At 38.9% G+C, this 72,089-nt stretch overlaps 1 protein-coding gene across 2 annotated transcripts; it reads right to left on the bottom strand.

The window, feature by feature from the left end:
- Nucleotides 1–35,923: 35,923 nt before the first annotated feature.
- Nucleotides 35,924–64,438, bottom strand: LOC139729142 (stathmin-like). Of its 2 annotated transcripts, none has more exons than XM_071640074.1 (4): nt 64,164–64,438; nt 44,187–44,344; nt 39,825–40,016; nt 35,924–36,721 (listed from the first exon to the last, which is right to left on the bottom strand). In XM_071640074.1, exons 1-4 carry the CDS (start codon nt 64,171–64,173, stop codon nt 36,635–36,637), a joined length of 447 nt encoding a protein of 148 aa, XP_071496175.1. In that variant the 5' UTR covers nt 64,174–64,438; the 3' UTR covers nt 35,924–36,634. The 2 variants fall into 2 exon arrangements, with proteins under 2 accessions (XP_071496175.1, XP_071496183.1); XM_071640082.1 differs by having other exon boundaries at nt 44,187–44,341; nt 64,164–64,437.
- Nucleotides 64,439–72,089: the final 7,651 nt, after the last annotated feature.

Genomic DNA, 72,089 nt, shown 5'->3' with positions numbered 1-72,089 from the left:
AACCTTACAGAAACTTTTGCGAAGAGGCGACCGTGCGAGGTTTGCCTATTTTGGAGTTGTGTGATTTTAGCTACCTTTGGGTATTCAGGCCATCAGATTGATACGTGTTATTATAAGTCTGAATATACGTGCCTGGGTACAAGAAAGTAGCACTGCAAAAGGTCCGGTGTTAAATATGAAACACCGAGCTGGTGTTAAATTTTCGGTGCTCATTTGTGGTGTTAGATCAACACCTTAGGGTGTCACTTCAAAATATAATATTTTTAAATAGATTCTTAGTTATTAGGCCTATTTTTCTTGTTGATTTTGAACTTCAACAAGACGATCAAGAATTTTCCGATAAAATACATTATTTTTGAAAAAAAAGAAGGTGTGACACTTTTACACCACAGTAACACCAGTTGATGTGGTCTCCTATTGAAGCTGGGCGGGTGTTATCCATTGACATTAACACCAGCAATAGCAAATCAACACCATGCGGTGCCATTGTTACCAGCGCAGTGTCAAAAATATCACGAGCTGCAGTGTCAAATTAACACCATGAAGTGCAAGGTGAACATTTTTCAACACCATCACAACATACTTTCTACACCTGTGGGTGTGGTCCGCTATTGACACTTGATCGGTGTTAGATTTAATACCCGTGGTGTTAAATCCAACACCGATGTTTTTGCAGTGTAGTAACTGAATTGAGGGGAGACTGTGGATTCCTTCCTTCATTCGTCACTAAATCTCTCTATTTTTTTTATTTCTTCCTTTACATTAGTCAAGAGAGCTGCCTCATGATTGTTAATGTGCGTCTCTGCGTGTGTGTGGATGAGTGTGTGTGTGTGTGTGTGTGTGTGTGTGTGTGTGTGTGTGTGTGTGTATGTGTATGAGTTAGTCCTGTACTACTTTGTAATTCTCCAAGACAAATTGCCCATGCAGTCTCTTTTCAGTTTTGCACTTTGCAGGGGTTTTTTTCTATTCATGAGGGGACTGCATACTACAAGCTCTGCTTTTTAGCTGTCCCCTCCATTTCCAACAACTTTGTTTCGGAGCATAGCATTTATTTGAATCTCTGTTAATAATTACGTCTTTCTTTATGGCATGTTATTATGTTCATTACATTGTTGTACCAATTTCGTGACATTATTTGTATATCCAAACATACCATTGCATTTTCAATTTGTTGGAGATGAAATAAAACTACTTGAACTTGAACTTGATTTGGGGGATGGGGAGGAGTGTGAGCTGGCGGGTCTCATAATATTTTACCTCGGAGAAGTCCTCAGTTTCTCCCCGCTCGGTCAGGGAGCCGTTCGCTGAGAACCACGGGGTCCAGAACTGGTCCAGTGGGGACACTCCAGTGTCTATTTGAAAATCAAACAAAAATGATACAAAACAGTGAAATAAAATGGAAGATGAAACATGCAGCCAAAACGGAAGATTGGTTTGTCATTCTGCTTGTTCAATACACTTTTACAAGGGTATATGTTTTGTCTTTCTGTTATTCCCTGCTTTGTTGCCGTATAAGTTTTGATGAGTATCGAGAATCGATCAGTGTGGTGTGACCATTTTGTCTTTGATCGGATATGTTTCTTCTTTTAACGGCTAGGTATTCGAGACCATGTTTCATTCACTTCAATTTGATTTAATTCGTACTTTATTTCCATCGAACAAAAGGCTATGCGTAATAAAAACCATAATCAGTAAATAAGAAATTTAACTTTAAGAAGTATAAAAATGAAGAATTGGCATTGAGACGTGTTATGAGTACTATTATTTTTTTTATAGTTGATATCCATGAAGGGTATATACGAGAACATTTCAGAAGTCGAAGTTTGAATGGCCACAAATACCTCGGGCATGAGCTTAAAATTATAGGCGAGAGGAGCGAGAGTAAAACGTAAGTTAAGATAACAAGATTGGCATTGATTAAGAAAGCACTTAGTTGTCATGGAAGTAGCATGCTAAAGGCTGCAATTATTTTAATCTATAACTTACTCGGCATACTACTATCTTGATTGAAATTGGCTCAATACTATCAGCTTTGAACGGAAATGTCGATTTAAAAAAAAAAATCATAACGAAACAAAACACATTATTCGTTGGACGGTCTTTCTCGCATAGAATGCATGGACCTTGAATATGTGGCCAGGCAGTCTGCTTAAATATCAATATGTTGGTATAGATGATGACAATGATGACGATGATGACGATGATGATGTTGATGGTGAGGATGATGTTGATGAGGATGATGATGATGATGATGATGATGATGATGATGATAAATTGTCTTACAACTGATACAGGATTACCTAGGATATAATTATAGTAAATAGACTACTCGTTTCCATTCTATACTGTCTGGACTTCTTGGTATCGTAGTCATAGAAACACAGAGATTGATAACAGACACACCACACGTTGAGAAAGAGAGGGAGAGAGAGGGAGAGAGAACCTACCAAATAACTCGATACCACTTTCAATGGAAACCCAGTGCAGAGTACATCTCGCCAACACTACTCACTAAGAGCAAACATCCAACCATGAAGGTCTGTCGATAATACGGAATTGTTCATGTATAGATGAGAGTTGGGAGATGGTTTCGATTGGTATTTTAAAGGTGGAAGCAGCGTATTCTGGTGCATGCTATGCGGTCACACCCGTGCCCGCTGGTTTGGGTTTTCATGTGTGAGATTTTAACATTCTTGGCTTTCATCATTGTAGCACTACATTCATTTTTGCTTCTAATTATTGATATCTGTTTGGGGGCACTGCTGCATGGCGCATAAAACTCTTGAGTTTAAATCGGAGGTTCCGGGTTCGAATCTCATCCAGAGCCTAAGTCATTCATGTGTTTACTAGTACCCACCATGTCCCTCTTAACCAAGGGGTTCGTTTCATGAAGTCATCGCATAAAAGCCTTAAATCTCAGAATGTCCAAAGTCGCTCATGTGCAACTGTGAGAGATTTCATAGAGAATTAAGTGCAATCGATTTCATGAAGTCTCTCGCAAGACTTTCATGAAACGGACCCTAGGGGTATAAATGGGTGCCTGGCAACACAACAGATACTTCTTATAGAGCAGTGCCAACAATATAGAGGTTACATGGACAAAGCAGATCACACTATCATTATTTCTACACTGCAAAAAGTCCGGTGTTAAATAGTGAACACCGAGCTGGTGTTAAATTTTCGGTGCTCATTTATGGTGTTAAATTAACACCTCCGGGTGTCATTTCCAAATTTTAAACTGTTTTTTGAAGAGTTTCTTAGTAACTGCACTTCTTGTTGATTTTTAATTTAAACAAGACGATCAAGAATTTTACATTAAAATACTAGATTTTTGAAAAAATGTGAAAATAAATTTACACCAAAGTAACACCAGCTGGTGTGGTCCCTTATTGAAGCTGGACGGGTGTTAAACCATTGATATTAACACCAACAAATATCAAATCAACACCATGTGGTGTCATTTTTGAATTAACACCAGTACAGTGTCAAAATAACACCAGATACAGTGTGAAATTAACACCACGAAGTGTCAGGTGAACACTTTTCAACACCATCACAGTGCATTTTTAACACCTGTGGGTGTGGTTCTTTATTGAAGTTTGATCGGTGTTAGATTTAACACCCGTGGTGTTAAATCTAACACCCATGTTTTTACAGTGTATTGTCAATGTTGATATAATAAAATGTCACTAGCATTGCCCTTGTAAAATGATACTTCTCGTTCATTTCAAAATTGCTCTTCAAAACCCCACTTTTTCCTCCTTTACAATATTATTTTCTCACTCAGGCATGATGATATGCTTTCAACAAAACTTGTCTCTTTGTTATTGGTGTAGTCAAGTAATCAAAGAAGATTGTGGTTCTTCGTTCACTCGTTTTTGTGAGTACTGGGGTGGATTTTTCTCAACAAAGAAACATAACTTTTGCATGAAATGATATTGATATCCATGTTGGTTTGACCATAGACTTTCCTATCGTTTCTAATACAACTAAGTATGAAACATCCTTTCGCAGTTCGCAGATTACAGGTGAACGGAGGTGGCTCGTATTAAAAGAAAAATGAAAATCAGAATAAAAAAACACAACAAACCCGTAGCTTTCTGGGGTTCTTCCCCACTCATGCTAAGATTCTTCCTGTTGGAGGGGGGGGGGGGGGGGGGGGGTGACCATTGACCCAATCATGAGCCCTGTCCTTGCTCGGGAAGGGGGAGCGGGAGGTTAATGGTAGTCTAATATAGATAAAACATGTATCAACAAGAATTGATGACATGCAATGTCTCCTCCTGGGTTCCTATTCTAAGCCGTTGCAAGCCTGTAACGTCTTTCTACATTTTGTGTGGTATCTCTAGCTTTATTTCTGTTATATCTGCATTATTTTATCTTCTCTTGTTACAGTAATTCAGATATGAAGAATACAAGGAAAAATAAGAAAATAAAAGGTGATGAAGGCTAATCGATTCAAATGATATCAGCAACAACCGTCGGCTCAGATTCATAATAACATAGATCATGGAGAATTTGAAAGAAATAACGGATTGTTTCATCACTGGACAACAAAAAAAAACAAAGAAAGAAAGAAAGAAACACATAAGCTGTAGCCCGTCTGTATCATTCATTGTATAGCTGAGATGTTGAGCTGTACATTGCAAAGGCAGTGCATGAGGAAAAATATTTTGTTAACAACATATTATTATGTTTATGTATGTGTAGGCCTATGGCACCAACAATGTAGGTACATGTATACATGTATTATGTATGTGCGTGTACAATGAGAGTACACGAACTAATACAGTAAATCAAATCAAGTCAAATCAAAATTTTCACAATCAAGTGATAAGTATAGTATCCTTACCTTGAATACATTGTTGCGGTACAGCGTTGGCTTCAGTGCATATAAGCCATCCAAGAATGAGTTGTAACTGGAAATACAAAAAAAAAGGAATACAAATATTAAAATTGCATAGTTGCTGCACACTTATCATTCAATCTCATTCGAAATATACTGTTTCCATAAAACCACATGCATCGCGACTCGGTGGATGAAGTACCATAATAGTTCTTCACTTAACTTAGACGAAAGCGATTTGGGGGGATGCATCGAACTGGTAGGCAAAAAAAAAAATGAACTTATCTTTTTTATATAGAGTAATTGAAAAAGATATTTAACGCTTTACAATGATATTGTATTTATACGACAAAACCATATAAATATTATTGGTCTGCTATAGGTATCAGATTATTATTTCTTCGTCCAGCCGACTCTCACGTTTGACATTGTAACGATTGACTGCGCAATTAAACTCCATTCTCTCCCATCCATAATCCAGTGATTGATAACTGAGCTAATATTTCTTCAAACTTTATCAATGCTTGTCATATTCTAACGTCGCGCGCATGCTGCTTTGTGATTGAATACCTATCGTGAATGGTTCCGCGAGGGACTTGCCTAAGCATAACTTCATATTGTAGGAAATAACTCTATTATCTCTAAAGACACGTGTGTGTATATATATTAGGAAATGGCACCCATAAGCTCGTGACCGCTTACATTATAATAACATGGGCGAGCTATTTGGTAAAGTGGGTGTGTTTCGGGTGCAAAACCGTGCAGATGAGCTATGATTTTTTCTCGATACTTACATTTTTTGTGCTCTAAATTAGTCGTTGTTGCTATGGTTGTAGTTGTTGTTGTTATTACCTTTTTTTTTTTTTTTGAGGGGGAGGGGATACGAATGACCTCGTGTCTTTCATCAACCCGGCAGAAAAATTGGATATCTGGCACGGACAAGGTATATCAATGGTAATTGCACAGCAGGGCTTTCAAATAGGAACGATTATGTAACTAATCTATTAATAATCATACAGAGTATATAGAGAGTATATTGTGATACGAGCGTCTGCTCTCTCCTGTTTTTGTGGTAATGCTGACTAAAGTCGTGTTGATTGTCTATATGAAGAGCTTGCTTCCAAAAGGCGCTAAATCCATCATTTTTCATTGGATTGAGCGCCTTTTGGAAGCCAGCTCTTCGTATATACAGACGATATATTTTGAAGAAGCACGAAAGAAATAGAAAACAGAACTAAATCGACTCGACTAGGATTTCAGAATGTTATTGATGCACAGAAATTTAAAGAGAGCGTAGCATTTCAAATACAACAAGAAGACATGTAATGTGCGTATCAAAAAAAGTAATCCAACTTTGGATGGCTACCCCAACTGGAAAGAACATGTTTCCCACAGTGTGTCCACAGTGTATTCACAGTGTTCATATACTCAGTAGTCGACTATGTGAAAACGCTCGAATTATAAGTGTGGAGATGGGTTCACACTGTGGTGTGCTTTCCACAGAGTGTTCACATAGTAATGCTTTGTTTCACACTGTGAATTGATGACTTACGTTGTGTTCACACTGTTAAAACGCTTGAATTTAACAGTGTGAGGAGATTTCACACTGTGTTCACATGATTTCACACCGTATGCACACTGTGGGACACTGTGTTCTTTCCAGCAGGGTTAACTATTTCATAATTTTCCTAAATTTCAAGGGAGAGCGGAATGTTGGTTGTGAGGAAAGAAGAATTCTTCCTCTTTCTATTAATACCTAATCATGTTGATAAATGTCCTACATGACTGAGCAAATGAACTTTAAAGACAACAATGACAAATTGCATTTTTTTCCAAGTTTGAGTGTTATCGGCATGGAACAGTACCTAACCGAATGGGTGAAAGCGGTTAAATTATCAGGCCAGCCTGCACGCCTGCGGGGTTTGTGTATTTTCTAACCTTTTCTGGTCCATAGCCTTCAACATGGCCACATTTTTGATAACTTTGTTGCTCCCACAAAGACTAACCCATTGTCAATTTTTCTCTCTTCATATTCAAGACACGGTTTGTCGCTGGCTATGTGGTGAATATGATCAGAGAAAAACGGACTGTGTGTGTTGGTATTTGAGGAATTAACCAAGTTATCGGACAGGTGGCCATGTTCAGGGGCGGATCCAGGAATTCCGTAAAGAGGGGGCGCGTTTACAAAATTAAAGGGGGCGCACGCACCCCCTCCCCCCATTTTATTCTTTTTATTTCTTTTGTTTCAACAAAAAATAAGGGGGGGGGGGGCGTGCGCCGGTTGCGGTCCTCCCTGGATCCGCCCCTGATGTTAACGGCTGTGGTCCAAATGATGTTAGAAGAAACCCTTAATACAAACTCTGGACACAAACCTGTATTCGTAAAGCCGCTGGCCTATTTTTTTTTTACCACTTTCATTGACATTCTCATCCATTTAAGAGACGGTTTATTCATTTTTCCTTCATGATAACACTCAAACTAACAAAAAAAGTGCAGTTTGTCATTGTCTTTAAAGTTAATGTGCTCAGTGTCATAATGTGACCAGTTTCATTAGCAATACGATCATGCTCACATCTGAGTTTTATTCTGAATCTACTAGACTTCACCAGTCTGCTTAGCAAGTCAACAACACATATAGCCCAGGGTTTGGCATAATTCACGCAGATGTCTTTAATTGTGTAGGATGCAAAATCGTTTGTGTTTGTGTTTCTTTATGTTTATGTCTGCCACAACGTGAATAAGTAGGATAATATTTCTAGCAGTAACACTGTATACGTTACACATTGACTTGTTAACTTTTGTACCATTTGATTTTTATTGATTTTGACGAGCCGGAAAGCGCCGAGATATAATAAGATATATAAATATTGAATTTGAGATGGATGTACATACAATCCCCATGCTCTCAGTTCAATTAGTTAGCTGGTGCTTTATGAGCAATAAAAGGATATGATAACCCAGAAATAATACTGCTGATGATCATGCAGAGCACTAAATGAAGATAATCAACATAATTGCATGAGTTTAAACATCATCAGTCAATGGCGATGCGGTAGCTGCTTTTGACGATGCTCATCACATTAGGCGTGAGAGATGAACAGCATCACATTGTAGTGTGGTAATGAAAGTAGAAGGAAACTTCGTCGCTATAGCAACAAATATAACATTCCACGAAACTGCACGATATATACAGTAAGTTATTCAGCACTCTCTTTCTCTTCTCTCAGTTCCCTTGATACTGTACTGGGCTACTTGGCTCCATGAAAATACTGGGGGGGGGGGGTGCCTGGGAGGCCCCCCCCCCCCCCCCCCCCATTGATCTCGGAAACGCAATGTCCGATGAACTTGAAAATTGGCATGCTGATAGATCTTCGCGTGCTGAATCTGATGGTGTAATTGATTTTAATCAATTATGCAATTTTTTTGCATAATTAGCTAATTAATTATTCATAATGCATATTTTATGCGTTTGGGGGATATTTTCATAATTTCAGCCTAAACAAGTACAAAATTACATGAAAACTGTGTAATAATGAAGAATAATGTTTCCCAAATGTGAAATAAATCAGAGAGAGAAAAAAAACGAGAAAAAACAACTTTTTTGTTATGTTTTGTATTGTTTTTATTTCTTATGTTTTCTATCGTTTTACTCTCTAAAAAAATCGAGTGAAAATATTCACTCTTAAAGGAGTGAATACAAAAAAAAGAGTGGATTTAGAGTGAAATTGGAGTGAATTTTGAGTGAAAATGTTCATTTTCACTCATTTTTGAGTGACCTCGGGGATCACTCGAAAATTTTTGAGTGATCCCTGAGGTCACTCCAAAACGAGTGAAAATGAACATTTTCACTCAAAATTCACTCCAATTTCACTCTAAATTCATTCTTTTTTGTATTCACTCCATTAAGAGTGAATATTTTCACTCGTTTTTTTTTAGAGAGTATATTCCTTATGTATATCATTGTTTCTAACCTTTGCCCGATTTATTTCAGAACAATATAGAAGCATGAACCAAGTGGAAAACCAATTCCTGAGCAAAATTTATAAAGTAATGCAAGCCATGGTCTATTGACAGTTTGTAACTGTACACAAATATATGCAGCGATTAGCCGTTTTAATGACATGCGCATACTAATTGGCCCATAACATCCCCTAGGTAGATCCGATATGGACAAAATATGTGGTATCAAAATGTGTGCAAGACTTCAGGGGAAAAAGTCATGAAGCGAGAATCCGAAATTTCCAGCGGTCGCGATGCAATCGCCAAAAGTATGGAGGGGGCCTCCCAGGCCCCTCCCAGCCCCCCCCCCCCCCCCCCAGTGCAGTTAGGGTTAAAAGCCTCTCTCACTCATCTTCCTCTCCCTCCTCCTCCCTCCCTCCCACCTGCTACCGGGATCATCCCACGAGTTAGAAGCCCACGAGTCAAACGGTCTACGAGCTAGACCCCCACGAGTCACACTGCCCACGAGCTGGACCTGCTACCGGGGTCATCCCACGAGTTAGACACCCACGAGTCATATGGCCCACGAGCTTGAGATTGAAAAACAAAAAGCTCGCTGAGCCAAATAACCACGAGTCATATAGCCCATGAGTAATGCCCATGAGCTAGTCGAAAAGTAAAACAGGCCCAACAGCTCTAAATTCAAATCAAGCAGGCCCAGGAGCTAGACACTTGGCCAATAAGGCCCATGAGCTCTACACTACATAAATTACGCTCAGTGATTTATTGTCCTTTTTTTCTTTTTTGAACTAGTGTGGAGCTCGTAGGCTGTATCTATTTAGAGTCTAGCTCTTGGGCCTTATTTTCCTAGTGTCTGGTTCGTGAACCATTTGTTTGTTCACACTCGCGATCGTGCACTGTATGACTCGTTGGCTCTGTGACTTATGGGTCCCGATGTCGTCACGTGGACCCCTGCTACAGGCATTTCTGTTCTCCTTTTTTTTTCATTTATTGTTATTCATGCTGATCACCATGTAAATATTATGCACATTCTTTATCCACCATTGTATACGTAATGCAAGATTCATGCTTGCATATACAATTAATCTGCTTAAACATCTATGCATGTATCTATTCGATCCCAGCGTCCCAATCTACCAGTGGTGGGCTGCAATGTCTATTCTTGTATCCAACAATGTGTACAGATAAATATATAGAGATAGATGCATGCATACATACATGCATACATACATACATACATACATACTAGATAGATAGATAGATAGATAGATAGATATAGATAGATAGATAGATAGATAGATAGATAGATAGATAGATAGATAGATAGATAGATAGATAGATATAGATAGATAGATAGATAGATAGATAGATAGATAGATAGATAGATAGATAGATAGATAGATAGATATAGATAGATAGACAGATGGATAGATAGATAGATAGATAGATAGATAGATAGATAGATGGATAGATAGATAGATATCTTCTTCTTCTTCTTCTTCTTCTTTTTCTCTCTCTGTCCAGTCTTCCATTCCCCTACCCTTTCTATACATCCCATTCTTCCCTTCCATCTATCAATCCCTACCCCTCCACCCCCATCCTTCTCCCTAGCCTACCACTGGTCTTTCCTTCACCCTCTCCACCCCCCCCCCCCCTTTCTCTTCGACGAAACCACTCTTCTTCCATTCACTACGTATTCCATTCGTTCCCCTCTCTTCCGCCATCTCATACTCTCTCTGTCATATCTATTTGTTGTCTTCCTCGCCTCTTTCCCCTTCATTCCATAATACAACAGTGGTGGTTCCATCAGGGTTGAGGGGCGAACCGGGCGCCCCCTTACTTTGTTTTCTTTCTTTTTTATGAAAGAAAAGGGTGCACCAACCCGGAAGTGGCATGAGAAAACGGCCTGGCCAGCTGATGAAACTCAAAAACGTCGCTGCCCTGGATCTGTCCCTATATACGCTCCCTTGCTTTGCACCCCTCCCTTTTTTACGGAGTTCCTGGATCCGCCCCTGCTTACAAGGAGACTTGCATTGCACTTGCATCATCATGCATTCAACCATGATGAGACGGGAGGGACAAGGCAAACTGACTTCTGAACATCCACCCGAACCTTCCTCTCCAATCAGTCACGAAGATGAATTTGGTGGAAAAGCAATTAGTGACATTCTTTATGTGGTGATGAAAGCGTAGGAATAAATGAACTAACTGCTTACATTCATAGGACAACCCCCCCCCCCCCCCAAAAAAAAAAAAAAAAATAATAATAATAATTATGGCCATGCCGTTGACTGTGACGATGAAGCCAATCAGGATATTAATGATAACAGAAGCTAAAAGTGTTCATAATTCTTGTAAGTTTGATTACTTGCGATGAAACGTCTAAAGAAAACTATGTATGATACATTATCAGAGCAGCATCTACAGCACTCTGTCATTTTTCGTGATACTTGGATTCCGATGAAATTTAATGAGAGGCGCGGAATTAAACGTACTGTAATAAGGATGATAACGTAATGATATTAACGATATTCTATTTTCATCAAACTTATTCCGTGCAGTCTACTGCATTAAAGGACTGGCGACCAGCAAGCAGAAGTTTCTAACTCCATTTGTGTGTTGTTGTTTTTTTCGTATCATTTTATTCTAGAAGAAATAATTCCAACGAAATATAATTATTATACACGTCTAGAATGTCATTTTGAAACAAGAGATAATTCATTTCAATTCAATTCAATTCAGTTCAATTGAATTGAATTCAATTCAATTCAAGTGTCTTTGATTCCACATAAAGCAATACAAAGCAATATACATAACGCTTACATAAGTACACAATATTTCAAGGAACTTTGAATCACATAAGTTTTAACAAAACATGGATACAATTATAATAATATCAACTTTGGTTTTAGATAAATAAACAAGTAAGCCATACAATTCTATTTTTTTAATTCTATATGGAAAAGAGGAATTCACAAGAGAAGCGTAGCTTGTAAATTCTGTGAATTACTCTAAAAGATTAGGGCAACTCAAGATCCGTCAAATGTCTCAGATGTCAGATAAAGATTGCGGTGTTCCACGAGGCAGTTTGGCCCACTACTCTTTATAATTCATATTAATGATTTTCACAGATCTTCGAAATTATTATCGTTTATCCTGTTTTCTAACTTTTCTTTCACTCACCCTGATCCTGAACGTAACCTGAACTCAGATTTAATAGAAGTTTACATCTAGAATAGCATCTATAGTTACAAACAGCGTGTATAGATCTGGGGAAAATGAGATTATTAACAGTGATCCTGTGATCACAGCAAAAGTTCCGCCTTGTCTGGATTGTCATGATTGCAATTTTTAATTGAAGTCTCACGTTGTACCGTTGCTGTAAAAGACGTGACATTTCGTCACGTTCAGTCCCTTTTTTTTTTTTTTTTGGCTGTTGTCATCAGGCGACTCAAAGAACATGTCCACCTTCATGGACATGTGGGTTGCGTGAATGCAGCAATATTGGCAGAACACATCAGTGAGAGTTTGAGCTAAATCGGACAATTCAAAGGTTAAGAATCTTTGAAGTTTTTGTTCAGCCATTGCTGGATGAGAAGACTACTACAGCTTGTGATGTCACAGTCATGTGTACAACGATATAAAGAAAATATATAGAAAATTCAACATATTTTCACTATTCATGATGAAAGAACGATTGTCTTGCCTCTTTCAGAAGGTTATAGGAGAAATAATATTACCCTTAACATACGTCAGTGACAGGTCCAGGAGATGTGCACTTCCAAAAAAAAATGTGAAATTCTCTTTATATTTTCCTTCTATCGTTCTAAGTAATAATATGTCACACCTACACTGTAGTAGTCTTCTCATCCAACAGTGACTGCCGCGCAGATACTTTAAAAATTCCTAACTTTTGAACGGATTGCCTGATTTTCCCCAAACTTTCACCGATGTGTTCTACTAACATTGCTGCATTCAGTCATTTCACATGTATATGAAGGTGGACTGCCCTTACAGTAAAGGAATATGTCTCGTCAACTTCCTAAATACCAACTTTATCTCTTCATAGTTATAGTTCCCCCCCCCCCCCCTCCTCCTTCCCCATTCCCCTTTCCACCATATCTCCTTCATTGCAACGGGCAGATCAACTTCAAAATAACAATTTCTTAAGTCAGCTTTGGAGACAAGAATTATAAGCTATGATCCCAGTGGCGGATCGGGGGGGGGGGGGGCGCAACCGGCGCACGCCCCCTTTATTTTTCGTTAAAAACAAAAGAAATAAAAAGAAAAAATAATGAAATGAAACCCGGAAGTGGCACCAGAAATATTAGTCACGCCTCCCCCCCCCCCCTTTTTCAGAATTCCTGGATCCGCCCCTGATGAGGTTCTATGAGATTCTTTCTATCGCTGAACGGTCTTTCAATAGTGTTTTCCGTTCTTGTCGTATATGTTTGAAGAGTTTGTTCGCAAAAACCGATAAGTCTATTTTTGAAGATTTTGAAGTGCGGTCTCTGTCATAAAGTACAAAATAATACCTTTTAAATGATATATTGGTCACTTCATATTAAGGTACATCTTTTAAGTTATGGTCAAAAGAAGCATAGATTTTTTTTTTTTTATTCTCTATACATTTTACTTGTCCTTTAATCGCAAATGTCTCCATTTGGCAAATATGGACTTATCGGTTTTTGCGAACAAACTCTTCATTTCATTTATCGCTTATGCCCCAGTCATGCACAGATGCTCTAGAATCTACACGATGATCACGGGAGATCCGGAGAGAGCCGGGATAGTTACGACCTCGATGGAGTGTCAACGAGCGTTGGTATGACTGTACACACCGTATCAACACGGCAGCTACACGGATAAGGCTGGAAGAGCGCGGCGTCTACACGGACAAACACGGCATCTACACTGATCAACATGCAGCTGCATGGCAGCCACACGGACCATCCCGGATTGCTCTGCCAACACTGCAAACCCCGGATGACGCCGGATGCTTTTGACCTTCCAAATTTGCCGTGTTGGCCTCCCGGACGTCCTCGGATCTACACGGACATACACGGATGTCCAAGAACGTCCAAGGCGTCAACACGGATCTCTCCCCGGATCACCCCGGATCAGATCCGGGGTGGTCCGGGGTGATCCGGGATGTCTATGTGACTGGGGCATTAGTTTTTGACCGTGTGTTTGATTTGTTTGTTTGTTTGTTTTTTCATTGAGGGTGTTATAAGACAGTTCCAGCCTTCCTCCTCGAACAAGCCCACAGACCGTGAGAGTTTCAAAATCCCAAAGAACAAACCTGATGTACCTGTCTCTCTAACTCTATAGTATAGGTTTACAGTCGTATATAGACTGTCTAAATGAATATAATATTTTGTAGTTAAGTGTGCTGTTGAACCTGCAGTTCTTAACATGTATAGCACAACTTAACAGGAAATCAAAACATATCCCAGTTGCCTTTCATGAGGCCTATAGGTATCTTCTTATAATTGTTATTATTCTACGATGTAAATATGTGCTTCCGAAAAAGTCACAATTTATTATAGTTATTAGCGTGAGTATAGCGCTTTGATTGCTTTGTTGTCATTTGCTTCAAATAGTAAGAGGAAATTGCAGATATGAAACATTCTCGTAAAAATGCATGGTGTGTGATGGAATCTATCTGCAATACCAAAGCATAGCATTGTACGATATGATTTACCATAATTATGAAAGCATGTTATACAGTATATTTTTTTATTATAGGCATTCGCAAAGCGCGGACCTCGGTTGCTGGCTTTTAATTGTTTCTGCATTCCCTTGCCGGATTTATATAACGATAAATAGAGAAACAGACTTTAATCCCGGAGTAGCATAAAAACTTGATATGATAAACTCTTGATGGAATGGCAACTGCCATGGTAACGACAAGAATCTAACTTCCTGATTGGGTATTGCAATGGAAATTTGTCATTCCAGCGAAGTGCAGAGCTGCTGCTGATATGCTAGCATTTATTAAGAAATGCGGTCCACATGCAAGGTGCTGACGTGAGTGGTATTAAACGTAATTAAAAGGCGAGCAAAGAACTCCAGAAGAACCGGGGGGAAAAAATCCAAAAATCATATCTACGAAGTAATCAATGAATTATTGGCAGCAATAGATAATATTAAGAATGCAGGTGATATACAAAATAGTTGGTGTCATGAAAATGAGTGCATAGACGAACAAAGATTCGAAATACAATGAATTTGCAGAACCATTTCTTTTGTTAGAGTTAGAAGCTTTTCTCGTCATAGCCCATAATATCCATTGTATAAAAAACTGCAAAAACAAAATAGCTGCAACAATGCGAAAACGTTTACCGCTTACTTTTGTTTCCATATTTTTTAAACGAAATACGAAATTAATGTAAATAAAATAAAACAAAATAAAACAAAATGATAAAAACAAATTTCAGTTTAACAACGGAGCAGTCATAACATACAAATACAGATACAATGAATCAAACATAGTTATGAAGCAATAAAAGATCTTCAGTCAGTGTATTTACATATCGCTTGAATGCCTCCAATGACATGGACGGAGCTATCGATCTTTCAATCTTGTTCCACAGTCTTGGAGTTTTGTAGTGATTTTTACGCTCCCCCTTTTTTTTTCTTCTAAAGAACCAATATTGTGTGTGTGGAAGGGGAGGGGGCGGAGGAACGGGTAATTCGTACTGCACCTCTACCCATCCCCCTCCCCTCCCCCGTTCCGCGACTCCTTATACATATTACCTTAAATGAATCATTCTTTTCATTTCAATAAGTTTTGATTAAAGGTGAACATTCAACAGAATAAAAAGCATTGAGCATATTTGATAAATACGAGGAAACACAATGAATTTACTGACGTCAAAGATACAATGTGTATAATCAAGAGAAATCTCTACCTGTTAACAATAACCAATTATAAGTATATAATATACATTTGCAAAATTACAGAATATCCGTCTGTATCCGTCACGATTTCTAGATAGATTTGTGCTTCTCTCAGACGTGGAGATCGTGAATCATGACTTCAAACAGTCAAACGATTGCTCATCATGCAGTTTTATGATATGTATATACTTGCACAGAAGCAGAAATGTGTGTCTTCTGTTTCATATAATTATGAAGTATTTTTCATTGTTATACCTCTTTCAATACCCGCGGTGACTTTCCTTCACATTACTCGATCAACGTGTGCTCCTGTATAAAATAGAACTAAAACTAACTATCAATTTAACAAAAATCAGTTAATCATCCCTTCTAACTCTGGGTCCGTGACATAATAATGATCGGAAGAGCTGAACTTACCATCTTCATCTCCTTTATTCTTGTCGTCATCGATTCCAATTATTGTATATCTCTCCTCTTTGCGCTTTAAGAATGAAGACTCCTTTCTCTGTACTCTTTATTCGGAGAAATTGTCGCTTTCAGGAGACAATCGCTGTGGTATTCATCAGTGAGTCTGCTCCATGCGACTCAATTGAAAATGAAAATTTTTTATGGTAAAAGAGAGTTGATGATCCAGCAAGAACGAAAAGAAAATTTGCATATATCAACGAACTCTTTTTGAGAGGTAAAGAGCAGGCGACATCGGAGGAATTAAAACATTAATCGGTAAGTATTAACCTGGAAAACTGCCAGGCTCAAAATGCTCAGTGGTGGACGGAAGCTTGCTGAAGTCTGCTCTTATCCGCACACGATTAAACAATCTCGGCTTTGCAAGGATTCTGCCTCATGTGGGCGGCGAATGTATACACTAGTCTTTTTTTTTCGCCGCTCCTCAGGCACTTGTTACTTTTTCAGCATCGAAACATTGACAGTTGCGGCGATGCAGGAGAGGAGCAAAATACAGTTGCGTTCTTAGCAACCGACAAAAAAAAATCACGCTGAGCCTCGCAAAACAGTGAACGCACCGAGGCAGCAAAATTTAATACCAGCAATTGCCTTTGGATAGCATCGAATAAATGCAATCCTCTGACATTAATCATTTTTCCAACGCCTTCTCATTGTCGTTCGTTTTGGAAGAACGCCGACAAGTAGTGATGCTTCTGGCACGATACTTTGCCGAGCACGACGCTTTCAACGAAGGCAGAACATGCTCTGCATTCATTGTATCCTCTTCGCTAGATGTTGTTGTTTGGTTGTGGACGGCTCTGTTACCAGACGACGGAAGGTAGATATGGAAATGTACAAGGTCAATAATAATAGGCAACCGCCGTTACACAGCGAACGCTGAAACGCAATGTGAGGGTGACGCAATTAATCAGCTCGGGGATGTGTGGGGGGAGGATATTTTTACAACAGCTTTGTATGTAACCCTCTGATTCCTTAGCTGTATCTAATCATCGCTTCACAACATTCAGATAATAAATAGTCAAAATAGTGGCATGTCCTCGACATCCGGTCTTTACTGAGTTAACCCAGTGCCATATCTAAAAGATAAAATAATCATGACATAATTATTCTTCAGTAGAAGTCTACTCTTTCCCATGTTCTATTCTTTAATACCCTTTTTACAGCAGTTAAGTAATGGCGCGTTAAAAAAAAAAATGTATTGACAATTTATAAGATATTTCATCTATTACGAAGAATCATCTCGTCAACTTCTTTTAGCGTCGGGAGGACTTTTGATTCACTTGATAATATGTAGTCATACTATACTTACCGTTTATATCTTAGCTCTGTCTCATTCTGTTGCTAGTATTATAATCTCACCGGGTATATATATATATATATATATATATATATATATATATATATATATATATCAACCCTCATTCTCGCTTTTATTTCTTTCTCTGAAGAGCGTATTATCTGGAGAGCTTTTCTTCCAAGCATCACCTACTTACTATTTTAGCCTCCACCACAAAGTGTACCGGAAGCATTATGTTCTCGGGTCGTCCGTCCGTCCGTACGTAATCAATTTCATGGACAGCGTAACTTAAAAGAAAAAAACAAAACAAAACTTTGAGGTATCGTAATAAAACTTGCCATATATGAATGAGTGGACGAAGCTGTGCCTATCAACTTTTGGGTGCGCATGCTCAAAGGTCAAGATCAATTTCAAATACTCAAAATTTCTTTATTTCCCCCATATCCATGCAATGCCTGAAGGTTTGTTGTTGTTGTTTTTTCTTTAAACTTAGTTTATGCATGTATTAACCGATAAAGATTCTCTAGGGAAAGTTTACGGTCATGGGCTCAAAGGTCAAGTGAAAATGCTAGAATTTCACTTTTTTTTTCAATACATCAGAAATGGTTTAAAGTATTATCATGAGGCTTAGTCTATGCATGTACGGCCAGACAATGATTCTCTACGGATCTTTTTTTTTTTTTTTTTTGTCATGGAGTCAAAATGCCAAGGGTCAAAGGTCACATTAAAATGCTAAGATTCTACTATCCAATGCTAAAATCAAACTTTTTCCTCCACACCTTAGAGATTACTCAATGCATAACCTTAATAAAATGGTCAAAGGTCAAGTGAAGATCCTCAAATCCCCGAATACCTGCTCTCTTAAAAAACATAGACATTCTTCCATATTAAACACAGGTTCAAGGAAAGAAAACACTCGACACGTCTGTGACAAACACGCCATTTTATTCTTTGTCGATTTTGTGAAACTGTCGTCTCACATTGTCAAGACGTGCTATAGTTGGAGAGCCATGTATGATGGCGGTGGCATACCAGTCGCCATAGCGACATTAATTTTCTCATCATGATTAAAATATTATGTTTAAATCAAATTTTACAGTGTTAGTTGGGGGGGGGGGGAACCTGCCCGATCATACGAGTCAATAACGTGGGTTCTCTGAATGTTCGATTTTCTTGCATCCATTATGTTCTACCTTATAATAATCAGTGCGCCCCCTGTCGATATGAGGGTCACCTATTTTGTGTCATGTACAAATTCAAGGTTATAACGCATTACGCACCATTTGACATAGACAATGTCTTTCAATGTAGCAATTAGGGAGTATCAATACCGTTAAAATCTGTCTAAATACGTGTCCTTCAGCGGGTTTACTGACATATAAACTTGTAAGTACAAGGAATCAAACGGAGCAATGCAACAATGATGATAAATTTTGTTTGTACGTTGGTTGGTTTTATTTTTCCCCACACTCTTCCTTCAAACATGTCAGACTTCAACCATGTGCACTCTCCCCCCCCCCCTCCTCTCTCTCTCTCTCTCTCTTTCCGTACATTATATTATGCTTCTCTCTTTAAGCATGATGATATTTCTCTCACAGAAACCGAGTTCGTTCTTCTACATTTTGAATTAATTAAACTATTCTATTCTCATCTCGCCCCCAAGTGAAGGACTTTACTGACAAACCAGACACTGACCCCGCTCACATTTACACTGTAAAAAGCTATAGGACACTGTTGCGTGAGCATTTTGAATTAATGCGAAAAATCTACGTCCCTACTAATGTCATTCTTTCTACACACACACACACACATTTTTTATAGGCACAAAGACTATTAGGTTAATTGTATTTTCTTTCTTTCTTTCTTTCTTTCTTTCTTTCTTTCTTTCTTTCTTTCTTTCTTTCTTTCTTTTTATGCCCTATCAAAATTTCACACAATCTGGTAGAAGACGGATTTCAGAGCTTTCTAACAGTTACAAGCACTTGCCATTTATGGAACACTTAGAAACGTTTGCTTCATTTTAAAATCAGCTGAGAAGATGGCTGGATGACAGCCAATATGCAGGACCACTGACTTCACCTTGTTATACACACTGCTCTTTGCCATGAATAAATGAATGCAGCGGGATTTTTTACGGCGTGCATGAGTTGTGACTCTCTCACACGCGGGGCTCCATTTTTTATGTTCTATCTAAGGGACAGTGAGTTTTGCCTCGTACTATAAATAGGGACGGTGTGATTACACCCACCATTGCTCAGTTAGCAGGTTAGACTCGGGAATCGAACCCGGGTCCTTTGGATCTGGAGGTAGAAGAGCTACTGACTGAGCCAAATCCCCGTTTCAAATGTTGACATTCAGTGGTATGTTAGAGGACAAGGTTTTAGGCTTATGTTACCTTGGCTAAGGATTTGTTCTTGTGTTTAAACCACAGCATTCGGTGAAGCCGGCGCCATTGATTCCGATACCTGCGTTTGAAGAACCATTCAGTCGGGTTCTAGTTGACTGTGTTGGACCTTTGGCTAGGACTAGGTCGGGTCACAAGTACCTCTTGACAATCATGGATATGTCTACACGGTTTCCAGAGGCTATCCCATTGCGAAACATCACTGCTAAGACTGTGGTAGATGCTCTAGTGCAGTTTTTCACTAGGTATGGGTTGCCCAAGGAAGTGCAGTTTGACCAAGGGTCAAATTTCATGTCAGGCATATTTCAAGAGGTGATGTATCGTTTGGGTGTGAAGCAGCTGAAGTCGTCAGCTTATCATCCCCAGTCCCAAGGTGCGTTGGAGCGCTACCACCAGGCCCTAAAGACAATGATTAGGGCATTTTGTGAGGAGTATCCCGAGGATTGGGATAAGGGCATCCCTTTCCTGCTGTTTGCAACGAGAGATTCCCCAAATGAGTCGACGGGTTTTAGCCCATTTGAGTTGGTGTAAGGTCATGAAGTCAGGGGCCCACTGAAGCTCATCAAAGAGAAATTCATGACTGAGGATGATGAGGTCCACCTACTTGACTATGTGTCAAAGTTTCGTGAAAGGCTTTCAAAGGCTTGTGAGGTAGCTAGGGAACACTTGAAAGAAAGTGTCACAAGACCCTATGAAGAGAAAGGCAGACAAAAATGCCAAAGCCCGAACCTTCAAACCAGATGACAAAGTTCTTGTACTGCTGCCCATACAAGGTGAACCACTGAAAGCCAAGTTCAGTGGCCCATACTGTGTCAAAAAGAAACTCAATGATGTGAACTATGTGATCAGTACGCCAGACAGACGAAAAGATCAAAGGATGTGTCATGTCAACATGCTGAAAGAGTGCTATGACAGAAAGTCAGTTGGTGTGACATAGATAGTGGATAGCACAGTAGAATTTAAGGGTGAAAAGTTTTCACCGGCATATATCACTTATAGTGTATGCGTTTAGCATATCCATTAATGTATGCAAAACAGTTTGATATGATTGTATAAGCTCTGAGAATCCAAGCCATATCATTGTAATTGGTATCCATGAAAAGAGAACATGGAATTAATGCAGCTATCCAAAAGGCATGTGATAGTATGTGATTATTGTAGCTTGACTTGGATTTTACCTCACATTCATTGTATATAATAATGAGAAATTGTGAAGGTAAAAGAAACCCTTGCTACGGCAAGGCTTTCTTTTTCCCATGGGGGATGGTGTCACAAAGTACACACTAGTAGTTATGTACATGTATGATGTACTGTATGCATGATTGTTTTAATGTGTATGTACACAGGTTGACCAGATTAATGGAAAACATTCTATATGGATATAGTACATACAGGCTGACCAGATCAGTGGAAAATTTTCTAGGTGGTATACAATGTAGCTATACAGTACATGCATGTAACAGGAAATACATTATAGCTCATTCAATTTAGAATGATTTCACCCATTCCAGAATGTTGTGGGAAGTGCTTACATGTTTGGCTGAGGCACTGTCCCTGTAGCCCAATGTGATCGGTAGTTATTCTCGGCAATGATGTTTTGTACATAGATAGGCAGTGAATCATCCAGGATTCCTGGAACTTGGACTTGCTAGTAGGTTTGAGAGAGTTATAGAATGTGCTAGAAGGGGGTGAATGGATAGTATATAAGCCAGAGAAATTCTGCAGTAGGCAGAGTACCCAACACCTCTGCTCTGAGAGTTACGTCACTTCTGGCTCTGAAGCGACTTGTTATAGTCAGTCCTGTGTTACCTGCTGACCTGTTATGTTTGTGGAGATACTTGGCCTGGGAGACATTTTGCCTGCAGATAATTAATTTGCCTTCATTGGGGATAGACACCATTTTTGTGTCAATGGACATTACTACGGAAAAGCTGTGACGGGCTGGATTCCTAGCTGGACAATATTAAGTGAATCATAGTATATCATTCAACGCATCAACTGGACGTGGTCGTCACAACGTTTGGAATCTGCACGTTTCGCTGTGAACATTATACCCTGGATCTTTACCCCGGACTTATACCAAGGATTATCGCAACCTGCGTTTGGATTTACGTCGAAGGAATCATTCATCGGTGCATCGCGGATCATTCATTTGTGCATCGAACATCGTATTTGGACATTTCCAGGGATATTGCGTGTAATGCCTACGTAAGTAATTCCATTACTGACTTATATTTGTTTCTCGTGATCATTATTGTACTGATGTGACGCCGATTACCAGTCTGTACCCACAATATCACTGTTAATAAACCGCCTGAACATCAGTTGATTGTTTCTTTTGTGCGATCCTTCTCAGAGTGATTTTGGTCGTAACAACATGTATCGACATCAATAATCAAACATCAAGCTGTTGTTTATATCGATACAATATGTAAACTGTGAATGCAATTGATAACGCTGAACTGATACGAGTGATTTATTTCCATGCCTTGAGAGTACAATGAAATAATACATGTACATAAAATTCTACAAATAAATTTATAACCGGATAAGATAAAACAACAAAAAATCTAGATGACCGACTTTAGACTGCGTTGTATGTGGGTTCACTGAATGGGATGGCTTAGATGTTGTTATTACAAACGCTGGCTGATAGAGCAGTTTTGCTATTTTGTGAGTTTTCTATCATATATAGTGTTAATATTTAAAAGCGCAAGCTATGAATAGACAAAGGATATAGAGGAAAAAAGTCAAGATCATTACCAAATGTATGGAAAAATATGCTGACCTTTTCAACTAAAAATAAAAGGAATTTCATTTTTTACCGTCATGGATATAATTGTATTTGTATACCAATAGGGAACGAGAGAGAGAAAGTTATTTCTTTTTTATTTTGAAGATTTATTATAGTAATCTCCCTTAAAGATAATAAAACGTTTTGGTACCTCAAAAGTGTCCTTGAATTTCCTTGTCTTAGTTTGTGTTTCAGGTTAAAGTACCTTTCATATAACTAACACTGTGAGACTTACTCGCCCCAAAGTGCTCTCATGTCTTAGTAATCATGCAATTAACTGCGATCAGCAGCCCCATACGCATAGCGACCAGCAGTCCCATACGCATAGCGTAATCGGGCTTCGCATTGTAGCATTCAGGATCATGACAGATTTAGTATCGCAGGGTAAATGTCAACTTAAAATCCCATAAATTCTTCAATTTGAAGACTTACCAATTAACTTGAAGTATTGAAAACAGGCTTCGGGCAACGTTTGGTTCTGCCTATAGTCCCTTTCTGTTCGAATTGATGACTGAATGTGACTCGGTCGACAGGACCTTAGGAGAGCTACATACAGTACACTGAATACTACAGCCAGTGCATGCGAACACATCACATGCACACAAATTTCAAATCCATGAACGGATAAGATGTTTGTGTGCGCATGCGCTGGCCATGGTATCCAGTGTATGTAGCTCTCCCAAGGTCCTCTCGACCGAGTCACATTCAGTCATCAATTCGAACAGAAAGGGACTATTGGCAGAACCAAACGTTGTTCGAAGCCTGTTTTCAATACTTCAACTTAATTGGTAAGTCTTCAAATCGAAGAAATTTTTGGATTTTAAGTTGACATTTACCCGCGATTCTAATTCTGTCATGATCCTGAATGCTACAATGCGAAGCCCCATTACGCTATGCGTATGGGGCTGCTGGTCGCAGTTAGCTATGCGTACAATGGGCTGCACGCTGCTGGTCGCAGTCAGTGGTTTCGTACAATATTTATCGACGCTGGACAGCGTCGGCTCTGGTACGAAACCATTATTGCATGATTACTAAGACATGAGAGCACTTTGGGGCGAGTAATTCTCACAGACAACGTACTTTAACCTGAAACACAAACCAAGACAAGGAAATTCAGGGAAGCTTTTGAGGTACCAAAACTTTTTATTATCTTTAAGATGACTTTACTGAACAGTTAATAATGAACAGGCAGTGGGGAAAATGTCTTTGACCTTTGCCCTACATCCGCACCAATGTAAAATCTCTTTGGAATATGTACTACGGTAGTGTAGTAGGTCCCAACGTAATAAGATGGTGCATGTCGTGGAGATGTGTACACGCGTCATTAAATTTGCATTGCCTTGTGAAGCGCGTTACATTTCTTACTGTGACGTCATCACAAAATGCGCGCTCATGCGCCGCTCAAGCAGCAAGAGCAGCAGAGCAGCAGCAGCTGCGATGGTAATCTATTTATGACGTCATAAGAGCAAATGCGCTTTACCTAGTAACAGACCAAGAGCAATCGATCAAAACTACTAGGGAACATACCAAGAACTAGACCGAGATGGAAGCAGCGCTATATACGTTGAAAACATGCAGACAGTGAAACGTAACGGAAGGCAGGAACAAGTAATATGATGATCTTACGACGCCGTTTATTGCTCCCGGAACTATGTTCAGAGTTTTGCTAAATTCAGTCATCTGAACGCACCATGGATTCCACCTTGGCGTGTAACTCTAGATTACAGCGCCTGCTCTGGACTAATGATTATGTCGCACTCACAGAAGAAGTTGTGTTGCAGGAGAGCTCGTTCGTTCTCAACAAGCAAAACGGCACCCCCATCAGAATGGTCCACGTTGGTCTGACGTCAACGGCACTGCTTATAGCTGAGGACAAACTCTCCTCACTTTCGCCAGCAAATCGACTCCTGCATCGTCAGACCACCGACTGCAACTCGGATCTCGAGCTCTTCGAGCTCATCTACCTCTTTCCGCTCGTCAACATTCGGCTATCCGTTCGGACGCACTCGGAGGAGCTCGGTCTCCATGTGATCAGACTGCGGTTGTGCAACCGCCGAGTGTGGTATCTGGAGCTGTCAGACTCGGGCCATCGGGAGGACAAGTGGCACGAGTGGGTGTGGTGGATCAAGGAACTGGAGCAGAAACGGAGGAAGGAAAAGAAGATGCTGCGACGCCACCATCGGATGTTGGGTTCCAGGAATAGAACCTACGTGAGTAATCACACAATGAGCGTAGCTGGCAGTATGAATTCAGTGCTGAAACCATTCGATCATTCCCGTGTTGGGAAGAAGGATGACGCTCCTGCAGTGAGTCCTGACCGAGGGGCTACAGGTGAATGTCTGTCTATCGACGGAGAACGCCCACAAAGCGTCGTCCATGAAATAAAAGGAAAACGAGACGCACAGGTTAATCGCTGGGTTCACCATTTTGCTGAACACATTATTGACCATCACGATGAGACCCTGAACACTTGTGACAGTGATCACCATCTTCATGGAGTCGTGAAGGAGAAGAGAGGCTCGAAGAATAAAGTTCACCATTTAACCGACAGCAGAATCGTGAATCCTCTTCTTGAGTTTGATATCAATTCAAATTCCAAGCTGTCCAATCGTTCTTCAAACATCTGGAGCGAGGCCCATCTCACTGGAAGTCACACCCACAATCGCTCGAGCCACACCCACAATTGCTCTAGCCACACCTTCAGAGGCGTTCCCGGCCGACTTCCCAGCAATAGTCGCGCGAGGTCGCTCTTGCGCCAGGAGGACGTCAACTCTCTCTCAAGCCTCGAAGACATCGAGAGCGTAGCGAGTTTCGTGTCCAGCAACGCGGAGAGCTGGACGAATAGACACGCCAGAGATACTAGAAAAGGGCTCCTGCTTTCCGTCGACGATCTCTTTGCAAAGACAAATTTCGAAGAACACGCCCACGGTCACGTGGGCCACCTTCGTCCAATGGCGTCCATGACCAGACTCGAAGCTCTAACAGATGTTGACACTGATATCATTACCCATAATTCCTCGGAGTCTTATTGGCTGAACGCTGCTGACCTCGAGGTCATTCACCATTGCTCTTCTCTGCCAGATTTTCTCGAAGGAGAGGCAAGTTTCTTGGAAGATCTTCCAAACGCTGACGACGTTGGTCACAGGATCTCTCTCGTCTACCTCGACCTTGAAAACGACGACGAGAGTCGCACTCCGCACGTCATCAACGGTCATGTGATACTGCTTACAAAAGAACAAACTGACCTTCACAAACGAATCATGGAAGTGCGCGAGACAGGAACGAATCCTACGGTTCGACGCAAACTTCGTAAAAACAAACGTAGTTTACACAACCGCCCTATCAAATTCACGGATGCTAACTTTCAAAATGCTGTACACCAGTCATCGATGTCGTCATCGTCGCATCCTACTGAGGACGGGAAGACGGAATTTTCAAATGAAAGTAAATCTAAAAACGGGAGCAAAGGAATGGGTATGTTCTTTAAAAGTCATCTCAGCAGAAAGGACGATAAGAAATGTTCAGTTCGCATGAATAGTGTGCGTGACATGCGCCCACATGAATTAGCTAGTGAGTTGACGTCAATGGATGTGGCGTTCTTTTTGCGCATTCACGAGGCGGAGCTTGTCGACTGCATGTGGCGAAAGGAAGATCGCCATTACCGGGCGAAGAATGTTCTCGCTGCCATTGAGTCTTTCAAGAGGGTCGCGGGCTTGGTTGCCGACGAGGTTTTACGTCCGGTGACCTGTCAAGGGCGAGTTGACGCCATCATTTACTTTCTCGAGGTCGGAGAAGAGCTGAAATCACGGCAGAATTTCCACTCTCTGCGAGCCGTCCTGGCCGGCCTGCAGGCGCCCGCCGTCTACCGACTGTATGATACCTGGACGCTTTTCGAGCGTCATCATGAACAACACTACAGGTAACTATAACCAAAGCTAAAGGAAAACAGTGGCATCAATGATGATAATAACAATAATGATAATGAAAATTGTAGTATAGATTTTTCCGGCCAATTTCGCACTTTTGTCAGTCCATTTGATGGAGCGTTCATTAAATTTAGCAAAAACCCTCGTTATCGCACGGTTTGTCTTTCAAAATTGCAACTTGTGCGTTCAATTTAGCGTTTTGATCAATGAAATTTGCACATGTGGCTTTCGATTTCGTAAAAAGGTATTCAAATTAGCAGTTACTCTACGTTCATTCAAATTCGCCATCACTGGCGGAAAAGGGTATTTGAGTCATTCAATTTTGCAAATGGGCAGTCAAATTCCGAACATATTCATTCAAATTCACATCACGTTATATCTGTTTTGAAAAAATGAGAACACCTAAAAGTGTGTATTATTCAATGTGACTTTCTGTTTCATCCACACACTGATAAGCAGTAAAAGTATCATATTTTTGACTCTATATAACTCGAGATTGTTGTTCTGTAACGCCCCTTTTCTTTCATACATGTCATTCTAGGCCTACATGTACCAGTACTACAGATTATCTTCATCTTCTTACAGTCATGACAACATAAATTAGTTAGATACAGACGTATATCTAAAGAAGAGAGAGAAAGAATTATAGAAACATTCGAGGATCATAACCTTGACTACCTAGTTGTGGCCGACACACTCGGAATAAAGCGCTCAACGGCCAGATAACTTGTGGCCACATGCATGACATGCACTGTCTTCGGACTGGGAGACTCAATAAGCACACTGAAAAAAAAAACTGTTGCCAAAATCTCTAAAATGAATACGAAAATATGAATAAATGTTATGATGCTTACAACACAATAACTATGATGAAAGAAAATAAAGAAAGAACCAAAGCATAAACACAATCTTCTGCTAAATTGACTGCAAAACATGTTAAATTTGATGCCCAAAAATGAATTCGAATGAATGAGCGCAGCATATACGTGATCACGTGACTATTATCCTTCTAAATTGAATGAACGAATAGCAAAAACTGTGCTTGTATTTCGAATTTCAGTTGAAAAAGTGTTGATTAGAATGAGAAAGGTAATTCGAATGCTCCAAAATGTCCGAACATGTCATCTAGGCTAATTTTGCTTGATTGAATGCACAATAAGGAATTGGGTTGAAAGAAGCGCGATATTAGCTGGGAAAACCTGTGATACTAGTTTACTGCATTATTGTGGAGCTGTACACAGAATGCCAGCATAATGTCTATCATGGTTAAAGTAAACCTATTTAGATATTACATTAATATTAACCTCAATCAATCCTTTGCGATTGTATCATACTGTGGATTATTATCTGTTAAAATCACAAATGTCTAAAGCTATACTTTTATGCACACACACATGCACACACACACACACACAAATAGATATATGATATCAAAATTTGGATTTTTCCTTCCTCTCTTTATTTTTTGAATATTTAATTCGATTCTTTATGCGTCGTCAAGTGAAGACAAGTTCTGTGTTCAGGAGTAATATTTGAAGGTTAAAAATGTGACAATACATAAATATGTCTTCATAGATTTGTCTCTCTCAAGCATACAATGTTGCACGGATGAAAAACCTTTCTTGGCTTTTGAGTGGAACAGCATTGTGTCTATTAATCAACACCGTCCTTCGTATCGTTTGACATTGAATTTCCTGTCTTTATTTACAGCATAATGGAAAGGTTCCTTGACAACGTGAATGACGAAGGGCGTTCCATGCAGAATGATCCTGAACTTGACAGAGCGATGGGGGCGCCCCCTTGTCTACCATTTCTTGGCAGCATTTTGAACCGGATTATTGAGTTTTACTCTGATGTCGACATCAACGGGACGCGAGCTGCACACAAGATGTGCGACCGTCGCATCGAAAGCTCTTCGGAGAGTGTTGACTTTGAATCGGAAATAGATGTAACACAAGGTCATTCGCTGTCAAACCTGGACATCACTGACCACAACGCGTCTGAAAATTCCCCTAAGTCACCTGCTGAAAGTGGCAAAGGCACTCCCAAACTAGAAAACTTCATGACCAAACTTATGCACAAAGTGGTTGCTATGCGCTCACATCACACTTCAGGGAATACTTGTTCGGACGAAAAATCAACGCGCATGCCGGCCTCACGTAAGCAGCATATTCGAAAACTTATCATCGAATACGCGAAGCGCCTGGCGAGAGAAAATGGCATGGATTATTTTGGCAACAGCGAAGTACTCGATCACCCAGATACATCTCTGTGCATGAATCTTGTGGAAGAATTCATGCGCGGTGCGCGCAAATCCGAAATCAACACCAAGCACCGAATCTCGCACCACTTTTCCGACCTCCGACAGATGGCGCACGAGCATGACGACATGCCGTGGAAGCACGCTTGGACATCTGAATATCACGTGCACGAGACGCTGCTGGCGTTTCAGCTGGCGGCCGTACAGTATGATGTTGGAAACCGCAAACACTCGGTAATTGCCGGTCTACTACAGGACGCGCATCTTCAAACGGACGAAAAGCGATTCGCCTTGTCGCTAGAGAGAGAACCCCCATCCCAGCTGGATAAACCCATTGATGTGTCATCAGAGTTATTACCAAAAAATATGTGATGATAATTATTCAGGTCGAGCGAACTTATGTTTCAGTTGATTAACCAAAGGAACACGTTTGAAGTAGTTTTTGACTCGAAGTTTCCAGTGACAATAATGGAGTGATACAAACTGCCAACACTACTTATATGCAAAAATTATCTTATGACTGACTTCGGTCAGGGTCCTCCTCACAACAAAAGGGGAGATGAAGATAAATGACGGGGAAATTAAATAATGATAGATTGCAGCAGTATTCTTCACTAACCGACTAATGCGCGATTAGAAGAGAAATAAATCTTACGATGTTTGCAAAAATCTAATTTTGTTATGTCAGTTTTTTTTATTGAAAAAGTTGGCGACTTCAAATTATAGCCCTACTTTTGCGGTAAGGTTTTACAAAGATGTCTCATAACCTATAAGTTCGCAAAGCAATTCGAAATTAGTCTTCATAATGAGAGTTTAATCAGTACACTATGGTGTGTGTTCCTTCTAGCCTTAATGACTGCGTCTAGTGGTGTGTGTATTCGATCATTCTGTTTGTGCTTTTGATTTTTTGATTTTTTTTTTTGTTGTTGTTAAAGCTGCCGAACATCACTATGATTACATGCAGTTGAAATTGGTTGAGTTAGATTTGTAGAGTTTTATGGACACTTAATTAGTACGCACAATGTTGTCAACATCCTTGTCTGGGAGGAAGGATATACAGGGCCGGCGGAGCATTTCAAAAGTGGGGGGGGGGGGGCACTTCCGGGTTTCATGAGGTAACAAGCAAAAAAAAAAAAAAAAAAAAAAAAAGGTCCTCAGCTCATCTCTCTCCTTTCCCTTCCGCGTTCCGGATTCCATGTTTCTTCAGCTGACAAGCAATAAAGAAAAAAAAAAAAAGGGGGGGAGGGGTCTTCAGCGGAAAAACATAACCTTAGCGCGTTCACACTTCAAGATCTCTATCTATTTCTTTTTAATGCCACTTACATAGTACTTCCGGGTTTAAAAAAAAAAAAATGGGGGAGGGGGCCAAAATGATGACACCTCATGTATTCCTTTGTGTGGTGCACAAAAAATGGGGGGGCGAGCCCTCCTGCCCCCCCCCCCCCCCCAGGCTCCGCCGACCATGTATATTATGGAACAAAGAGAGAGAGAGAGAGAGAGAGGGAGAGAAAGAGAGAGGTAAGGAGGTTTCTGCACAGTTAGTACACGCCGTATTTATTCAATGGGAATATCTTTCATATCGGTCTGAAGAGGGCGACATTGCAGCATTACTCTAACGAACATGAAAGATAAAAAGTTAATGTTAACACTCTTTTTCTTGAGACGGTCTCGGGTGTACTCTCTTAAACTGCTACAAACTAGTGTACGATTCTGATAGATTATGATAACGTCGTTATAATCCAGAGGCCTTAAGCATTTTTCTTTGACATAGAACAATACAAGCATATTCTCTCCCATCAGTTGTTTTAAATTTTGTTTGTTTTTGTTCTGCAAATCCATTGATATACGGTGCGTAGAGCTTCACTGCGCACAAGATCACCGCAAACAAACATAAAAGGCATATTACTCTTTTTAGAATCCCCTTTGCCAGTTCCTTCTAACACACACACGAAAAAAACCCCAAACACACGCACAAGCACGCACGCACACACACGCACAAACGCGCACACTCAAAAAAATCAAACATTTCTTCACCAGAATCACTTTTCCGTCCGCCTACTTTGCATCCAGCTCGTTTTAACAATAATGATGATGATAATGATGATAATAATAATAATAATAATAATCATCATCATCATAATCATAATAATAATGATACTACTAATGTTAATAATAACAATTTATTATGATTATTATAATCATTCTTCTTATTATTATTATTAACTATAATTGTTTTTGATATTATAGTTATTATCATTATTATTTCAAACCTCTAGTAGCTCTCTGCATTCAATTACAGTTTCACTAATTGCAGCATCCCTCCTTCCCCTCCTTTCGCTCTCTCTCTCCTCCAGGACCTGTTCCATCATGATTGGTTATCATTAAGATTCTCATAGTTTAATATTTTCAAGAACTTCCCTTTCTTTTTCCAGGTCTCTTGCTATTGACCCACTCATAATCGATAATTTCATTTGTGTATCCATTCATCTATGTATCTATGGGTACAATTATCCAACCAACTCATCTGTCATTCCTAATTATCTAATTGTCTGAAATCAGTCACCACTGTAGGTCGTCTAGGAGTGTTGTTCTTTTATGCAAGACTACCACAGCATTGTAGTTCTTTGAATATCAGTTCATGGTCCATTCAAGGACACAGGAAGTTTACTCCATTTTGATGTTTTTATAATGTGTAATAGTGGCGGATCCAAAGGGGGGGGGGGGGGGGGGGGGGGCAGGCACACCGGGCACGCGCCCCTTGTTTATTTGTTAAAACGAAAGAAATAAAAAGAAAAAAATGAAATGAACCATGAAAGTGGCACCAGAATTTTTTCTTGTGCCCCCCCCCCCCCACCCCCACCTCTAAGGAATTCCTGGATCCATCCCTGTATGATGCTCATTGAACTCTGATATAATCATTTCAAGGAGCACACAAAAGCAACAAAATAAACCTGTATAACGTGTCCAAGTATGATACATAATCTTCTGGCAGAACAATACGATGTAATTTAATGAATAAATACAAAGAGAAGTATCTCTTATTTTTTTAATTCACACAAACTTTTTATTCAACATTCACAAGGCAAAATGCAGAATACGTGTTTGTAACATAACATACATGAAAACAGAAATCAAAGAATCAGAACAGTCCTAACTTTTTGAACACCATGCATTCATATTATTATGTATTACTCGTTATGCCACTGGGGTTGTATATTATTCAATTGCTATCAGCGTGTAAAGGGGATGGGGAGCGAGAAGCTTGCAGCAAGTTAATAGAGACACACAAAAAAGGCAACCCAGTGCAACGGAAACTTGATCCATCCACTGTTATGTTACTGGTTGAAAGACACTTTGGAAAATACTGCAAAAAGATGAACTTTTACGCTGGCAAAACTACCATACAGGGAACGTTCCACTGACTGACTAAGGTTTGGTTACTTGTTGCAAAGCATATTATGATATTGTAAGTCTGTGATATCAATAATTATACTCTTGGGAGCATGAAAGGGAAGAGACCCAAATGATTGGTTCCCATAGTGATGCTTGCTTTGAAACAGAATCTTTATCGGGGTGGGCTATACTGGGGTGCACCTGTGTTACTACATGTATACATAACTGATGTTGTAGGTCTGGTATGCACAAGATGGTTACGACTATTATGAGTTTTTATCTAGATGGACCTATACGTTGGCCCTGATGAGCAGTATAATGAGGATTAAAGAAACATCTTCCTGACTGCAGCAAATTAGGGAAGAGAAAATGTTTCACCACATGTATGTAGAGATAGAAAGAGTAACACCAGTAACAAGCATTTTGAATACCCTATTATTATTATCATTTATTTCTTTTTTTACTAGAGCCTTTTTAGGAACTTTTACCCTCATCCCACATCCCCACTCCTAACCATAACCCTATCCATTTGTGTCTTTTGTTTTTGTTTTGTTTTTTATTAACCAGCAAGTTGCCTTTCTCATCCCCAGACTTTATACCGATTCTTACAGCAGTAGCCCCCGCTTCCATTACATAGCAGTGACTCCCAAGAAAGAGAAATGGCCCGATAAAAAAATCCACATTTCTATGATTCATATATAACTTAGAGGTGAAACATCAATGCCATATTTTGAGATAGAGTGTACCAATGGAACATTCAGTGGAAAATGCATCTTCAGATATGTAAATGCCGACCAACTGCACTTGTAGGTTTAAACAGTTGACCCTACTAACCCTATACTATGTGCTAATGCCAGGTGGTACGTAATATGGAATGGGTCTAGCAAGACAAAGAACAAGAATAAGCTCAGAAAATTATCAAATCCACATGTCAAAACAACTTTGTATTATACTAGTAGAGGAATGTAGAATATTCAATCACAAGCTGGTAAAACGTCATTAAAGAAGGGGTTATTTGTCACATACATACATTGTGCATTAGTCAATAACATCTACAATGTAGCTATCTACGGCTAAATGTCCCAGATCAGAAAACATGTGACATCAAATAATTGGCACTTTCATGGAAAATGAAAAGAAAGAAGAATCAAAGTTCTTGACATAACAAAAAAAAAGGTGACACAAGTTCTTCATTTGCAAACAAAAGTATGTATACAGCACCATGAATTATAGACAAAACACACACAATAGTCATTCTCTTTTTAGCACATCAATCAGTTAAATGCTTATGTACAAGATATAGAGATATCCAATTCCGCTCCCCTTTACAAAGCTGTTCCAGACACGTTATGCAGTCATGCCCACTTCTTTCGCTTCATGCTCGATCGCAAGCGTTCTATTTTCCAATACAGTTCTATCTCGTCACTACTCAAACATTGCATCCCATTCAAATAGACAGATCAAAGTTAATGTTCTATCTGGTCTGCCTGAACCATATCTAAGCATTACATATCAGTTTCAAAAGTCCTTTGTACCATGGTTATTGTGTGCTTGATGGGAGGTCGGGGTGTTTTGTTTTGTTTTCTGCTTTGTCTGGTGGCATGGAGAATAATGAGGTTCTATGGGTTACACTATATATGATTGCTCCAATGCGTCGTGTACTTGCCTTCACAATGCGTGTACCTGTACTTGCATGCTCTGTTTTATTTGGAGTTTTATACCATCAGGGAATGATTGTTTATAAGTGGCTAAACATACTGGTTCAAAGTCAATATATTTGCTGCTATGTATATAGTGTCTGTATATCCTTACTGTAGATCTGGTTTATAGTAATAGTGCAATGCCCACGTACTACAGGTGGTAGTTTACAGGTTGGGTCACAGTGTATCACCATCTGTGTATCAATACACCTTGTCCGGAGGACGCACTTCGCATGATATCTTATCAACACCACAAGAAACACAATCGATAATCTAATAATTCTTTGAACTCGCAGATCCTTGTCTGATCAAACGGCAACAATTTGCTGGTTTCCTGACAATAACATCCAATTTTCGTCTCATCTTTGTGTGTCTTGTTTGTTACTCTTTGTTTTCAAAACCACACATATGGAACTCTGACTGCCAAATTTCCTTCTTCATGTGATTTCTCACACTTTTCTTCGTCCTTAAGCTCTTGGCATCTCATAATATCCATAGCCAAGGCCATCCATCCCTAGCAGCATCATAACCCTCTACTGGCCTTTCGTGCTTGTGACGATGTATTCTGCTAACATCAAAATGCATCTTACTGTGCATGACTACTAACAGCAGAACAACTTAGGATGCATAGCGTGACATTTTGAGTACATCTGCAAAAAGTTAAAAAGTTAATAAAGCATACTGAATTTATAGAAGTTTCATGGATGGTTTTGTCTGACTGTAATACCTATTCATTTTAGTGGTGCCGGTGAGTTTGATACAGATACAGCGATTGACTTCATGTTGCCTTGCCTTGATGAGCACATATCTTGCCTTGCCTTGATGAGCACATATCTTGCAGTGTCAGCTGTTTTGTTTCGATAAAAGTTTTCTAATCTTCCTCGCAGAAAAGATCCCACTTTACAATCATGCTCAAAGTCACCACAAGGAAATATCAACTAGTGCACTAGTTTAGCTCTTTGTTTTAGAATAATCCATTTGTTTTTTGTATACATGAATTTTCATAAGAGTTTGGTCTTAGGCATGAAACATTGATAAGTTGGTACATACCATACTCACCCAACTGTATCATTATGCAATACGCTGGGAGGAGCGGTGGGACACAAAAATATTTACCATCGATCACAGTTCAGGATCGCTGACAAGCACACAGAAAACAAAAATGGCATAACATGAAACAAAGATGCAATCAATTGCATCGTTAAGATAAAGCACTCCTGGAATGTAAATATCACAAAACCGAATTTCTCTTTAAACACATAAGTACTGTGTGAAAAAAACAAACAAAAACAATCAATTTACAAATCCCCTTGTTAACAATGAAATCAGGTAAGTGCCACTACTTTGTAACAATGTGTATATATACAATAATTATCTTCAACAACTTTCAATGAGACAAAAAAAGGAGGGTGTCACTGCAGCAATCATCTCAGTGGAAAAAAAAAAAACAAACAAATAAACGATGCCAATAATGAATACAAAATTTGGAAGCCAAAATGAACATATGCATAATGAATCACAAAACTGAAATATTTCCCTTACCTAATCAAAGGCAGCCAGTGTTTTTTTGATCAAAAGATAACACCAAAGTGCATTTAAACCAACATCATTCCAGTCTACGTATTACCACACACGGTCCAAGATTTTGTTTTCTACAGTTTAAGCTGAATACATATGCAACTTTCTCCTTAAATCCACTACATCTGCCATAATCTCAATAGAAATCTGACACTACTCACTACAGGAATCAACAAACGCTCTACTCTACAACTTGGATGAAGGACTGTACGTGCCTAACAAATTTTCTTCACCTTTTTTTTGTTTAATTCTACCATACATGCAATAACTGTCAAGCTTACTCAATACCTATAACTCACTACAATATCACAAAAGAAACACACAGCATACTTTTTGTTTGTATTGAATACAAGTAATATAACTGCTTTCTTTTTCATCTCAATCTTCTCCACATGTGTTCATTATTCATTTTATGAATAACTCTGCAGTATTTTTTGATAAGTTTTCTGCAATTTCTCTCTCTTATTTGCTCACCATGCAATGATTTACAGGGTGGGGATTTTATAGCATTCTTATCTTCTCTGTTTTCTGACCGGAGCAAACAAATCTCTTTTCACACAAAATTTTTCTCGGTGTATTGAGCATGTGCCAACAGTGAGATGGGTGTTGCCGTTCTTAAAAGGCTGGTAGCGTAGACTAAACATTGCAAAGTGCCAATTTTCGGGCCACTCTACAGATTCCATACGGAAATGTAATGTTGCCATCTTGCAAAAATGGTGCAAAATGGTGCACTAGCTGACCCCACGATGACTCTAAGAATTTACGTTCGAAGCACCGCCGCAAGATATGACCGTGTACAACAACACGTGCTCGCCATGAAAACAAGGAAAAAGAAAAGTTCTGAGATCACAGAACACTTCATCATCACAGTACAAAGGATGAACACAGACAAGGCAAGAAAAATAATCAAATATCTGACAGAAAAATGTCTTTTCACATCACTTTATAATCAGCATATACAGCAGATACATCTGTTAATCTTAATTTTTCCTCAACTTTTTGTGTGATTTTTTTTTTTTTTTTTTTTACTCTTCTCATCAAGTATTTCTTTAGAATGATTCTTCTGGCCATGTTGATTTATGGTACTTTGTTGGATGGCAGAATGATCTCATTGTTTCTCCTCTGTCGGACTCTGGGCGTCGCCGTTATCCCCCATCACCTTTTTACGCTCCTGGACCTGTTTGATGTGATTATTCTGAAAGGGAGAGAGAGAGAAAGATAGATAGAGAGAGAAAGAAAGAGAGAGATAGAGTTAAATGCCTGAATTCAAACACACTAGAATGAAGAGCGAGTATTAAAGGGACTGTACAGTACTGGTTGAGGTGAAGATTTGTGCTTTGAACATTTCTAAGTGAGATAATGAGAAACCTCTTATGAAATATGAAAGAGCATGTACTTTTAAGAACGATTCAACGTTTATTGATGAAAATTGGTTTTCAAATGGCTGAGATATCCCCCAAAAATGATAATAGTAAAAAGCGACAGGCCACACCTTTTATTAGGATCTCTTTGTTTCGCCTTGTTTTTGGATATCTCAGCCATTTTAAAACCGATTTTCATCAAATGTAACCCGCTACAACAAAAAGGTCCTAAAGTCGCGCACGGTCGAAGCCGTGAAAATCGAGTTTGAAGTCAGAGCATTAAAATTGGTCAAAACTTACAATTTTCTGATTTTGATATATTATTGGAGTCTAACATGTCTTCTATCATCTGTCGAAATTTTGAAGCAAAATGATCAAAGGAAAGACCAAAAAATAGCGTTTTTCTGAGCCATGTTTTTTGGCGTTTCAACGAAGCAGAAACTGGTTCGAAAATTTGGATTGAGCGCCACAGATAGGTTCCGCCCCTAACAACGACCAGAGTGATCTCATTGGTCAGTTTGCTGCTTGCTGCTAACCGAAGCGTGAAGCTCGCGCACTGCCCAGTCGACTGGTGCGTGTGGGTGGGGTGCGCTATGCTCAGCCGCTTCTCACATCCTGGTCACTGATTGGTTGGTGAGGAGACCGCCGACGCTGATGTGCTTGAATGAACTCTTCGGGGGTTACTAGGGCTTACCTTCTATTGTCCAGAGGTGAAAACTGACTTGCATGTCCGTTGATCGCGATTGCGTCGAAAGGAAGACTTTTAGGGCACTTTTTTCGAAACAGTGATTTTCCAGACGTCTCGACATGCTCTCTTTTAAACATCGATATCTCCGCAGCCGATTATTTTTATAAAATGTGTTATATATCAATCTAAAGCAGAAAGATTAGGGGATTATATCGTGCAATTTTCAAATAATCGACCTCGCCCGACTTTAGGATCATTTTGTTGTAGCGGGTCACAAATAAACTTTTGATACCCCTTCGAATTGCATTCTCCTTGATATCTCATGGAGTGAATTCTGAATATCTTGCAAAATGTTAACAGCTAAATCATCACCTCAACCAAAACTATACACACCCTTTAAAAGAGAATGGAGTGCAGGTAGATATGAACTACACAGTTGTATAGTTGAGTCAAATATTGCAAGGACTACAAATTTGATTAATTGGCGTGGTTTTTTTTTTCTGGTTATTTACCAAAGGTATGTAATTCAGACAATCTACAGATTCATGTACATGTCGCTCAAGTTATGACAAAGTCGTTGGGACTGGCAGATTTCTTTCATTATATTGAAATGTATTATAGCTGAACGACAAAGTATATAAAAATACGAAGACATTAATTTGTGGACCTGAAGTTTTTACTGACTTGTAACGAGAGGTTTGTCACACCATGTTCGGTAAAATAGGACGGCACTGTATTTTATGAGTAGACCTCCCAACCTTTCTGACTGAAAAATAGGGATGATTTGGCTCAAAAGTAGGAAAGAAAGAGCAGTTCCCATAGGAGAGTGTAGCAAAATTATCAAGAAAAATAGGAAACTTCTATCGAAACAAGAGCTAGGAATGGTCAAATTTCAGATTCTTTCCTCCAAATTCAGAATGGTTGGGAGGTGTATGAGTATTGGTGAATTGAATGGGTTTGGAGGAAAGCAATTTTTTTGACCTGAAAATTCCCTAGCATCAGAGAGCATGTTTTTTTTTAAAGTATACCAAGACGTTTTGCCCAAAGAAAAGAGCTGCAGTATACATTGTTTATCACGCACGCTGTGTGTATGTGTCCGCATGCCCTTGTGAAGTTGTGTGCAAATTTCTTTGCAAGGGTGAGGGTCGGCTTACTCGATGACAACAACTGATTGATTCAAGTGAGGCAATGCTCGCTGGGTCACTTGTCCCCAAGAGTGACGGATAGCCTGAAAAGCCGACATGCAGAACTCAATTTCAGGATGGGAAAATGGAAGGGCTTGAACGAAGTGTAATTTATTCATGGCCAAATCGAGAATTGTTGCCGCAGGCTAAAAAGCACACAGTGTACGATTACGATTGAGATAGGCAGAAATGCCACGTAGAATCTCTATTGCGGACACAAGTCGGAAGTTGTTAAGCTGACACATTTTGGGTCAAGGCTTTAATACTATCTACGAGACATTGTGGAGGGATAGGGTTCCGTTTAATAGAGATTTACATGAGTATTCAATCACCATCCTGAAGAATCAGGACAGTGAGGGAAAATGTAAAAAGACCCCCCCGCCAAAAAAAAAAAGGGGGAGATTAGATCTACATCACTTCTGTTAAAATGCTAGGTGAAAATTTTGCGCAGAACGGCTTTGTCAATAATAGTTTGGTGATAATGATGTGTGGTACAATTGTATCTCATGGAAAATGCCATCTTGATATTGTGCATTATTCTTTGCTTTCACCAAATTTCCAAATTAACATTACAGTACACTTGCTCTATCAAAAGAGTAGAGCAGTGTCACATGTTTTGCTAGACAAATGTAATTTCACTTCGGCTTTACTATTTAAAGCAGTTCTAACTGATATGTATCAGCTGCAATTACTAAAAAGGGACAAGGGAAAAAAAAAAGACAGAAATACCCCTACCCTACATTTCTGTACTGTGATACACTGCCAAGAATAATACAGAGTAACTAGTATGTTGTTGCCATGGCAACTTTCTTTTTGTCACTGCTGACAAATATGTCTTGCAAAACTTTACACAGAGTTGAACATGCTTGCAAAATTTCCTTTGAATTGCTGGAAAACTTTAGAAGTAGTTTGATCCGCAACAGACAGATTAGCCAACCATATGCTGACTTCTACCCATTTAAAACTTTTTTTTAGTGTGGGTATAAGAACACGAAAAAAAAAAGGAACCTCCTCTTTCTTCCTAAGGGGAACTCGTGTGGCAACACCTCCCTCCTTTAGACCCACCTTCTCTTGGAACTTGGACTTGAGGGCCTCCTTGTTGGCTTGCAGCTTTACCTCCACCTTACTCATCTTCTCCGTCAGCTGCTTCTCAGTCTCCGTCTTGAAGACGGTGTTCTTCTCAGCGACCTTGGCCTGGGCCTCGATGATGCGGGCATTCTCCTTGGCGAGCTGCTCCAGCATCTGAGTCTCGACGGACTGAAGAGAAGGAATGAAAGGAAGGAGAGGACATTTGTGACCCTGCACCTCAAAACAAACAAAAAGTTGCCAGACATGAATTCTTAGTTAAGACCATATTCTGAAAGAGCAGATTTTAAGCTTTGAAATGATGTATAACTCAAATCAAATGGACTCTCCTATAAAAGCTATCTAAATATTGGAAAGAAAGCACAAACTCAGGAAAAGTGTGAACTGAGAAAAGAGGCTCTGAAGTACAGTGTCTATTCAAGAGCTTTCTTTACCAAACCGTGCTGGCTGTGCGATGAATGGGACAAAAAAGCAGGAAGTAAACCACCAGAGTAACAACAATGAAGGGATTATCAAATTAAACTGAAATTAAACATGCCTCATTAACACATTTGGTCCATAATTAATGCCAACTTTTAAAGCAGTAGCACTATCCTTTCAAGAGATATTAGAGTTGAAAGTGAGGAGTGTGGACAAGGTTTTTCAGAAATGAAAAAGGGATTCTAAAGACTCACCTAATCACACTATTCTACCAAAAACGTTCAAGATAAACTGCTAAAAAAAACACACTTTCTTGCCCGTTTTATGATACCAAATTTTAGCATAATGTTAAAGAAGACCCGCTCTTTCAGAAAATATGAAAAAGTCAAGTTTGGCTAGGTTGACCCATTTCACTTATTTTCAGTCCTCACACAAACTCAGTGTAAGCGACTTTATGTTCGTTTTGAGGCGCACGGTCACATATGAGAACTGAAACACATTTGGGCATTTCCAAAGTAAAAGGTTACTTTTCAGGGATGTCTCTTTAATTTCTGTTTCCAATGTGCAGTAACCCCAAATACAATCTGATCTTGAAGAACACTTTAATGAGAGATACAATGCCCCAAAATTGCTTCAGACAAGCAATCAATTATTAAAATTTATGACAAAATATAAAATTTTGGGTGAGTGCGTGTAACACAGGACAGAAATCTATGTACTAACATATGAAGGTAAAACTATGAATGCTCATTGAAACTTTGTTGTTTATCAATTGAATGGTTAAATTTTGATGAGAGAAGATAATAACAGCTGTAAAATTCTATTGGATATTGTGTTTTATACCATTTCTAGACTTAGTGGTGAACGCGCGTAACATGGACAGACCAAAATGTGACAAGTTGTAAAGGCAGCACTGTGACAGCAGAGGTACATCTTCTTCATGTTTCAATTAATCATCAGTTTTGAGCTCTATTGAGGAGACTGGGCGTGGTGGGAAGGGTGTCAGGGGTAGGGAATTAAAACATTTTGAAATTCATTCACAGGTAGATGAAGCCAATAAAATGAAGTACTGCTTCAGTTTTGCATTCTCCGATATATCTGAGATATCCACTTCACCATCACAAAAGCTTGAAAATAACAAAACAGGATATCAAGATGTATTAAGCACTCGGTAAACAACTTTTATAGATACCTCAACAACAACAACAAAAGAAAGCTTCTAGCATGGAAATGGAAAAGGCCAAACAGGTTATTGTGAACTGGTTTGATGTCATAGGGGAAATAAAGGATTATCAAGCAAGAACTATTTTGGGCAGATCCTGGAAATGTTGTTGCGGTAAATGTCATGCATAAACAAAAATCACTGCAGGATCCACAAATACGATACAAACAAACTCTATTTGAGAATAAAAATCAAAGCTACAGTTGAATGCCTGGCACTGCCCCTACATGATAATACTAAAGATGTTGGAATTGTAGCATAGTGGCAAGCTTGCAATTCATCATACACCATTGTACAGCGACTCCATTGCACACAACACCATTCTACACAAATATGTATCACACAGACATTCAAGACACATCTATCCCTGTATATTACACAATGAAATCTGCATAGCAGACAGATTGTAATAGGTACAATACAGTACCCCCCCCCCCTTCCAATAGAGCAGACTTCATTAGCATTCGAATCCAAATGCTAGCAATCCCTAGGGGCCACCAGTCCCCTGCTGTCACGGCGCTGTGCAACGCTGATCACTACTGTCGTAAAAGCAGATGGAATATACGTGAATAGTCAACCAGGAAGGCCACTTAGGGGTATCTAAGGGGAGAGGGAGTGCGTGATATTACCTTGATTTCGCAAAAATCCTGGCTAATACCACGGCAACTGCATGCAGTCACTCGTAGTAAGTGATGGATCATGGGTGGTCTACAACCTGCATGCGTAAAGCATGGAGTTTACTGTTTAAAACAAGGAACATTCGCGACATGAAATTTGTCATGCGAATCTTGGCTCCTCACGAAATTCATGAAAATGTCATGCCCACAAAAATTTCTTGCTTTAGGTCTGTGTATACAGTTAGCATATCAAACAGGCATTTGCGTATTTTGATGCAAGACTATCTGGTACTACTTGAGAGCCTGATACAACCCTTCAACATATGCATTACAGTACTTGGGCATGAGAATCTAAATTTTGAATTCCCCGTTTCCTTGTATTGTAAATACTGTAGTGTCATGTTTTGACACGCCCTATTTGGTAATATGTGTGCATCATTCTCCCTTTCTCCTCTCCTAGTCATTTTTCATGGCAGCATGGCAGTTTATTCCTTAAAGGCATAATTTACCATTTGCAGACGAAACAAAAACCCAGCGTTAGTGCTGCAAAATAGTTTTAAAATGTGAGTTAGGGATAGAAACAACAAATATAAAGATTTTAATCATTAAAATCAATGTTAAGTACTGTTAAATATAGGAAAACCAGAACAATAGTTGAAATAAAATTGTTTCTAGACTCAAACTGTCCACAGTCATGGTTTAGTGAGAAAAATAGTGATATCTCCTTGAATTTTAGGCTTTCTAGCGAAATTTTTATATGGTAGGATGTTTTGTGATACAACTGACCTACAGAATATGCATCAAATGTGATAACTCAAACATTCTTTAAATCACTGCTCCCAATGGTAAACACTACATGTACCTTTAATGACCCTTCATAATATTATGTCTTCATAATAGGCCGAAGTAACCAAGGCTTTTTGCATTTTACATCTCTTGACTCTGGCTCAGTCCTATACTTCCTTTAAAGATCTATCCTAATAGTTTATTTGTTTGATTGCAGTGATTCTTTTAGCTATTATACAGTGGACTCCCGTTATAACGAAGTCCTCAGGACCGGCAATTTTCTTTCATTATATTGAAATTTCTTTATCAGAACAAATAAACAATAAAGAACCAGATAATTTTGCAGGCTGAATTTTTACTTTGTTGTTTACCAACCGACATTTCGTTATAACCGTGTTCGTTATAACGGGAGTGCACTGTATATATATATACCCATATTTTCCTCTCTCTCTCTCTTATCTTAAAATCTTATTTTATCCCTCTCTATGCTGACTGACTTTTTATACTTTAAATTTGCCAAGCTGCCTGCGCTGCATCATATCAGCTTCCCTTGAAAACCTGCCCTCTCATACCTAGGCTAGACACACCCATTCAAATGCAAGTGTCACAGCTGAGTGAAAAAAAAAATAATCACACACATATACTTTCTCCACACATCCATTCCTTAAGATGCTAAATTTGTCATGCTGCGAGATCTGTGAAAGGTATCCCACTTCAGCAGGGTGCTACATAAGCACTTGCCCAATTGCCAGGGGCAAGAGACAATCAAATTTGGGCAAGTGTTTTTGAACAAGGAGAACAAATGCTTGCATGAATTCGGCAAGCAAAAAAGTTTTGAATCCACCATTTTTTCACTTATTCCCCCTAACAAACTCACAAAGTCAACCATACAGAAGCCCAAAGATAATGACAGTTTAGTGATGCAGCATACTTTAAGTTAATATTTTATTTTAGCAATTTCCCGACACTTACATGAAGAACCCAAAAGCAATGCAACAGCAACACTTGGTCGGACCATGTTTGTTGAATACTCCATTGTACTTGTAAGTGTGCGAACCAATGTGTGAGCACTGTTCATTCAAATGATATTGTTTTATTAAGCCCTTGACTTAGACATGATTTTCTAATTATAACAGTAAGTATTTCTTAATATTTTTGGAATTCCTTTTTGGGCAAGTAAAATTAATATTCGGGGCAAGTGTTTCCCAGCAAATTTGAAAATCTGCTTGACCGACCAGGCAAGTGGTTTAAAAAAAAAAAGTTGTGTGACACCATGTTCAGCACGACTTTCCTCACCCTTCTCCTCCTTTCAGCCTCCTGGAGCTTAGCGTTGATCTCGTCTAACGACGTGGTGCTCTTGCTCTTGGGTGGAGACAGGGGGCACTTGTTTGGGTCGGGCTCCTTGTCATCCAGGTTCAGTTCAAAGGAGACACCACCGGAGGTCTTTAATTCTGCTTTGGAAAACAATTTCATAAATAGCAAGAATACAGATGACTGTTGTCTTTATTAAGACTGGAAAACAGGTCAGAAGACTATTATGAAATCTCTGTATAAATCATATTATGAAATAAAATGCATATACTCTACTATATGTACTACTGGTATAAATGCACTACAGTGCATCCACGCACATATTACAGTTCAGCATTAAAACATGACTTTAGTCTGGGCTTTGAAGAAAAATGCTGTATCTAACACTACACTCAGATTAATTGACGTCTCTGGATCATTTTAATCAGGCTGACACTTGTAATTGACATTCTATTATTAAAAATGAAGGTAACCGTTCAGTGAGCACCAGAAGGTAGAAATAGTCCACATAACGGATGGATACAGTTCATCTGATTTCAAGGTGAGATAAATCATGTCATTACATTAAAAGGATTTTTTTCTTTACGGGAAATGAACAAACCCACTGTAATGTATATCATTTGTATAGTTTCAGAATGGCAGCTCTAAATCAGACAGTTCAGCATCCAAACGGAATTTAAACAAATACAGTAATCTTTAGGTGCGCTAATGGATCAATATGAAATATCAATCATAAAAATCTTTGAGAGAATAAAAGAAATTTTAAGAAAAGAGGAAAAACAAAGGATGGATATGACATGATATCATATATGATATATGATTTTATATCATATTTCTGTGCCCCTAACTATCCAACAAACATCTGGAATGAAAGCACAAAGATAATACTGTTCATCAATTGCCTACAGTCCCTTCTAAAGGTGAAAACTGACAAATAGGAAATATATACATAAATTCAAGGCATTTGGCGTATGAAGGGATATCTAGAACAGTGACGCTATCTTCATAAGATATGAAGACAGCGGGACAAGGTCTACTCAAGTCAATCTTTTCTTTTCTTTGCCTTTTTTGCTTAAATCTAATACATGTACATGTATTCTTCCTACCAAGAAAGAGAGAGCTTATTATATTCCTTGAATTCTGTACCTCTTCAGTATCACCTTTCCACTGTAATAGTGCTAGTTTACATGTACTTGTAGGCCCTTTGATGAGGCATGGCATATAAATGGATACTTTCACACTTGTAGGTTGTTGGTTTTTTTTTTTTAATCCCTTCATCCTTTTCTAGTCAGATACTCGTACATGTGGTTTCTTTTTGATTAACACAAAAATATTGAAAAAGCATTGCTTGCTTCAACTTAGTGCCATGCAATAAAAACTCTACCCCCCCCCCAAAAAAAAAAGAAAAAAAAAGCAAAGACATCATGAAAATACTTCTTTCAGCAGTATGTATTAACACATGTCATACAGTATATAAAATGTAGTGTCTGATAGCCACTTTAGAGTGAGGTGCAGAAAGAATGTGTAAGTGTTAAAACACAATGACCAGGCAACAGTGACCTTTAGCCCGTACTTGTTGCCATGGTAACGGTACATGTCTGTAAAGTGTGAAAGGTAATGATTGATGAATTCCTTTCATGATTCACATGTGGCAACTTTCATGACTGCAAGAGTGGGATTCTGAACTATACATTTAATACAGTATGTATCCAAATACAAATAGATTTGTACGTGTACAGTATATATGTACCACTAACATTATAAAAGATCATAAAATTTTATACATTTATAATTAAACATGATATTTTACACTATTAAGAAGAAACGCTATGTTTGATAAGTATTAAACTATTCTAGTATAAACTTACGAATGCAAAATCAAAGAATTTCTATGAGGGTCAAATTCTTTTGAAGACGTTACTTCTTATGAAATGGACATTAGATTATTGATACCTACAATGTAGAAAAAAAATAAATAAAACTCTAGCTAGAAAAAAAAAATATCTAGCTACATATTGTATCAAGTGTTTTGTCTCCTTGACAAATATTCAATTAAGGAATTCATACACAAAGGACAAGACCCAAGAGATTTAATTAGAACATCTTTTCTACACAAAAAAAGAGCTTTCTCAGATATAAATGTCAGACACCAGCAAATTTGCAAGCAGTCTTTTATAATTTCAGTATCTTCAAAAATCAGCAAAGGCCATCAATTATGCTAATTCGATCTCTATCACATAAATCCTTCCAAAAGGCAGCCACAATCTATGAAAAGTGCCCAATGCTGGAAATAAAAAGGAGTGAGAAAGAGAGAGAGAGAGAGAGAGAGAGGTTATAAAGTCTCATATTTCTTGTGACACTATTGGGGAAGGTTGTCCTAAGCAGCGCCTGCAAATTGAGAATCCAACGGCACCGTGTGGGGAGATAAGCTTTTGGAAAATTGGACGAGACTCAATGAGAAACATGACGCAGCGCCGAAAAGCGAAGGGCCTCGAGAAATCTAGGGATCGTTAGGGGTGATTGTCGATCCGACACTGTGTCGACGGTACCCAGACACTCCCTAATGGCAAAGAGAGTGAGTGGCTAATATCTTGTCATCACAAATCGCTCGGAAGCAGACAGTAGAAGGTTGTGCGTGTAGTCTTCCTTCAGAGTCTCTGCTTTTTGTATTGGTTTTTCTTCCACTTTTTAGTTCTCCGTTATTAAAATACGATGTACATGTATGTCCACAAAATTCTACAGATCTATACATGTGATACACTACCAGTAGTGTCACATTTAATGCACTCTATAATTACCAGATCACTGTAACATGTGTGTGATGTACAGACTTTGCCAATGAGAGTGGAATATCAAAATTCTACATTCATGAGGGAAGTGTGCACACACACACACACACACACACAGAAAAAAAAAATACAAACACGCATAAACACATTGTCTGGCACATCAAGACTACACAATAAACAACAGCTGTGAGAAACACTGACTCAGTGATGAAACCTACAATGGTGAATTTGAACACATGACTGAGCTTGCAAATATCAGGGCCCCATTTCATAAAAGATGTTAGGATGACAACTCTTGCTGGAATGACAACTTTCCACAGCAAACTGCCAATCAGGAAGCTGGATTCTTTTCGTTACCATGACAATTGTCATTCCAGCAAAGAGTTGTCATCAAATCAATTCTTTATGAAATGGGGCCCTGGTCCCCATACAGTGTTGTATCTCCTAGACTGTACAACTTGTATCTTAAATACATTCAAGAGTGTTACAAAGTCGTACACATGTTTGGAATATTCAGAATGGGTGGCACTGGAACACCTTCAGCAATGTTCACTCGAACTTGCATCTAGTTTTGATTATTCATTGCATCCAGCATTAATACTGATTATGGCCTCACGCTCCTAATTCAACTCGCGCATTGCCTGCCGGGAAGGCAGTACAAAGATGAGGTAATGTTATTTTTTACCAAAGAAATCATTAAAAATCAGTCAAGTGGAAAATTGCCATCTTTGGTAGTGTTTGACATTGCTTGAGGACAGAAGCTTCTGCAGGCTATGAAGAAGTTGTGTGAATCAGGGTTTTTGTATTTTTAATGAATTTTTATTGATGTATGAGGTAATTTGCTATTTTTATCGTTTTTGAGAGTGACTGGATGACTAGTCTCGTATGGAGGCTCTTAACTTTTTTTAGAGCTGGAAAACATCCCAAAATATGTTGTTTGCTTGAAAGCAGAGAAAATTTCCATTCATATGCTTAAATCAAAAAAAAATCTATGATTCAATTATTTTTTTATGATTCATGGAATATGCTGCATTTAACACAGTTTTCTATGGGAGCCCATAAAAGGAGCGTGAGGCCTATAGGCCTCACGCTCCTAATTCAACTCGCGCATTGCCTGCCGGGAAGGCAGTACAAAGATGAGGTAATGTTATTTTTTACCAAAGAAATCATTAAAAATCAGTCAAGTGGAAAATTGCCATCTTTGGTAGTGTTTGACATTGCTTGAGGACAGAAGCTTCTGCAGGCGATGAAGAAGTTGTGTGAATCAGGGTTTTTGTATTTTTAATGAATTTTTATTGATGTATGAGGTAATTTGCTATTTTTATCGTTTTTGAGAGTGACTGGATGACTAGTCTCGTATGGAGGCTCTTAACTTTTTTTAGAGCTGGAAAACATCCCAAAATATGTTGTTTGCTTGAAAGCAGAGAAAATTTCCATTCATATGCTTAAATCAAAAAAAAATCTATGATTCAATTATTTTTTTATGATTCATGGAATATGCTGCATTTAACACAGTTTTCTATGGGAGCCCATAAAAGGAGCGTGAGGCCTATAGGCCTCACGCTCCTAATTCAACTCGCGCATTGCCTGCCGGGAAGGCAGTACAAAGATGAGGTAATGTTATTTTTTACCAAAGAAATCATTAAAAATCAGTCAAGTGGAAAATTGCCATCTTTGGTAGTGTTTGACATTGCTTGAGGACAGAAGCTTCTGCAGGCTATGAAGAAGTTGTGTGAATCAGGGTTTTTGTATTTTTAATGAATTTTTATTGATGTATGAGGTAATTTGCTATTTTTATCGTTTTTGAGAGTGACTGGATGACTAGTCTCGTATGGAGGCTCTTAACTTTTTTTAGAGCTGGAAAACATCCCAAAATATGTTGTTTGCTTGAAAGCAGAGAAAATTTCCATTCATATGCTTAAATCAAAAAAAAAATCTATGATTCAATTATTTTTTTATGATTCATGGAATATGCTGCATTTAACACAGTTTTCTATGGGAGCCCATAAAAGGAGCGTGAGGCCTATAGGCCTCACGCTCCTAATTCAACTCGCGCAGTGCCTGCCGGGAAGGCAGTACAAAGATGAGGTAATGTTATTTTTTACCAAAGAAATCATTAAAAATCAGTCAAGTGGAAAATTGCCATCTTTGGTAGTGTTTGACATTGCTTGAGGACAGAAGCTTCTGCAGGCTATGAAGAAGTTGTGTGAATCAGGGTTTTTGTATTTTTAATGAATTTTTATTGATGTATGAGGTAATTTGCTATTTTTATCGTTTTTGAGAGTGACTGGATGACTAGTCTCGTATGGAGGCTCTTAACTTTTTTTAGAGCTGGAAAACATCCCAAAATATGTTGTTTGCTTGAAAGCAGAGAAAATTTCCATTCATATGCTTAAATCAAAAAAAAAATCTATGATTCAATTATTTTTTTATGATTCATGGAATATGCTGCATTTAACACAGTTTTCTATGGGAGCCCATAAAAGGAGCGTGAGGCCTTATGTGCAGAGCACTAGCACCGGTGTGGTTTCCTGCTGACATGTCATAAAAAGAAACTCCGCGGGGGGTGGGGGCTAAAACAACTTGGAAAATGATAACGGAACTACAGATGCACAACCCCTCTGGTTGTATGTACATTGTACCATGGTAATACCACACATACGACAGACTTGTCAGCTCCGTACCATGAAAAATTTATGTGCATACCTAAGGTGCAGTCTGCGCTACTTCATTAAGAATTGAACACTTTGGCAGAGTGTATAAAGGTGTCAGAATATCTAGATTGTGTTTCTCGTCAGTACAAAATGGCCTTGTCATAGACCACGGGTCTATACTTAGTCAGCACTGGAGGGTTTATAATCTCATGGCTTTGTTGCAGCCAAAATTTTGATCCATTCCTAACTGTTCAATTAAAAACAACTTATCAGCAACAATACAGTGTACCACATATCATGCACCTTCTGTTTGTTTTTTGTTTGTTTTTTTGACCAAATTGAAAAGTCAGGTACACCCATACACATTCAAATCCATTAGAAGATGATACTCTGAAGACACTATTTAATAGTACACATGATGTATTGTATCTTTTATACGGTGTGTCCACACATACAGGTGAACTGAAGTACCAAGTGAGATTATAAATTTATGCTGCCTTCCAGCTTTAGAGTACCCAAAAAGCATAAACATAAAGATAGAAAAGCCATTTTGGTTTGCAACAGTAAGGAAAACCTACAATGTACAAATATTAACCTGTGTACATGTACCATGTTTAATACTATAATGTACAAACTAATATTGACTCACCATTTCATTATTCCAACAATTGCTTCCTTTTTTGTGTTATCTAAATCAGCCCATTACTGATGAAATAATTGAGGCTATCCATGGCACAGAAGACCTACATAGATAATTATTCTATGAACATTAGCATAATGATGATGTACATGTTGTATAATCTACTTTTTGTAGACCTGCGTACAATGTACAATGTAAGAAGGTAATGTGAATGACTTCTGCGAGAAACTTGGTTTTCACAATCAAGTGAGTCCTGACGCAAAATCTGAAATTGTTTCTGTTCAAGCAATATCGAGGGTCATAGCATCCAAATGAGTGCCAGCCTTTGCATATGGTAATTTCTCAGCATTCATAGCTTTCTCTCACATTTTGCACTCAATATGTGATGCGATGCTACCTTTTATTATTAAACTACATTGTACAAACACAGAATATAACTCTTTCAGAGACAAGAACAGGAGGGCATACTCGCACACACAACACCCTGCAAAACACGCAGTCAACATCAGCACAACCCCTGCACACCAGACTCCATGTACATTTTGTACACCTTTCATTGCACCCTCCCAATCAAAAGGATAGTAGAAATCAATGCAAGGGTTGTTCATTGATGAACTGCGTATGCAACAACCAATCAATGCAGAGAAAATTAGTGTCCACTGGCTCATTATACGTTATGCAATACTTGTCACAAGAAAAAGAAAAAGTGTACACTTTGCTAGATTAGGGCCCTTCCCTTCCACAATTAATTTGCATAATGGGCTTGGCAAGGCTCGGATTTACATTCAGCCTACACATACGTGTATCTCTGAGGTGTGGCAAGCAGACTCCGTTTGCCATAAAACGTTTGTCTCGATATTACACGTAGACGTTTCATGTGCGTGATCTAAAAGTGTACACAGATGCACAATAGCTTGAAGTCTACAGCTGACGGATGTCTCAAACAGTATGTGACACTGTGGCAAGATTTTGATATACAAATTTGTACAAATTTGCATGGAGTCACAGTACATTTGCAGACTATCAAGGGCTTTTTGACAGTCTGCTCGAGCTCCCTTTCATTTTTCAAATTTCTTTTATTTTAAGAAAGATTAAAGAGAGGTGCGCCCCTAGTGCAAACATACTGCACAATTGGATACTATGAAGAAAGCAAATTAATAAGCCAGTTCGGAGATAGCTCATGTGCACATGGGTACAAATGACCTTTCACTTTCCTCAGTTGGTCAGGCACTTCACTCAATTCAAAGCGACATAATGCCGCAGCTTGCCCAACATAGCAATTTATGGAATTTATATTCTAACAAAGAATGAACCTGTGTAGATGAAGTGACCAGAATGGTTGTCAATCAACACTTTGGGAAGCATCCATTTCATTGTGCTGTTTTGAATACATTAACAAACATTTTTCTGTTAACATTGCCAAATACCAGGCTTGCTGTCAGGTGGATGTACTGGCAGGCACCATTTATATGGATTACATGAATAATCATAACATTACAAATGCTCATCTCAGTGAAATTAAAAACCAACCTGTCTCTGGGTACAAATGACCTTTTTCTGCTCATGCTCACACTGGAACCCCAAACTGGCTTATTGTCTCAGCATGGGTATCATACATCGTACCAACTCTAAATACTTGCACTTTCCCAACCCCAAGTACTGTATGTCACTGCAATACAAGATCAGTGCAAAAGGGTGATATTGTTTTTACAGTCACTATCATCTGTGTGGATCCACTTGTTTGTGCACACACTTTGTACAACACTTTGTAAATTATGCATTTTATATTAAGTAATGTGTGTTTGAGTGACAAGTATACAAATTTGTACATTCAGTCATTTGTGTACTGTTATTACGATATAGTGTATGCTTAAGTCTAGGTTTGTGCTTGTGTGTGGGCAGATTTTGCAATTAAAAGTATTAAAAGACCACTTCCAGGACAAAAAACAAAACAAAACAAAACATGAGGATTGTTCGTGTCATTGTAACCTTCTAATTCCTTGGACCTCTCTCTGTAATGTATTTATTGCAATACAGCTTCTTCTTTTCTTTTTTTTTCATTAAATCAGTTTTGCTAAACTGCACTGTCATCGCTTCGATAACCAACAGTTTTAACACACATTCTCTACACATTGAGTCCTTTCTTGGAACTATCTTTACTTCTCTTTTTTTTTTTCGGAGGGGGCGCTGGATTGGAGCATAAACACAGTGCAATATGGGAAACCATTGCTTTGTAGTGCATAGCAATTGTAGTGTTAAGATACTATATGTGAGTAAAAAAACATATTGAATTAATAGAAGTACAAATTGTAGCCTACTGTAGGACTGTGTGATTTACAGCAATTTTATCCAAAATGTCACTGTGTTCGCTTAGTATGAAGACAAGATATTTTTCATCCCTTTCTTAGCCTTCAAAATTGTCATCAAACTACTACAGCAGCATAATTGCCAAAGTTCAAATTTCCATCCTAGCTAAACCTACCATCTAGACAGCTTGCCTAGAGACATTGAAATTATTGATATACTGCCCTTTCAAAATTTGGAGTAAAAACACAGAGACATGACCTTTAAGGGCAATGAAAAGAGGAAGGCATACCAAGCAAATATAATAACAAAACTGTGACTGAAACATAGACTACATTGTAGATTATTTCAGCACTGTGAAATCTTCAAATATAATACCAACATAGCAATATCAATCTTAAATGTAACTCAAGTAACCATGTATTTGGCATAGAGAGAAAGGAACTATTGAATACATTTTTTTATGTACTGCCATCTAGTGTTCAATGACTGCACAGTATCCAGGCAAAACAAGCACCCCCATGACAACGGGCGACATCCATCCATTATGACAAAGGGATCATGTCGCCTCCATTTTGGACTGCGCACTCTTACTGATCTACAAGCCTCTTTGGTCAAGACTATGGCACAATCAAGTCCCTCTAGTCTATTCAAAGCAATTGGTTAGAAATAAAAACACAGCAAAACACACCAGCACATGAAATCACAAACAAACAAAGTTCAAAACCTTGCCTCAATACTTTTCAGTGGTGCACCATCCCAAGCATTAATTTTGCATGGTTATTAATACTGTAGAAGAGTGTCAAGTCATTCCATGACCGCATACTGTAAAAGTGGATATTTTCGCGCGACTAATTTTTCGCGATTGGCCGGGTCAGAAGAGTTTCGCGTGTTTTTAATTCCGCGGAATCAAGACGGCACGCACAGGAACATATGGCAAGCAAAAATATTCGCGGGCTTTTATTTTCGCGCTAGTTTCTGGTTGCGCGAAATGCGCGAAAATTTCAACACCGCGAAAATTTCCACTTTTACAGTAATGTATGGGTTACAGTCCAGGCAGCAATGGAGTTCACCATAGAGCAAAAATTTACATGAGGAAAGAGGAGAGGTGACTTGGCTACGAAAGTACAGAGACCAGCTCACGGAAAGTTCATTCACAGGTCAGGGCAATGTGCTATTGACTTCGTTGATACATTGCATGCTTTAATCTTTATGATGTTGTCCTATGATTTTTACTAGTTAATTGATGAGCCACAAGATTGACTCTGGACTCCGTGCAAGGTTGTATCAATAGATATGAATCATTTTTAAGCAAAGTAATCACAGGTCTATTCAAAATATAAAGTTCACTGACATCACTAGTTTTTTAGATCTGGTTTTCAGTATGAAAGATTGTTTTTCATTTGCCAGAGCTTCTGTTTGCTCTTTGGCTACTACAGAAGGCAATACCAGGGCCCTGTTTTATAAAGAGTATAATTAATTATAGTTGAATCCTACATTAAGTCTACGGCAGCTTGTGTGGTAAGGGAATTTACAATCGATTATATCTTTTGATAAAACAGGGCCCAGATCTGAAAATCCAGCTGGAAGAGATTGGTTTGGAGATGAGGGCGTTACACGTACTGCAGATAAAAAGACTTCACTTCATTCAGAAATCCTTTGTGTACACTGTCCACTATCACTGTTAGTAATACAGAGACTCCAACCCTAAGCACCTTCTGATCTGGAGATTCTCCCGCCTGAAACCCCTAGCAAACGGGAGACTCCAACTTGATGTGCGCGAAGCGCATATCACGAGCGCAAAGTTCCTTGCGGCCGGGGTCCAGGGCCCGCTTGGGTCCTAGAAGCTCTAATAATTAGGGTTCTTGATGCTCTCTCGTGCTACCTAAAGGCTTATTTTTCAACATACGAAGACAAAAAGTAAGAAATCATTTCAAACGGGAGACACAGAGCCAGGGCGGGAGAAATTAAATCTCAAACGGGAGAACGGGAGATTTTGCAAAAGTGGGCTTTCGGCGGGAGATCTCCCGTCGAAAGCGGGAGAGTTGGAGTCTCTGGTAATACCACACAATAGCATAATGAATTTCCCTTGCAGCATTTATGAAAATGATAATAAAATGAAAACACACATATCATGCATACACCTGTACTCTTGAAAGCTCCCTGATCCATCAAAGTTCCCTCTCTCCTGACATTTAAATCAGCAATTTAAATAATGTGGCAAAAAAAAAAAATCAATCTACCATTATGACACACTTACAAAAGAAAATTACATTCCGGCAGAAATCCTGCTAAAATTACTTCTTTGACTAAAACCACTCAGCTTCCATGCCATGAATTAAAAATGTGAAAAAAAAGCTTCTAAAATCCTTTAATAGCAGCGTCAAAACCACTCTACATCTTTACTCGTAAACAACCACTTCCCAACCACCTCCCCCCCCCCCCAACACACACACAAATCCACTCTGAATAATGAACATTTTGAAGTCGCAGGTGTGGAATGCACGAGTAGAATGGGTTCATTGGGAGGTCATGGCAAAGGGAAGGGGGAGGGGTTCAAGAATCTAAAGAAGGGGTAGTGTAGGCACATCTAACATAGTGTGAATAAAATGCAATGAAGCTGATTTCCCAAGAGTAGAGAGGGACAGCATGCACTTAAAAAATACACGTACGTGCCCTTTAAACATTTAAACCCAGCACTTTGAATGTCAGAACACCACAAAAAAAAAATTCAATAGAGAATAGTTTTCCTTTTCAAACATTCTTTTTTTTTCCATATAAAATGAGCAAGTAGAAAAAAAAAAAAAAGCATCAACATTTACCCTACTTGTATATGCACCTAAAACATGCAGGGCTTGGGAACCATAAAAACAAAATGGTTGTTTGAGCCCCGCCCACAGTTTGCTTGATATGCAAGGTGCTTGCTTTTATACATTGTAGTGTGTGAGCATACACAAAGTACATACTTGTCTGTGTGCATCATGTTGCATAAGTTAACCCTGGGTATGAAAAAAAAAAACAATGTGTGTATGTACAAATACAATTAAAGGACAAGTCCACCTTTGTAAGGATTGAGAGAATGCAGCAATATTAGCAGAACACATCAGTGAAAGTTTGAGGGAAATTGGATAATCCGTTCAAAAGTTACGAATATTTTCAGTATCTGCGCAGTCACTGCTGGAAGAGAAGACTACTACAGTGTATGATGTCACATGCGTACAACTACATGTATATAAGGAAAATAATAGAATTTCACAAAACCTTACTTTTTGAATAAAGTGCTCATTTCTTCGACTTGCTACTGACGTATGTTAAGGGTAATATTATTCCCCCTGCCTTCTGAAAGAGAGAAGTCGAGTGTTCTTTTGTTATGCGAGAAAAATGGAAATATGTTGAATTTTCTTTATTCTTTCCTTATATCGTTGTACTCATGTGACATCACAAGCTACAGTTGTATTAGTCTTTTCATCCAGCCGTGACTGAGTAGAAACTTCAAAAATTCATAACTTTTTAACGGACTGTCCGATTTTGCTCAAACTCTCACTGATGTGTTCTACTAATATTACTGCATTCACACAACCCACATGTCTATGAAGGAGAACTTGTCCTTTAAGTATTGGGTTATAAAGGTGGGAAAGCATGTACACACTATTGTACTGAGAATGTGTGATTCTTTTGCCCATCGAGCTACATGGTAATATCTCTGTACACTGATTGCACTTTGTAAATAAATTAAGAACATCATGAAATTTAGTTTCTTTCAGTGAGAACAGGTTAGATAGCACTTTGCAAATAAATTTCCAAGAACAGTGTGAAATTTAATATAGTTTCTTTCAGAGTGAAGAGGTTGGCACTGACAGAAATGTCACATGGAAAGAGATTGTGAGTAATATGCAAAAGTTTAATATAATTTCTATTGAGGTTTGATAACCATGACAATTTCAAACAGTTTCTGATTTATTTCTGTTTCATCAATGAGGACAATGGAAATTGTAATATTTCAATATTCACTACTGCAAAGGTATACAAACACTTGCATTTATGACAGCATTTCAATATTTACTACTGCAAAGATATTACAAGCACTTGCATTTATGACATCTCAAAGTGTGACCACAAATGATAGAAAGGAAAAATTAGAGTTAATTTTTCCAATCATATCCTTTTTTCCCAGTGTTATGAGAATATTACATGCACAGATATTGAAATAATACTACACAGTAGTTTCATTTCAGTATCCATTGCATGTTCGGCAAGGTGTGCGTACAATTTGTACTTTGTAGTAGTATAAACTATTTGTGTCAATCTTGGAATAAAGTTGACGCTTTGAAGGCTAGTCCAGCACTCATTACAATTTCATAAAATGTTCCCAGCCTTTATCGCACGTACTATCAATGTCAGGAGATCACAGACCCCCGCCCATTGGCAGCATTCTGCGGCAACACCTTCAGATTGTTTCTCTGCTCCTCCCTTTTTTACAGTCAAAGGTCAGCTACTGGATCCGATTTAAATGGCATCATATCCCCTCTCTCTCTCATTTCTCTCTCTCACTTCCATTCACGCATCAACTGAATGGCAAACTTGAAACACTGCGCAATGCACGAGGAACATCCAGCGCCCCCTCGTTTTGTCTCTGGCCCCCCACATCATTTCTTCCGCCAAGAAAGTCATTCTCGAGAGTCGGCTGTCTAGCAAAAATGCAAATGAATGAGCCAGCCGCTGACGTCTCCGGGTGTACCCGGTGCTCTCAAGAGCACTTGCAGAAAAGCTGCAGCGGAAAAACTGCAGCTAGTCACTGCGTATCATGATTTGTAGCCATTTATGCTTGATTTTGTTTTAGATGATATTTTTCCATACATTTTCATGTTGCTGCATAATTTATTATCAAAGCTTTCATTCACATAATTCTATTCTTCTGGCAGAATCTTACAGTTCAAATTTAATTTTGATTTCTATCTAAAGTAATGGTAGTTTTTCTGAACCATTGCATGCCAACTGTTTAGTCTCTATACAGTGTATATTGCTTCTGCCCACAGCTACTATGGGACCCTGCTCATTATGAAAGAACAACATTGCTTGATTAATTAAAGATTAGTACAGAAAGGTCAGGACTTGCACCAGTCAACACCTACATTGTACATTTGTACTACAAAAGCTTTGGACATTCTGAAAAACAAAATCTCATACCACACCAATGGAAATTTTTGCTTAGGACCAAACACTACACTATCAAATTAAAAAAAGAAAAGTCGTTTGTTGTAATTCCAATGATGTATACAATGTATGTAACTGCTACACCCTGCAGAAAATGAAATGGAAAAGAAAAAAATGTCCCCCCCCCCCCACACACACACACCAAACCTGTCTAGAGCTGAATGTCAAACAAAGGTTAGCCATGTAGTACAAAACTGTATGTTTACTATATGTTTTGGTGGGTGTATAGTGATGTTTTCTTTTATTTTGTTTAATTAGATTATGATTGCGAATGTTTGCAAACAATGTCCTCATTTTACTTTGCCACTGAATAGTTTAATCTGGATGTACATGTATCTCTTCAAACAGAAATACTTAAAAATCCATACAAGACAATACCTCAACCAGAAAATGTCAAATGAAATTGTACACTGACTTCTCTTCTTTATCAGTATGCCATATGTCCCTGCTCTTCCACTTTTTTTCCCTATGCGAATGCCTGAGGTGTTGTTTTCATTGACTGATTTCGAGTGACCTTCTACATTAGAATTTAACTATAGAGTAGTGGCAAGAAGTCCTTGTGGTTGATCTATAATGTGCTGCTGTGAACCTTGATGTAATTCCTGCCAAATCGCTCAAATTACTTTTCGATTTAGTCATCGGTGAATAATGCGGCGGGCATAAACAGAACTACAAGAAGACAACAAATGTTGGTATGACACCACCAGTGACTCATGTGTCACACTCAGGCACTGCAAGAAAAAGCGATTTAGAGGGGAAATAAATTTTGTCACTACATTAGTCAGCAGATACTTTAGTAGTCTGAATTCTGTTGGGTCAGAAATACTCATTCCATTACTTTGGAGTCCATTCCTTCACAAGAAAAATGTACATTGTATGGTAAAAGGAATAAGAATTTTAAGTACTTATCATTTTGTGGGTATGCAGCAATACAAATACAGTGTACAAGGTGGTAGCTCTTCACTAAAGGGGTGGAGGTCAGCTGAGGAATAAAAGCTTAATTTGTTGTTGCTATTATCATTATTGTTGTTGTTGTTGTTGTGCTGTATCAAATGTCATAGATACGGATTAGGCTAGATGGACATAAGGGGAGCCCTGCAACATGTGCCTTTAACCCATTGAAGACGAGTCCCGAGTATACTCGGGCAAGTGTCTACGGGAAATGTGTGTCGTAGCAAAATCAGCCCGTCCTCAATGGGTTAAGAACTTTTGTCCACATGCTTCCATCTTGGTACTCTGCATGAGCAGCTCTGAAATAGTAATATTACAAGAGGCCTCATCTTCCATGAATCGTGTGGAGCCCACGCAGTGTAACCTGTTCTCTGCAGGATTCTCAAATCTCAGAGGACTTCGTCCTACACAGACCACTTCCCCGTGGGTATCAAGTTACAATGTAAATGGCATTCAAGTTGATATCAGTTCATATCAGTGATACATTCTACCACTTTGAGACACCTCACGTCAAATTGCACCAATCACTGTCATGATGTACAATGCATGCATACAGTGTACACATCGAGATACACTGTATGCGTACTGAACACACACATACTTTACACACATGTACAACCACACACAGACACACATGCAAAATGTACATTGTACATACCCAGAGGCTACGGATAAAAGAAGAATGAAAAGAATAGAAAATCAGATGAAAATGAAATGCAAGTGAATTCTCAGAATACTGATCTTGTGGGGGCCCGGGTGTCACTTCTGAGTTCATATCTTCCAAAGATAGCGGGGTGGGAAACCGCAAGCCGCGTATTTCATTTACGCTTCACTGGCTGACTCATTTCCTTTCCCAGCTCAACACAACAACTACCTTCAGCAATCACATTTTTTTTTTTACACCCCTAATGAAAGTCTCACATCAAAAGTGGCTTGCAGTGCCCAGGAGAATATGATGCCTGGTAGATTAAATATCTCTAGATCTCTTTCTCCATTTATCTCTCCTTTCTATAACTCTTTTATTGCTTTAACCCCCCCCCCCCCATCTCCATTATTACTTATCTCTGTATTGATCTCTTCATATCTATTACTCAGAATAATTGAGTATCTGAATATCATATAAGAACGACCCAAGTCCATGGAAGGCCATTTCGAGTAAACTTAAAAAAACTTCATATCTTTTTTATTTGTCCAATAATATTCTATTTAACTGTGATGGGACGGCAACATACAAATTAGAACATATACTATTATGACAATGAAGATTTACATTAATTGTGGAGAGGCCATTTTGTATGATGGACTTGGGTCGTTCTTTGAATCATATGGACTCGGGTCGTTCTTTGAATCATATACAGGATAGGCTGCTATATGAGATGAGAGAAGCGATCCGAGAGAGGGCGCCATAATATGAATGTAAAAATGACCCAAGTCCTGGACTTGGGTCATTCTTACATTCATATAAGATTTCACTCATTCATTTCAGGCACTTTTGGGGGTAATTAGGATTTATCATTTATACACAAGATGAGTCCATGCATAAGCTACAAATTCCCATGTCAAGCAGAATTTGGCCAAAAATTGGACTTGGGTCATTCTTATATTCAGGTCTTCAGTTATCTGGCACTTCCTTTTTAATATCTTTATAATTTCTTGTTATTTTAGTGTCATATCAACATACAACACTCTCTCTCTCACCCAACACTGAGCCCCTGATAACATTCTAACATGTCCTTTACAACAATGCTGCTATAAATACATGTACCTCAGGGGTGTACTTGCAATTAATATCTTAAACATCTTGTAATAATTTATCCACCATTTTTTTGTTTTCTCCCTTATGTCTTTTTATCACAAGGTCATCCTGCTTTTATAAAAAGCCTCTTTCTCTCAACCATATATGCCATAAATTAAAGCGAGTCTAATTTTTTGCTAATCAGGACTTCACGACAATTTTGCGAATGGCTAAATTTGCGATTGTAGAGTACAGTACTGAACAGAGAAATGAGTCCTGCACATCACATTCATATCCAGATCAGTTTCAACTGTCTTTAAATTTGTGATTAGCATTGGATTTTGCACAATTTGTGGAAATAAAAACCTCACAAAATATTTGGCATTATACATGTAATATACAGTAAAATATCATATACTGTACTGTGTGCTTTCTTTAAATGTATTGTAAGCTTGACATCCATTCTAGCTGTTCTTGGTCATCAAGTCCCTCTCCGCGTCTCTGTCTTGTTTTTTATTTGTTTTGTTGTTGTTGTTGTTGTTTTTGTTGTTGTTATTGATGTTGTTGTTGTTTTTTGGGGGAGGGGGAGTATGTTATATGATATGCCTGTCTACCTACATTGTTTCTATCTAGACCTCCCAACCTTTCTGACTGAAAAATAGGGATGATTTGGCTCAAAAGTAGGAAAGAAAGAGCAGTTCCCATAGGAGTGTGTAGTAAAATTATCCAGAAAAATAGGAAACTCCTGTTGAAACAAGAGCTTGGAATGGTCAAAATTCAGATCCTTTCCTCCAAATTCAGTATGGTTGGGAGGTCTATGTCTCAGAGATTCCAACCCAAAGCACCTTCTGATCTGGAGATTCTCCCGCCTGAAACCCCTAGCAAACGGGAGACTCCAAGTTGATGTGTGCGAAGCGCCAAGTTCCTAGGGTTCTTGATGCTCTGTGGTGCTATTAAAGGCTTTTTTTTTCAACATACAAAAGCAATAAGTAAGAAATCCTTTCCAACGGGAGACACAGAGCCAGGGCGGGAGAAATTAAATCTCAAGCGGGAGAACGGGAGATTTTGCAAAAATTGGTTTTCGGCGGGAGATTTCCCGTCGAAAACGGGAGAGTTGGAGTCTCTGATGTCTTCTCCTTTTAATACCCCTATGCGTTTGACTGCTTGTCTCTTTCTAATACATGGTAGAATAATCCGCTCCCTTTGTCCACGTTCAAAGATCTCAATGGACAAAGCTTCTCCCCTCCCTGACCCCCCCCCCCCCACCACCACCTGCTCCTTTGTTTCACTCCATTAGCTGCATATTTCTTTCAAGGTTGCATGCACACATGTACTTGTACAGAAGCCTGTTAAAGTGCCCCGCCCCCATTTCCTTTGTGCTGAGCTCTTTGCTCATGTCTTTCACACACATGATACACACACACACACACACACAATCTCTCTCTCTCTTCCCCTCTCTCCCTGCTCATCTCCCGTACTGCCATTAGGCAGTGGCTATCTATAGATCAACTACAAGGCCACTGGTATGCCCACAAAAAGTGCAAATCCCTGGGTCAGCTCCACGTCTGAGAAACAAAACAAGGGTTTTCATGGTAGTATGCCTCGTGAAAACTTGACTGTGCATCAATGAAGCCACGACTGCACAGTCAAATTAATTTGGGCACCCAAATAGCACACCTCTGATGAATCTCTTTCAATTACCACGTCCCTCCATGCATGGATTGTGACAGATGTCACTTTCAAGTGATATTCAGAGCAAAACTCCTTCTCTTTCACACACATGAATGAGTTATAGATTGAAATGATGATTAAATATGATACAGTTTCCATTTTTGAGGTCCATATTAATGGCAACACACGATGTGGAGTACCATTCATCAGCACCAAGAACCCCTTTTTTTGTTTTGTTTTTGTTTTGTTTTGTTTTGTTTTTGTCTCTCTGCTCCAGAGATGTCAAAAAGCACTGAAAGGAATGTTGCTTTTAACCCTTTATGTGCTCTGGGTGCCAATTGCACAAAAGAGCCCATGGCTTTGTACACACTGTCAAAAGTTCCTGGCATGGAAGGGGTTTATTGAATTCCTTCAGTGTTTGGTTTTTTTTCAGACAATTCCAACAATGCAGCTTTGCTATGATTAAGATAAACACATTCTGTGCAACGAAATTTCTATTTATTGCATATTTCTCAAGTTTCTCTTCCGACTCTCTTTGTTCAGTTGCCCCCTGCTTTGGATAGCCATCGTCTCCCTCCCCGTCACAAAGTTGTCTTGTTCATGGGCAAAAAAAATGTGACAAATTTCTTCTTTTTTTCTTTTTTTTTTTGGTGGAAGACATCCAGGAAAGGTGCGAGACATTGTCATTCCCGGGTTCCAGCGGGTCCAGTGAAATCAACATGAGTCAGCACTGTCTCATGGCGGCGGAGGATTGTGATGAGTCACATCGTTTCTCACGCACACTCACTGCGCCTCGCCACCCGAGGGGCCCCCTGCGTCAGAATCCTAAAAGTTGCGTCTCGCAGGAGCGTCACACATTGATACATGTTTGGAAACGAAAGTCCGATACCTTGAAAATGCTTGCGGGGTCTTTGAAATGACATACATCCATGGAATTACAATCATGAACACACTTATAAATGAAGGGGGGAGAGGTTCACAATGAGTGATAGACAGGTACACTTGTACAATGTACAGTATCAGTTTTTGCAATTTTTGATATAAAAACGAAAAATTAGAAGTTGCACAGCCATAACATTGTGTGTACCATGTGCTCTTCCCTCACCTACTGTAAATCTATTAAAGGATGGAAAGACATATTATTCTTTAAGCATTCAAACAAGATGTGATGAAAATGAGAATAAAAATGAAGGGTATTTTGCAAGCACGATGTATTGAAAATCCATTCCAATTCAGGTACATGATCAAGGTTGATATTCTATACAGTGCGATGGTTTCTTACAAGAACCAAGTGTGGCTTTAATATCAACTGCACACTGCACATTGCAGGGAGCAGTACAACCTAGTAATGAGTGTTGATCATGCCCTAGCCCTTTATCTACAAGTCAAGGTAATATCCAGCCCACTTTAATCTAAACATTTTTAGTGTTTGTATAGTGTAGTTTTGTATTTTTTCTTTTTTTTATAAGGCATCAGTAAGCAAATGTGAAACCTGCAATTTGACTAGATACATTATGAAACAATTTTTAGCCAACTTCAATCAATTCTAGGTCGATGAATTGCCTGCAATGTTGATACTGTTCATTTGTTGGGCATGCTAATTTTTTTTTCTTCATATAATTTCCTTGCATTTTCATACTATCACATCTGCACAATCAAGGTCATCTGGCTTTATCAAATTGGATGCAATCACAGCATTGTGCACACAAAACTCCATATTACATACATTGTACAACTGTAAAACAGGATACCTCATGCACCTCATACAAAATACACTCATACACTGTAGACAGACATAAAAATCAAAGGAAAGTGAAATACCCCCCCCCCCCATATACGATAACAAAAATCACATTGAAATACAAGCAGTTAGCACACAGATTAAACATCCTACAAACAAGCTACACTACGCTTTTGTATTTCACATCACACTCTATGAAATATGATGCTCATGAATGCTCTTTACAAACCAATAGAATCAATGACCCACTACCAATTTCTTACCTGAAGGCATCTTGAAGCTGATCTACAAGGGAAAAAAGGGCGCTGGTCTCTAGGGCTACAAGATCGTGCTCGCGCTGAAGTTTCCTCACTGCACCAAACGGCTCGACTGCAGACGTATTTTTCTGCGACTGTAGGGAGACACACCGTCACGCCAAACGAGGGAACAATTGAGGATCAGAGAATAAGGCACAAGAAAACTCTCGCCGACGTCCGCGGTTCGCACGAGGCAGTGGCAGCCAACACCTTTTCTGCTCAACGAAGTGATCTGCAAATGATAACGGAAGGAACAGAGATGGGAGACGGGAGAGGAGAAAGGGAGTGTACACGTACATTAGGAGCGAGAGCGAGCAGAGCTGAGGGGCGAGTCTGAGTCATAACGACACCCGCATCTCATCAGCATGTCTGATTACGTTCAGGAGGCAGCGTGGTCGTGGTCACCGCGGGGAAACGGAGATTTGCAATTTTGTGCCAGCACCCACGGGCCACATGTGTGTAATGTTCATGAATGCTTTTTATGTCTTTTTTCATTTGTGTCCATTTGTGTAGTGTGTGAGAGAGAGAGTTTAAGGCAAGTTCATCACGGGAAAAAGAAACAACACACTGCTTTTGGCCTCCTAAATCCCCCCCCCCCCCAATCTTAGCCACATATTAGACCTAAAAACTGCACGACGGGGGTGGGGCTTGTTGAAGGAGGGGCACTCAGTGTAGAGTTGAATGTCAAGCAGGTCTTACGGTCTATCAGTGTATCCACCAGAGATGCTCTCTGCATAGACACTACACACCATGCAATTAACATGAAAAATCATTTAATTAGTGTTCTTTAAAAGCAATTTCTGTGTATAGGGACAGTATATTTTCCTGTTGACTCGATCTCTCTGTATCTCTTTCTCTCTCTCTCTCTCTCTCTCTCTCTCTGTCTCTCCTGTAGTTTTCATTGACATCGAGTATACATTGTAGATCTTCTTCCACAAATCATTTTTATTTTTATTTTCCTCCAATACACCATTCATCTCTTATACATCACTATATCCAAGCATGATCAGCTTACAAACAAACCATCAGAATTGTAGCAAAATATTATTGATTCAGGATCTTAATTCTGGCAGTAAATAGCAACTTGCTGGCTCTATACAGACTTTCAGAGACAATGTCTTTACAAAACATTCCATCACAGATTTTTTGAGAAAACACTTCTTTATGTCCTACTTGCAGAGTAAACCTTGTACAGATGTACACCAGCAAAATACTCTTTTCATAATTCAGAGATCAACTCTCTCGCACACTTCCTTTCTTTCTACCACATTTCATCTTCTTATGTCCTCATCTTTCAATCTGATTCTTTCCTTCATTCTTTGAAGGGGGGGGGGGGCAGAGGGGCCCCCTTTACATTAACCCACATATAGCAAACCATGTCACTGGATGTCAGTGCCTACTCATGTTGTTTTGAATACATACAACAAAAAGACAACCATCGACAAGCATGGACATTGCAAAAGGCAGAATAAACCATCTCAGTCATGGTTCACAGGTACACGTTGTATGAGCCATTCACATCCAGCTCGGGGGATAGAAAGAGGAAACAGAATGTAAAATGCAAAAGGGGCTTTCTAGGGAAACATACCGGTATTTTTTATATTCCAGTCATGCACAATGGAATTCTGCAACACTGTCTACAGCAATATCTTAACAAAACAGCATCTAGATTCCAAACAATCCTACTGACCGTTTTTTACATGATTTGATGCATTTAATGCTACAAAAGAAATCAATTACCCTGATACACGTAGGACATTTAATAGGTACAAGTGTATTGAATCTTTTGTTCCCACATCATTTTGTACCAAATTCTCAACAAACAGGATTTCCCACTCGAACAAAATCTGTGTCAAATTATAAACCATAAGTGAGGAACAAGCATACATATACTAATACTACTGTATAATGCATTTTGCAGTGTTTTTATTTTTGCAAATTTTGCAAATCATCCAATATGTGCAAGGTTTAACAGCTTGCCAAAATACAATGTATTGCTTTCTGTCACTCTTTTTATATGCACCACCTTCAGAGCACTTGGGAAATGGCAAACATTTAGTCTGACTCACAAAATTACAGTAGTTTGTGTTTGACATTTATTGGACTCTGGTTTATACATGAAAGTCACTGCTGAACATCTGTACGTCAGCAAACCACAGGGAGTTGTTCTTTTTTTTTTCTTTCATTCTTATTTTATTTTGATACAATGAATAGCAACAGGTATAATGTTGATAAACTAGGTATGTATTGTTGCTAACCATGCTTGCACCTGGCTCCAACCCAAGCTGTAACAAGAGGCTGTGACATCATCACTTTGGTACTCAACTGTATCCTTGAGGTTTAACACAGACAGATATTGTAAACACACACACACACAATTACCTGATTATGTTTTTTTAACAAAACAGCACATACACCATGAAGGGGACTTCATGATGTAAACACACCCACACATTTTGTATAACTTTATTGTAGGAACTACATACCTGTAAAGAAATAATTAAAAACAAAATTAACCAAAAAAAAAATCTCACAAGACAGTGAAGAAATGTCAGATGTTTCAGGACAGAATTTATTTATAATATCTCTGTCTTTGTCAGTATTCTCGAGGAAGCTACGTCATACACACTGGAAAAAAAAAGTTGGTTTAATGTCAATCATTTCTTTTTTCAGTTTTCTTTTTTTTTTTTGCAATCCATGACATTTATAAATGTGCACTATTTTCACTTTACTGACCTTAAAATGTGTTTCAATGAGAGCAGATTTGCAATTGGGGGGAAAAATAGCATTGAAGTAAAATACCAAGGTTTTGAAAATAAAACATGTTTTTTTAATGAGTATGACTGTAAAGACCTTACAGTGAATTTGATAATTGTGGTCATCAAAACTATTCAAAAGGAACAGTTCATTCACTGTACACTAATTTGCCTAAGCAGCAGACTTCTTGCCTACATAACAGATAGATTAACCTGCATTACATGTCCACAAGCACAGGCCGGCACTCCAATCTAGCTAAAATGATTTATGTTAATATGTGGCTGTGATTGGTGTGGTACTCCGTGATACATGCTCCATATGGTATCATGGCAACCAAACCCATGAATAATGTACCAGGAACTCAAAAGTGCAATGACTCTACTGTCTATCCAAGTAAAATGAATACTAGTATATTTTTGACACTACAAACAATTGGGACCACTCTAAACCTGTGCAAACAAGTGTCAAAACACTGGTCGATTAATCAAACTACATTCCATAACAGATGACAACTAACATTCCATACAGATGACAGATGTTTTAATAGAATGTGAAGGATGAAATGAACTTTGATACTAAGAATTTCTCTAATCTTCTTATCAAATATCTAATGAGAAAAAAAATGCTTGAATGATATAGCAAAAGCTCTTGGCTGACTAATTCATGACTATCAAATTTCCTTGAGACATTTTCATCTTTAATTTTCAGTACATACAAATAGATACTGCTACTGTAGTTCCACAGGATGTGGACATCATCACTTTAGAAAATGGTTGGCATATTTGTGGAAAATTGTAGAATTTGTCACACCAGTACCTGGTAATTGAGAACTGAGAACATCATTTGAAAGGCATGATTCACGCAGACAGTCATACAATTTCCCTGAATGCCATAATACTTTGTAGGGAGCTGAAATGTCAAGTAGTTCACAGTGGCAGCAAATAATGAAACTAAGATTAATGTTTATTACCTTTAAAAAAAAAACCTCGACATCCAATCAGTTGAAAATCAAATCCCAATTTAATGACTAGGACTAAAACACTAAATTGCACGAACCTTTGGTATCGAAAAGTATTATTAGCGAGCTTTAGATCTGAAACGCAAAATCTAAAGACAACGTAGTCTCCCGGTTTGGACAATGGAAAGAGCTGTTTCACCCATGCCCAGAACACCATTTTTTTGCCTGATTAGTATGGTTTTAGCATTCACATTGCAGACCTAAAGCTCGCTATTGTGTTGACAATAGGAGCCACAGTGTTTGTCACATTCCTTGCTGGTTTGCATACTGTAAAACGAGGAATTTTCGCGTGCATTTTAATTTCGCGAATTTCGCGAGCGCCAAGATTCGCGAAATTAAAATGCACGCGAAAGTTCTTGTCTACACAATATGCATTGAATGCCAGTGGCAGTTTGCGAAAATTTCATGCCGCAAAAAAGGGTGTCAGCTCCAATTTGCGAAAAATTCATGCCGCGAATATATCATGTTTTACAGTAATTTCCCTCTGTCAACAGAAGAGTCTACAATGTACACTTTGACTTTCCAGATAATCCTGAGAATGTACTGAAATTTATGTTATAAATGCAGCAAACCAGGTAGTCTGCATACGTACACTATGAATCCTACTAGAAACAGAAAATGACCCAAATTGCCATTAATTTGTAACGTATAGACACAAACACACACACACACACACTATTTTTCTAATCTTTATTTGAATTTCATATTCACAATGAAACAAAAAACAAACACACACAAAAAAATGGCTAGTATTCCGCTCACACTGCTCGATCGCATAAACTGACACACACACACACACACACACACACACATGCACAAATGAGAAAAAACTGCTTTAATGTTCTAGGCATGGTTGATTTTGCTGGATCTCTGGGACCTCATAAACCATGCTACACTGTATGATCCCCTTGAGCCTAAGGAATCAGCCATGTCTCTTCATGGCGATCCATATATTTTCTATTGGTACCTTGGTCTGACAGCCTCTATAATATAAGGCATGTACAAGTAATGGCACTATTAAAGTCTGTGCGTGTGTGTATGAGTGTGACGTGAGGGACAGGGTAATTCTGCACATTACATGCAAACTTGCATTCTTAAGTGTAAAGGACTACCTGTAAATGGTCATAGTATATCAAAATGAAGCTCTTATGTTTAAAATGATCTCATCAGCATTGGGATGCTCTTACTCGTACAACTCTGACCTGGAAAAAGAGAAAAAAGAATAAAACATATATAATTTGTATCATTGTAATTTGAGAAAAGAGACCTTAAAGTTCAGTGTCTAGTAGAAAATGTATGTGTGGAGACTCACTCATCTACTGTACACACACAAAAAGAGATCTAGAACTCCACAGCAGCTATGAGGGGGTGGTATCAAATTATTGAGAAAGTAGGGATACATACCCACTTAAAACATTTTATTCATTTTAAGAACATTTAGGGATGATATTGAGGTTTTTTGAAAAAAAAAAAAGAAATTTTCGGATGATTTTGAGCAAAATGTGTACAGACTTGAGATATCATGCCCGACATTATGCACTTGTCAATGTAATGACTCACCCCACTACCCCCGGACATGGGTGCGTCATTTCCTCGTTTGGTCCGTCAAATTTGTGACCCAGGTGTTCGTCATTTTACCAGCTTTGTCCGTCAAATTTTTGACCGAGGGGTGCGTCAAAATCCCATCATTGTCGGTCAAAATTTTGACCGAGGGGTGCGTCATGGTACGTCACTTGGCTATGGAAAATAACACGCATTATTTTGAACCGAGGGGTGCGTCATGGTACGTTACTTGGCTATGGAAAACTGCACGCATGCGGCAAGTGAAAATCAAAGTCGGGAAGCGTTTTGGAATAAGAGGAAAAAATGCTTGCCAGAATCTGGCAAGCAAAGAATTTAAAAGCCACCCTTTCTCCTTACATTTTCCCTCCAACAAACCCATGAAATCATGCATACTCAATCTCAAACCAGGGACTGTTCAGCGATGTAACAACTTAGTTCAATCTTTTCTGTCGAAGCGGCAGCAGAAGACCTGCCTGCCGCATGCTATTTTCTGCTCACTCCTAGCCCGACCAGCTGGCCAGACGTACGCGCGCGCGACGCTGTTAGTTGTGCGAATCTCTACGTACCGCGACTAGGCTGTAGTTACGCAGTACTCGAGCGGGAATATGAATGCCGTGGCGTGGTGTGTACCTACCTGCGCTGCAGCAGTATGCATCCACCGCACTAGCAATGGCCGCGCACACACAGCGCATTCTGCACACATGTGATTGTCATGTATGGATTGCATGCACAGAATACATACTACTGCACGGAATATCGTAGCAGCAGCGTGATGTACGGTGAATGACAATACGGTGCTTACATGGTAAGGGAAACTTGCCGAAACTTTTACAAATTATGTGTACGAACCAAAAGAAAATGAAATTGCTTGAATAAAACGTGTGCAAAAATCGTTTCAGTATTTACGGGGGTGCGTCATATGTACCGAGGATGTCCGTCACAAAAGTGACCGAGGTGTGCATCACTTTCAACGTGTTGTCCGTCAAAAAAGTGACTGTGGTGTTCGTCACTTGCAGCGTTATGTCCGTCAAAAAAGTGACTGTGGTGTCCGTCAAAAACCCCGTGTGGTCAGTCAAAAAATGACCATGACGCACCCATGTCCGGGGGTAGTGGGGTGCGTCATTACATTGACAAGTGCATTACATCCATGCTTCTACTCCCACTGTGGAAGTGTTTGCCAGTTTTTGATTATTTTTGCAGTAGCTGCAAGTACCATGTATACTTTACACACGTAACGGATAGAAAATGGAAAAAAAAAAACCAGCAACTACAAAAAAAAAGTTTTAAAGGATTGCCAACCTACGTGAGAAAAAAAAAGGAAAAAAATTCTGTACTGCTCTCACATACAAAAGTGTACTTCAGTGCTTTCAAATTTCAAATCAGAACCCAAAGTTTGAAATCAAACTGGAAACAATCATATGCTGAAAAAAAAAGAATACCGACCGGTAGATTTTTCTCTTGTTTTTATTTCAGGCTTAATGGGGAAGTGCAATGACTCAACTCAAGTGTGTTTACCTGATGCAAGGTCACATGTTCCCTCGTGCGTTTCACCGTATCAAGCTTTAGTGTCAGCGCAAGGACGTTAAGGATTTAAACAGTAATCAATATGAGTGTGTAATTCTGCATTAGGAGAGAAAAACACACCTGATGGTAGTGGCAGGCCTGCCATCAATTTTTTTTATTGATAAAGTTGAAACTGTGTTCACATCATCCTTAGATGACAAAAAACTGCCCTTAATAGAATTTCCTGTCTGCCAAGTAATACAGGTATCAAATGATGAATAGAAGTAATAGAAGTTGGGGAGGTAATAATCATTACTTGGCCAGGGCCTCCGGTTCGTAGAAGGGTCAATATGAAAAGCACCTTGGGGGTGATGATTGCCACCACCATCCTCATATAAAAGCAGTCAATATTTTTATACAGTGGCAAATCGGGGGCACACTTTGTCTTTTGGTGGCTCAATCGGGCAACTAAGATTCAAAATGGATTGCTACTTTTGCTTTCATTTCTGGCCATTACATATCTTTTTGGCCATCAACATTTCAAACTTAAAGATTTTAGTGGCCTTATAAACAGGCTGTCAGACAGAAAAGTTAGTTTGAGCCCTTGTAATGGGTGATACAGTGTTTGGTTTTCCATGAACAGTTACCAATATTACATGTGTGGATAAATAAGAAATTTAAAGAAAAAAAAAGAGGAATATGATATTGGTTACAGAAAGGGTGGAATTTCTTTTTAATTTTTTCAATTAAGATAAAGTATGCATGGTCAGTGAAATTTTACCAAAGAGGTAGTATTCACATGTCGTACAAAAAACATGTTGCAGATACCAGTGTGGTAGATCTTGGGAGTAAACCTGCAGACAAAGACAGGACATTTGCTCCAAGGACTTGGGGTGGTGTTAGGGTTGTGATAAGGGTTTTAGGTTTAAATAGTTTGATGTGAGGATGGTAATTAGGGTTAGGGTTATGTTTGTGGGTAGGTTTAACATCACATGTGTGCATGTATAATGTGGCTTTAGATAGTGTGTCTATATTTCATGGGAGCCATTTGT

The sequence above is a fragment of the Diadema antillarum genome, unplaced genomic scaffold (assembly GCF_040938485.1).
Source record: "Diadema antillarum isolate AM-2024a unplaced genomic scaffold, OU_Dant_1.0 scf00000020, whole genome shotgun sequence".
Lineage (NCBI taxonomy): Eukaryota > Metazoa > Echinodermata > Echinoidea > Diadematoida > Diadematidae > Diadema > Diadema antillarum.
Note: the sequence above shows the minus strand (reverse complement) of the source record. Positions and strands in the feature narration are given on the sequence as shown.

Excerpts from the sequence above, each read along its gene's own strand:
- LOC139729142 (XM_071640074.1), bottom strand. Across the intron at positions 40,017-44,186 it reads AGGCTGAAAGGAGGAGAAGG|TCCGTCGAGACTCAGATGCT; the intron begins GTGAGGAAAGTC and ends CCTTCTCTTCAG. Across the intron at positions 36,722-39,824 it reads AGTCCAAGTTCCAAGAGAAG|AATAATCACATCAAACAGGT; the intron begins GTGGGTCTAAAG and ends TCTCCCTTTCAG.